General features: G+C 38.7%; 1 protein-coding gene across 2 annotated transcripts; it reads left to right on the forward strand.

Annotated features, from left to right (window-relative positions):
• The first annotated feature begins 26265 nt into the window (after positions 1–26265).
• YWHAQ (tyrosine 3-monooxygenase/tryptophan 5-monooxygenase activation protein theta) lies at positions 26266–59089 on the forward strand. Of its 2 annotated transcripts, none has more exons than XM_072634249.1 (6): positions 26266–26464; positions 27432–27849; positions 54399–54522; positions 55174–55337; positions 55997–56092; positions 58010–59089. In XM_072634249.1, the coding sequence occupies exons 2-6, from the start codon at positions 27556–27558 to the stop codon at positions 58067–58069; spliced, it is 738 nt and encodes a 245-aa protein (XP_072490350.1). In that variant the 5' UTR covers positions 26266–26464; positions 27432–27555; the 3' UTR covers positions 58070–59089. The 2 variants fall into 2 exon arrangements, with proteins under 2 accessions (XP_072490350.1, XP_072490351.1); XM_072634250.1 differs by lacking the exon at positions 26266–26464 and adding an exon at positions 26778–27017.
• The last annotated feature ends 1859 nt before the right edge of the window (positions 59090–60948 follow it).

A 60948-nucleotide genomic window follows, 5' to 3' on the forward strand; every position in this document is an offset into this window, starting at 1 on the left:
GATATGATCCCAACCTATTCAATTCACTCTGTGCACTCTGTCTCTATGTATGTGAGCGTGTGTGCATGTGTAATCCCACCCAGTACCCAGATACTGAAATGTTTCAAGAGTTACAAATATTGTCTTTCCATGTAGGAATGTAAACAGTTCAGCTTTAGTAAGTCCCTTATGACTTCACTTTGCTGTTCACCTTTTCATGGTTCTCTTCATTCTTGTGTTTGAAAGTCAAATTTTCTTTTCAGCTCTGGTCTTTTCATCAAGAATACTTGAAAATCCTCTATTTCATTGAAAGACCATTTTTTCCCCTGAAGTATTATAGTCAGTTTTGCTGGGTAGGTGATTCTTGGTTTTAGTCCTAGTTCCTTTGACTTCTGGAATATACTGCTCCATGCCCTTCGATCCCTTAATGTAGAGGCTGCTAGATCTTGTGTTATCCTGATTGTATTTCCACAATACTTGAATTGTTTCTTTCTAGCTGCCTGCAGTATTTTCTCCTTGACCTGGGAACTCTGGAATTTGGCCACAATGTTCCTAGGAGTTTCTCTTTTTGGATCTCTTTCAGGCGGTGTTCTGTGGATTCCTTGAATATTTATTTTGCCCTCTGGTTCTAGAATCTCAGGGCAGTTTTCCTTAATAATTTCATGAAGGATGATGTCTAGGCTCTTCTTTTGATCATGGCTTTCAGGTAGTCCCATAATTTTTAAATTGTCTCTCCTGGATCTATTTTCCAGGTCTGTTGTTTTTCCAATGAGATATTTCACATTATCTTCCATTTTTCCATTCTTCTCTCTTTGTTCTGTGATTTCTTGGTTTTGCATAAAGTCATTAGCCTCCATCTGTGCCATTCTAATTTTGAGAGAACTGTTTTCTTCAGTGAGCTTTTGAATCTCCTTTTCCATTTGGCTAATTCTGCTTTTGAAAGCATTCTTCTCCTCATTGGCTTTTTGAACCTCTTTTGCCAATTGAGTTAGGCTAGTTTTTAAGGTGGTAATTTCTTCAACATTTTTTTGGGTCTCCCTTAGCAGGGAGCTGATCTGCTGTTCATGCTTTGACTTCATGTCTCTCATTTCTCTTCCCAGCTTTTCCTCTACCTCTCTAACTTGATTTTCAAAATTCTTTTTGAGCTCTTCCATGGCCTGAGCCCATTGGGTGTGCTGGGACACAGAAGCCTTGATTTCTGTGTCTTTGCCTGATGGTAAGCATTGTTCTTCCTCATCAGAAAGGAAGGGAGGAAATGCCTGTTCGCCAAGAAAGTAACCTTCTATAGTCTTATTTCTTTTCCCTTTTCTGGGCATTTTCCCAGCCAGTGACTTGACCTCTGAATATTTTCCTCACACCCACCTCACCTCCTGATCCTCCCAGCCCGTGTTTGTGGTCTGAGATTCAAATGCTGCTTCCAGCCTCAGGGCTTTTGGCGGGGGCAGGGCTGCTATTCAGTATGAGATTATGATCTGGTGCTGAGATCGGGGCAGGGCCACCTCTCAGGCTCAGTTCCCTCAGGGGGTTTATGCGCAGACCTTCCGCAATGGATTCAGGCTCCCGCCCGCTTGGGGAGCCCCTGTCTGCAGCCGCCTCTCAGCTTCTACCTCCCGGGGGGGGGCCTGAATTATGGGGGCACCCCACTCCCCTCTCGACCCGCCAAAGAGACTCTCTCACCCACCCCTGTCACCTGTGGGTGGAGGGACTTGTGCGGCCGCTGGAGATCCCGTCCCTGAAGCCTGCTCGGATCTGTTTCTCTCGGTGCCGCAGCCGTGGCCTCAGCAGGTCTCGGCTGAGCTTTGTGTCTGCAGCGCGATGGACCTTTTGCGAGAGGTTTGCAGATCCCTCTGTGGGTGGAGGGACCCGTGTGGCCGCTGGAGATCCTGTCTGTGAAGCCTGCTCGGATCTTTTCCTCTCGGTGCCGCGGCCGCGGCAGGGCTGCGCTCAGCTCCCAGTCCCGGCGCCCAGTCCGCGGCGCGAAGGACCCCCCGCGAGAGGTTTGCAGGTCTCTCTGGAACAGAAATCTCCCTCGCTCCAATGTTCCGTGGCCTCTGGGTGCGGAATTCGCCGTGAGTTACTTCCCTGTAGCCATTCTATGGGTTGTGGGTTCAGAGCTATGTGTATGTGCGTCTTTCTACTCCGCCATCTTGGCTCCGCCCCCTCTACATTTTTTTTAAAATAATGATTCACAGCTCTCAGAAGGTGGTTTCCTCCCAAAGAACTATAGTTACCTAGGTTAGGATGCCCCTGCCTTTTTGAAAAGAATTGACTTTCACTTCCTCAAAGCCTTAAAGTTAAGGAATAGACCCCAGTATTTGGAGTCAGGGGACCTGGGTTTTCATTCCAGCCCTTTCCTCCTACGTAACTCTGGGCCCCTCTTTGGGCCTCAGTTTCCTCATATGTAGAATGGAGCTAATACCTGCCTCACATCGTTGTTACGTGGAACAAATAAGGTAATGTATGTAAAGTATTTCGCTAGCATTCAAGCCCACGTAAATATTGGCTATTACTGTAATAATTTCCCAACTAGTCTACATCCAATCTCTCCCTTTCTAATATATCTGTCATACTGCTACTAAATCATCTTCCTGAAACATAAATCTGACTACAAAACTTCTCTGCTCCAAAGTTCTAAGTGGCTCCCCATTTGCTGTAAAGTAAGCAATCTATAATCTAATACCAGCCTATCTTTCCAAATTTTCTTCTCTCTAATCCCCTTCAAACATTCCATATGCTAGCCAAATTGGACTAGTGTTGTTTTAACCATCTTCTATACAACACGTTCTCAACTCAAAGGGCATCCTACATTTCCTACTATCTCCCTACCATTTCTCTCTCCTTTCAGAATTCTTTCATTCTTTAGGAGCATAGATTTATGACCAAGAAGGGTTCATTTTATACTCATGGAAATTTAGGCTTAAGTAATTTACCCAAGGTCACAGTCTATTGAAGGGTTAAGGCATGTATATAAGTAAACAACATAAGATGTGTGCATGTGTGTGTGTGTGTGTGGTGTGTGTGTGTGTGTGTGTAAGGACATGTACAAAGTGGGGCAAATGTAAAACATTTTTATTGTTCAATCTTGTCTGACTCTTCATGACTCCATTTGGGATTTTCTTGGCAAAGATACTCGAGTGGTATTCCACTTCCTTCTCCAGCTTATTTTACAGATGAAGAAACTGAGGCAAACAGGGTGAAGTGACTTGCCCAGAGTCACACAACTAGTGTCTGAGGCCAGATTTTAACTCAGGAAGATTCATCTTCCTGACTCCAGGCCAGGCACACTACCCAATACAAAACATAGAAAAAGTAAATACAAAGCAATGTGTAAGAGGGATTGTGGGAGGTTGGGGGGTAGGCAGAACCCCAGCAAAAGCAGATATCCTGGAGGGCTTAAAGATAGAAATATTGAAATGTAAAAAAGACCTACTGGTGCCCCCTTCATTAGATTTAAGTTCCTTGAAGGCAAGGGCAGTAATTTTCATCTATATACCCCCAGAATTGAACATTGGATTTTGCCACTGTGGGTGCATATGCTAATATTGTATCCATTTCCATTGGAACTCGGTATTTGTACTATATAATCTCAGTGAAAAGAATGAGTGACATCATCCAAGTGGTATTTGCCTGTGAAACATAACAATGTAGAGTAGTAGGAGGGGATAAAGGAATAATTGGCAGGAGAGGAAGTAGATGGGAAGAAGAGTGATGATTCACGTGTCAAGTGACGGGGTAAAGACTTAATTGACCCTCTGAGGTTTCTTCTCAATCTAAAATCCTATGATTCTCTGAAAAGAAAAAAGAAGGGAAAAGAAAGGGTCTTTATCTAAGGAAGAGAAAAGCATCCTTCCTTTTTTAATCAATATTTTCCGTCTGAGCTATAGAGGAAGCCTGAGGTTATGGATGCAGCCAGATGGCTCACTTGGAAAATTCTAGGGCTGAGTGCTAAAGGAGATAATTATTCACAAGTTCAAATGGAAAAGCTGAAACAGAAAGTATATCTGGATTGTTAGAGTGACACTGGTCTTATAATCTAGTTGACTGGGAAGGGCCTTCCTGGGATATCCTAGTGAATCTGGGTAATTGGCCCAAGACATTTCACTTTGTTTCTGATTCTACCCATGTCTAACAACATTACTTTTGACCAGGCAGTGACTGGTAGTAGGGAAAGGTATTACATCTTCCCTGTCCTTCATCACCCACATTCTAAGAACAACACTTCTCATTCCTCACAGACATCTAGGTGATGCAGTAGATAAGAGTGCTGGGTCTGGAGTCAGGAAGATCTGAGATCAAATCCAACCTCAAATATTTACTAAGTGACCTTGAACAAGTCACTTAACATCTGTTTGCCTCAGTTTCCTCTAGTTTAAAACAGGGATAAAAAAATAGTACCTTTTCCCTAGGATTTTTATACGGATAAAATGTGATAATATCTGTAAGGCATTTAGCAGAGTGCCTGGCACATAATAGGGGCTATATAAATACTTCCTGTTATTATGTATCCCTGATTCTGTTACTGATTGTAAAAGCCCAAAGCACAAATTCAAACACTTATTAACTGCCTACTGTATGCTGGAAACTAGAAGGGCAATAATAATGATAGCTAAAATGTATATACTACTAATAATAGTTAGAATATATACATATAGATCGCTTGACATTATCTTATTTAATACTCACAACACCCTGAGTGGTAGGTATTATTACTATCATCCCATTTTACATATAAGGAAACAGACAGAGAGATTGCGCGACTTGGCCAAAGCTGGTGTCTAAGGCAGTATTTGAACTGAGGTCTTTCGGATTCCGAGACCAGGAATTTTACAATCCAGTAGGAAGATTAGAAATCAATACAGACACGGCAAATATTACACGATAAATGGAGCATTACATGAGAGGTATGAAACACAGAACACTGAGGAGAAAAACCTGGGAGAGCATTACAGAGCTGGGGAAAGGGAAAGGATGAAGGAAAATCTTCATTTGAGGTGTCATTAAGTGAAGGGGCCTTCGTCCACCCCTCTCCTTTTCACAAAGAACCTAAATCCAAGAAGGACTTACCCAAGGTCACCCAGATAGTCAAGTGGCAGAAGTGGTACTTGAACCCAGGTCTTTTGACTCCAAATCCATTGATCTTTCTAATATGTCACACTTTCTGCCTCACAGCAGAGTATTAGCTGAGTCAGGTTAGTGTGCACTACCATGAGACAGACCAGACAAATGAGGGAATTTGGAGTTTATGTGTAGCAATGAGGTCAGTAATAGTTGAGTCAAAATAGAAATCAAGAGGACCTGAGGCAAATGGACATGTCCATATGATATAATAATGTGTCAGAGAGCAGGAAAGCAATGGGGATGCAGTGGTGGGGACAGCAATCCATTAAGGGTCCAATGAGCAAGACAGAAAACAAACCAACAGACTAGAGCAATGGTACAGAGACAATGTGTCATTCTCAATTGGTGAAGCAAATTCTCTGGAATTTTATACTAGGGCACCAAGAGCTGGTTCTGTCTTCCTGATCTTCCTAATGGGCTGCCAACAGGAGTGATACCAAGTGGCCTTCTCAGTCTCCCAAAAGATGTCAGTCGATACCCAGTAAGGCTTCCTGGAGGGTATGAGATGAAACAGGCCTTAAAGGATGGATAGGATTTGGATGAGAATTGGGGAAGAAGGAATTTCAGGCAGGGGTAAAGGATAAACAAACATAAAGGCAGCAAGTTTTCTCTTTTATTCCCATAATATAGTATGTCCTTATGTTGAACTGTAGGTTGGTGGCACTATCTTTTATTTGTTTTCTTAAATCAGTCTATCCTAGCAATGAAACTTCTAATATTCAGGAAGAGAATTAGAGTCCCTTTTCCTTCTCTCTCTCCTCTTAAAACTATGAATAGGTTCAACACTAAGTAGGAAAGGCTCAGATGGTATTTGATTTGGCTTGGTCTGGGAGGGGTGCACATAAAAAGTAGTACTTAGTTAAGAAGATGATTGAGCTAAAGAGATTTATGAATACAATATTTTACTCCTAGTCTAGTGTTAAGACCTTAAGAGGAGTTAAAGTCTCCTGTGAGCTGGGGAAATCTAAGATTTCATTGTCAAGTTTGCCAACCAACTCTCCTAAACAACCTAATCTGGAAAATATAAATTACAATGTGGCCTGTTGGACCAGGAGTCAGAAAGCCTGAATTCTGCTAATGGTTCTGCTTCTAACTTCCTGTGTCACCTTGAACAAGTCATTTCATCTCCCAGCCTCAGTTTTCTCATCTGTAAAAAAAAGATATTTGCACGAATAGGATTTTCTAAGCTGTAGTGGGAATTCTTGAGAAGAATACAACCTCTTGTCACATACCTGTTGGGTTTTCATATTTAAATGTTTTATTTGGTTCCAGTTTTTTGGGTTTGTTTGTTGTTGGGTTTGGTGGGGTTTTTTTAAGGGGAATGGAGTTTGAAAAGATGATTTTACAATTCTGTGCTGTGAGGTCTTTGGCAATTTCTTTAACCTTTCTGGACTCAAGTTCTCCATCTTTCAAATCAAAAGATGGCCTTTAAAGTCCCTTCCAGGTTTAACTCTTATGGTCATAGATGGTTCCACCATATGTGGAATATTTTCCCTTTTATCTCTTCTTTTTAGAACTCTTAGCTTCCCTCAAAGTAATTAAGACCCAGAGAACCATGTTCTCTCAGCCAAGTTGCTTCCTCTCCCTAACCTTTTGTTTCCTCACATGTAAAATGGTGAGATTGAACTATCTCTGAAGTCCTTTTCAGCTGTGAAATCCAAAAATACTAATATTTTCCCTTTTTTCCAACTTTATTAACAAATTCCTCTACTTAAGTCCTCTTCTGATGTCTCACTTTGGGGTGGAGGTAATTCTAGGTTCTCCAAGGTTGAGTGAGAATATCTGGAGGGTTAGGGTAACCAGGATGGTAATGGGCCTTAAGTTCATGTCACATAAAAATCCGTCCAAGGACTGGTTGCTGTTCATCTTTCATTTTAAAGAGGATCAATGACATCAGAGGTGACGTCTTGACTTGCAGGTGAATTGGATTTAAATGAGGCAGAATTGTACAAAGTCGTTAACCATACTCTCTCTTCCTGAGTCACTGAAGTCCAGTGGCAAGACAAAAGTCAAGATAGCTGGTGATGACCCAGGATGCAGTGGCTGACATTGGCATCTTTGATGTCTGACCAGTCTGTAAGTGCTCCTCCTCTCCTGCTGCATCCACCTTCATGGCTGTTGGAACAAATTGTTCTCATTCACCCATTCCACCAGGAAAAGTCTTCACATGCTTGGCATAGGCATCTCCCTAACTCATTGACAGTCTTGAGATTATCAGTCACCTTCTGCCTTGACAGCTTTATTTGGGTGTGGTTGCTGTATATCTATAGTTTCTTGGAGCCGCAGGTGAGATTTGAGTACCAGATAGACACCAAAGGTGGATGAACAGCCCTGAAAAGGGCTAAGCAAACCATCACACTATAAATGCTAATCCTCTTGAATCCCCCATACACTCCAGGACTAGAGAAGTACCTGAAGGGCTATCATGTGGAAGAAGGATTAGATTTGTTCTGTTTGTCTCCCAAGGACAAAACTATGGGCAATGGATGGGAGTTTAAAAGAAGCAAATTTAAACGCAATGTAAGGAAAAACTTGCTACTAATTAGAACTGTCACAAAGTTGAATGGGATGCCTTGGGAAGTGGTGGGTTCCTTCTCCTCAGAGGTCTTCATGCAGAGGTTAAACAACCACTTGTCTGATATTTATAGTGGGGGCTCTGTGCCAGTATGGGTTAGACCAGGTGGCCACTGAGGTCTCTTCCAACTCTCAAATTCTCTAAGTGTACGAATAGAAAGCAAGAACTGGAAAGTTCTGCTGAGCTTAGGAAGTTTCATAAATTAGTTTGACAATATATTAAACTGTCCGTTTTGAGGCACAGCCTAACTAAGTTCAAAGAAACCTTCTACTACACGACCCAAGAGTAATGACTTTTTCTGCTCTGGTGGCTCACTTTGCCTCTGCGGCAGTAGAGAGAGTAATCAAACCAATGAAATTACAGATCCTTGAAATATTCATGGGAAGAAGGGGGAGAGGAACCTATGATTTGGTCAGTGTAAGGAAATAAGAAATTCTAAATGTGGAAATTCCCTCCACAAAAGCAGAAAGATAACTTTTTGATAACTTGTGCTCTTAGGCAGTTACCTAATGGAGCTAGTTAAGTGATTTGACTCTGGTCATACAATAAATTGTCAGAGAGGAGACTGAACCAAGGTTTTCCCAACTCCAAGACTAACCTTCTATGCCCTATGCCAGATGTTCTTTTCAGGCTATGCTTACAACCCTGAGACATCTCCAGTCCAAAGTCCATGTGAACTATTTGTGCCCAAACTGTGGTACAGCCTTCTGAGCTTGTATTGGTCTAATCAGCCACAGTAAGGCACACCATACCTTGACTCCAACATAAAGATGTCACTTTGGTCCTCTTTCAGAATGAAGGACAAGAACCAAGAATGCTAAAGAGAATAACAGACAACTGACTCTCTGGGGACCCTAACAGTGTAAGAGTGAGTGCAAGGTAAGGAAGCAGCCTCAGAGAGGGTGCTACAAATATAAAAGAAGGAACAATAGTCACTACCCTTCTCTGGAGCTCAGTCTCCAATTCCATTAAATGGCTATGGGCTAGATGAGTTCTATGGTCCTTTCAAGCCCTTAATCCTACAAACACCTATCTGAAGCTTGTCAATCACTTTTGCTTGTCAACATTTGGCACTGTATCATTTGTATAAATTTCTCAAGACTTTCATTTCACACTAAGAAGCCCAGACATGGGGCATTACTTAAACAAATAGATCCAGAGCCCCTGCTAATGCATTATAACAAATTTATGAATTACCCTTCTGTTCAATTATTCTTTCCTGGGAATTCAGGCAGAGTGGTGCACAACAATCATGGTGGATTGTCAAGGCAAGCAAAGGGAAAAGGAATCAGGGGCTGGGTTCAAGAACTCCTCTTCTGGATAACAATTATGTCTTCAGAGTCTAGTACACCCAAACCAAAATATCCCAGACTTCCCCAAAATCCTCAATCTCCCCACTGTGCTACCTTTTCTTTCCCCCTTTCCTCTCCCTGCTCAGATAGCTCTTTGAAGATATTTTTCCTCTCTACTATCAAAGCTTGTTCTCAGAGAAATATCAGTAAACTCTCTCTACAAAGAATTCTGAATTTGGAATTTGCAAGCATGGGTTTGAATTCCAAATCCACTACTTGCTTTCATTTGTTAGAGGAACTAGCCTTGTCCTGCTTGGCCCAAGAAGGTAGAACTAGAAATAATGGGCGGAAGTTGCTAAGAGGCAGATTTAAACTCTGATGGAAAGAACAACTTCTTAACCATAAGTTACACCAAAGTAAAAAGAGTTTCCTCAGACATTAGTGGTTCCCTGGTCTTCCTCTACCCTGTTCCTTCTCCTCCTCCCCCAACTAAGTCTGAATGACCACTCCTTAAGGATATTGTAGAGGAGATCTTTGACAAGGCATGAATTGGGATTGATCAGTGGGTGTATGTGTTGTCCCAGAGGACTAGCTTCTCTGGTGTGAGCTCTTTCCAGGGTTGCTCATCCTCTGTTGGTGTCTACCTGGCACTCAACTCTCACCTGAGGCTCCAAGAAGCTGTAGCACGCTCAGTGGCCGCACCCTGGTAAAACTATCATTGCAGACAGGTTAAACCAGGACTGAAGCTCAGGCTAAATAAAGACTGGAGCTTGTAAAGAGACTGGTAAGTCATCTACATAGAAATAATAGTTAAACCAATGAGATCTGATGGGGTTATACAGAAAGAGGGACTAGGAAAGAACTTTGGAGAACGCCCACATTTATGATGTGTGATACGAATGATGAGCCAGAAAAAGAGACCGAGAAGGAGCATTCAGAAAGGTAGGAGGAGAATCAGGAGATACTAAGTGTTACAAAATTCTAGAGAGAAAAGAATATCCAGGAGAAACAAATGGTTCATGGTGCCAAATGCAGCAGAGAGATCAAAGAAGGATGAAGTCTGAAAAAGGCCACATTTGGCAATTAAGAGACTGTTATAATACTGGAGAGTGCAGTTTCCATTGGGTGATGAGGTTAGAAGCCATATTACAAAAGGTCAAGGGCTAAAAGAGAAGTGGAGGCAGCAAATGTAGACAGCTTGTTTATGAAGCTCATCTAAGAAAGAGAGGAAAGATGCAGGACAATAGTTTGAGGGGATGGTAAGGTCTAGTGAAAACTTTTTTAAGGATGGGGGGAGGACTGAGAATATTTGAAGACTGTAAGGAAGGGACCACTAAATAGGGAGAGGTTGAGGACTTAGGGTAATGGATAGTGATTAAGGTTATAATCTGCTGCAGAAGGTGGGAGTGAATAAGCCCAAATTCTCTTGACAAGAAGGGCTACCTCTGTCAGAAACCTAAGGAAAAGAGAAGAGAGGGAGAGATCATCATGTCAAGGGATTGTGAGATGAAAAGAAGGGAGGAGAAGAGGCTATTTATGTTGAACCGACTCAATTTTCCCAGTCCTCAGCTAAGAGAAAAGGAGTAAGGGGAGCTATGGGAGGAATGAAGAGGGAAAAAAAGGATTAAAATTGTTTCTGTAGGAAATGAAATGGGGAATAAATTAGGGAGGAATAAATGAACAGCTTTATTGCAATGAGAGTCCAATTGAACTTGGAATACATGAATATATAATGTAGCTAGTCACCACACTTCTGAGATTTCCTCCATTTTTATTCAGAAGTATATGAGGAGCAGAGGAGGCAGATGGTAGGCTTAATCTGATTCAAAAATAGAGGACAGTATAAAGTTGAAATTGCTAACTTTAGGGTTGAGATTGGAAAGAGAAGAAAGTGATATTAGGGCAGGTCTGAGAAAGTATAAAGGGGTAAAGAGATTAGAACTAGATGAAAGTGAAGAATAGGGTTAGGAGGAGTAAGGCATTTGAAGATGTGGAATGATGGGAGGTTGTGGTCCAATAAAGGAATGTCAAAAGTTTTTAATCAAGGAAATGAAATATTTATGGGCAATGTCAAGATCTAATGTATGCAGATCTAATGTGTGGTTCAGGTGGGATGAAGGTGTAGCTTATGAGATTTAAGAAGGCTGAGGAACTGGGAAGTTATAGAGTTTGAAGGAGAATGACTGGTATGGGGATCAGTATAGCTATAGATGTCTTCTCAGGTGCTTTCAGCTCCAAGATTCTGTGATACTTGTGTGATCTTATACAAATCATTTAACCTCTCTGGGCTTCAGTTTCTTCATTTATAAAATGAGGACATTAGACTTGACGATCTCTAAGGTCACTTATAGTCTTTTCATTACCATAGATGGTACAACTGTTGGGAATGCTCTCCCTCCTCACCTTTATCTCTTAGCTTCCTTCAAAGCTCTGTTCTGGCATCACACCTTCCAAGAAGCCTTTCCTAAACCCCAAATTTACAATGCTTTCTCACTCTTGAAATTATTTCATATAGACTAACGTGTGTACAAGTCATAATCCTCAAGTAGACTCTAAGTTTCTTGAAGGCAGGTATGCTTTTGGTTTGGTCCTCATATCCCTAATTAGCATAGTTTCTTACACGTAGTAGGTGCTTAACAGCTGCTTATTAAAATGATTTGAATTGTGATCCTATGACAGTTTACATAATTACATATGCCTGATAATAACAGTGTTAAGTCTAAGCTGAGAAGGCAGGGGTTATGGATTTATTAAATTATTATTATAATATTAAATTATAATAATATATTATCATATTATAATATACTATTATATATTTTATATATTATACATTATGTCTTATAATAATATAATAAATTATTATAAATTAAATTTATTATTAAACCATTATGGATTCATTCTTTTGACTTAAGATTTCATAACAGTAGAATCTCAGATGTTAAGGAAGTCTTTAGTGGGAGGAAAAGGGATACTTCTGCAGCTTCTCTGCAATCCTACCACTCTTATCTATATCATAGACCCATCCTGTGTCAGGGTACCAGCTGGTGTTTAAAGCCTATGGGGTTATAAAGAGATCAGAGATTTGGACCTGGGGGAGGACCCCAGAAGTCATATAGGCTAAAAGCTAAGTTGCCCAAGGTCACATAGATAGTAAATAACTAAACTAGGATTCGAAGCCAGGTCCAACTCCAAATCCAGTATTCTTTCCATTGTACCACTCTGCAATAGTGTGTGTTTGTCCTTCATTGCCGAAGAAGACCATGCCATCAGAGAAATAATGACATGACTTGCACTTGACTTTGTTTTCAGTGAGGGAGGGCTGTGTAGGTCATCAGCCTCACTTCTCCTCCAGAGCCATCTGAATCCAGTGACCAGATATTCATCAGGATGACTGGAGATGGACCCAAGATGAGGCAATTGGGCTTAAGTGACTTGTCCAAGGTCACACAGCTAGTGGGTGTCAAGTGTCTGAGGTGAGATTTGAACTCTGGTCCTCCTGACTCCTGCACTGGTGCTCTATCCCACTGCACCACCTAGCTGCCCCCTACTCTGCAATAGTATGGGAATTGTGAATCGCTCATCACAAACCCACATCCCTTCTGGGCAACACACTTCCTTCTCTTAGATTCCTCATCTGTAAAATCTGTAAAATCAATCTGTAAAATCCAGCTCTGCCTAATAACCCTTCTAGCTCTAATAGTAGATGGCTTTCTTCCCTCATCTATAAAGGAAGAAGATTGGACTAAAATCTCTTGTAGTTCAAAAGCCTATGATATAATGCTATTCATATATTATCATAACAAAGAGACCAATTACTTTCTTGCAAGGGGAAAGCCAGCACAGCAAAGAAGACAGTGTCGATGAGCCATGGGGTGAGAAGGCAGCAGCTGCAGCCAATAGCCTCAAGGTGTGTACCAGTTTCTGTCCCATCCTGGATGCAGAAGCAAGAACTAGGGTTATCACTGCTGGTGTTTAACACCCTGCCTCTGCAGAACCTTACAGGCTTTTATAGTAGGGAGAGAGAGACAGGTAGGATTTGATTGCAGCCTAGCAGTGCCAATGGAACAATCACGTATTCCTGGGCTTCTTTCCCTTTGTTTCTATGGGAATGTTTTGCCTTATCCTGTGAATAGTTCCCTGGAGGGCGGCCAAACTGCCCAAGGTCTTGGGCTTAGAGCACGACAAAAGGTTTTGACTCTGACAAGGATGTGTAACAAGGTCAGCAAAAAATGTCCTTCATAGCACTTTCTGAGCCATTCGTTCCTCTTCCTGTTGGGTGGGTCTGTATCAGAGCTTGAGGGATTTCTGGAGATCCTCAGGATCCTGACAGTATCATTAAGGTGAATTATTCTTCTTCCTTTTTTTTCATTATTTTTATATTTTATTATATATTTGTTATTTTATGTTTCTATATTACTACATATATTTTCCATATTATATTTTATTATATTCATTCATTATTTATTATCTTATTGTGTCTGAATACGTAAACTCAGACTTCCCAAATAGAAAATGGACAACACTCAATGCCCATGTTTCTGAAAGTATTTTGAATATCTGCTTAAATTCAACTCCATTTTTTGCTCTCCTTCTTATAAAAACACAATAATTAATAGTCACTGATCTCCCTACTTATCAGGCACTTCACTTGCAGCTTAAACAAATTAATTAAATGTAACCTGTGTAGAATACTAAGCAAATTAATTGTATTAACAAGGTCAGTGAAAATGCACAGGGGTGACTCCTAGAAAACCAAGCACAGAAATTTTAATACTGTGGTGAACCTCTGGAAAGTAATCAGGACTGTTCAAAGTGGTCTTTTCAAAGTGGAATAAACAACTATCAAACTACTGACATACTAACAAGGACAGGTTTCTGTGGGAACATTTATAAATGCATCAGGTCTTGATTTTGTGTTGTTTCTTTTAAACAGAATTAAGTTTGTGCATGCGCAAAGGTCTGACCAACTAATCACAGATTCTATTGATTTTCTGACTCTTAAAAGACAGCCTTGATTTCTTTGCCCTGTGAAGTACTTCAAGCCCTACTTTATTTTATAATGTATAAGAAATAAACTGCAGAGGGCCGTTGGGAAGCAAGTAGACTTTAATGTAGCGCAAGGGAAAGTGAGATAAATGCAAAGTAGAGATCTAGGCAAACTGCTATTAGAAATTTGGGGATGGGGACAGCTAGGTGGCACAGTGGATAAAGCAACTGGCCCTGGAGACAGGAGGACCTGAGTTCAAGTGTGGCCTCAGACACTTACTATCTGTGGGACCCTGGGCAAGTCACTTAACCCCAATTACCTCCAAAAAACTAAAAAATAAAAATTTGGAACCATTTGTCTTTAAAAAAAGAAAGAAAGAAATTTGAAGATGAAGAGATTACTATCACCTGTAGGATGAGGAATCAGGGGAGGCTTCTTGAATAAGGTGGCTTTAAATTAAGTCTTGAAGAAAAGCATTTCAACAAGTAGAAATGGGGGAAAAGGAGAAGTCCAATCTAGAAATGAGGGAAGGTATGAACACAAGTGTAAAAATGGGGAAGGACAAGACAAGAACAAAGTATGTAAAAAGTAGCTCAATTTGGCTGGAATGTAGAATATGTAAAGGGGAATATAAGTATGACATAAAGCTGAATATATAGGTAGGATACATATTACAGGAGGTCTCAAATGTCAAGGCCTGGAAGCAATCATTTATTCCAGTAGCTGATAGGAAAAGGCTTATAGTTTTGAGGGGATATGTGACATGCTTGTAGTGTTTCCATTAGTCAGATTACTCAGACAAAGTTTTGAAAGTTGGATTGAAGAAATGGTAAAACCAATTAGGGGGTTAATGAGAGGTGGTAAGGGCTTGAACTAAGTAGTGACAGCAAAAAGGAGGTGTGGGATATGAGAGATATTATTGTGAAGGCAGAAACTACAAGAGTTGGCAACTAATTGGGTGTGGGTGGTAAGGGAGAAGAATCTAAGATGAATCTAAGGTTATGAGCCTGGGTGACTGGGAGGATAGTGTCATCAGCAAAAAAACAAAAAAAAAAAATGGAGAAGTCAGGAGGAGGAGCTCATAATTTCAGGAGTGGAATCAAAGAGGATTTATGGAATCTTCTCCAAAGGGCTTTAAAAATAAAATATATAAAAGGTCATATAAAAACAAAATAGAGCAATTAAAATCTATTTTAAAAGAAATAAAAAAAAATATGGTTATCTGATTGGAGTCCTAAACAGTGACAGAACTAGCTGCATTATCTCAGTATTTCTTCTATCCCTAATTTTTTACACAAAAGCACAAAAAAATACAACATCTGCTGCTTTTTGCCTTTGTGGTTTCTTCCCAGAGTATACAATGAACTGAAAGGAATCTTAGAAATCAGTGTACACATGAGGAAACTGAGGTCCAGAAAAATAAAATGATTTGCTATGGTCATTTCGTGACCATAACACAGCATTCTTTCATAACGTGAATTTATAAAAAATAAAAATAGTACTTCATAGATATGAGTTCCAGACTTTAATAGAGCTATAAAGGAATGAGAATGGTAGGCCAGCTGGTGCAGTGAGAGAGGGAAAAGAGACTATGGAAGGTTTTGCAGAGGGAAAGGAGAACTTTCAGGTCTCTTATAAACCCTTTGCCTGAGATTGTCAACTCTGATTTTTCTTGTGGGAGTGCAAGGGGCCCAATATTGCAAAAGCCTCAAAGCAAATCTTTTAAAAAGCAAGTCAAAAAAGAAAAAAAAAAGGCAAGTTCACTATTTGTCAAGTTCTGTCAACAACTGGCACAACCACAAAGGCACATCCAGCCAGTTCGGCCTTGATGTTCCAGTAACTTAACCTAACGCAGAAACTGCTTTGAAGATCTTAGTAAGAGCTTTGATTTCTCCCAGTCATGATCACAAACTGCTCAGAGTGAACACTGTTTGTTTTTTTTTAATGGAGCTGATCAAACGCTAGTAATAAACAAAATAACCCAAAGAGGTATCACAGACCTTACACTAATCAACACTAATGCAGGAAGACCTCATGGCCTCCATCACAACATCACCAATAAAATACTTGTGAGCCAAGATGCTCATAGAGTATCGTTTAATAATAACTTTGATATTTATGTGCATTTTCTCTGTCCTCAACATGGGAATTCAATACAGAAAAAAAAAAAGAATAGTCAAACAATGGGGTTGAACTAGATAATATCCATGTTCTATATTCCTTTGAGCCTATACAGAGGTATTACTTTCTCTAATCAATCAATCAACTACTATTTACTGTGTCAGAGGAACAGTTTGGTGTTACAGTGGATAGAGCATCAGGCCTGAAGTCAGGAAGTCTCATCTTCCCGAGTTCAAATCTGGCCTTAAATCTGTGATATATGGAAGTGATTGTAGAACACTGAAAACAAATAAAATAATTTAATTTTTAAAAAAATCTGGCCTTAAACACTTACTAGCTGTGTGACCCTAGGCAAGTCACTTCACCCTCTTTTCCTCATCTATAAAATGAGCTGGAGAAGGAAATGGCAAACCATTCCAGTATCTTGGCCAAGAAAACCCCAAAAGAGGTCATGAAGAGTCAGACACAACTGAATAACAAAATGTCAGGCACTGTGTTAGGTGCTGGGGATATATAGGAAAACAAAAAATCTCTGCTCTCAAGTAGCTTACACTGTAGGGGGAAGGAAGCAAGGTGGAAACATTCTTTTTGACCTTAGTTTTATCATCTAAAAATTGAGGGACTTGAGCTAGAAATTGTGAGTAGAGTACTGGATCTTGGAGTCAGGAAGACCTGAGTTCAAATGCCTTCTCTGAATGCTTACTACTTGTGTGTTTGTGACTATGGGCTAGTTACTTAACCTCATCTGTGAAATAAGAGTGTTGTACTTGATGGTTTTGGTTTTGGTTTTGTTTATTGAGGCAATCTGGGTTAAGTGATTTGCCCGGGGTCACACTGCTAGTAAGTATCTGAGGTTAAGACTTAAACTCAGGTCCTCCTGACTCCAGGGCCTATGCTCTATCCACTGAGCTCACCTAGCTACTTAATACTTGATATTCTCTAATGTCCTTTCCAGTTTTACATTTATGAACCTAGATGATTTTTAAGACTTGGAAAGGAGAAGTACTTGTTCAGTGTCACAACTAAGAACTGGGACTTGAATCCAGATCTTTTGATTCCAGGTCATCAATATTTTTTTTCCAGCACACTATACTGTACTCCTCTGTCCTAGATGTCTGTCCTTCCCTTTATCTCTCATTGGCCTGGGTGTTTTTCTCTCCTTTTTGCTCCTGGGTGTCCAGGGTCTCTTTCTCTTTACCACTTGCTTCTGGATTTTTTTTTTCCTCTTTCTCATCTGGCCCAAATATAGAAGGTTTTAACCTTGTTGTCATCATTGTTATTTTATGTACTGGATTAGGTTGTAAATTTATTATTCTTAATTTTAAATCCTATGAGTTAAACTTTCGTTTTTCTGTCTCTCCTCCTCCACTATGAAGAAATACTCAATTAAATTACCTTTTTCCTCTGCTACAGTCCTCCAATGAGCCTGGGTTCTCTGAGACTATATGAGTGGAGCAAAATGACACATCAATATGTCAGGGATTTGTAAGTTCATTACATTGCAGCCCAACTGGTTAGTAAAATGATTAAGTGGCTTGACAGGAGATGGCTAATAAAGGTCAGAGGCATAATACGAACTCAGGTTTTCCTGCTTCCAGGACCACTTTTCCGTCTGCTATGCCAGGTACCATATCTTAAGCTATTCTAGGTTAGTCTCTGTAACTTCATTTCTGACTATCAAAATACCTTTCACCATGCTTTATACATAGTAAGAAATCAACAGATACTTTCTGATTAAAGACTAGTGGGCATAGTTGTAAGGACCTTAATTTTCCAGGCCTCATTTTTTTCACGTATAAAATGAGGTAAGCGAAGTAAATAACCTTTGAGGTCTCTTCCATTCTAAATCTATGATCCTCTGAATAATATGTATTCTTTTTTTTTTTTTTTTATTAATTTTTTTATTTTTTTTAATGTTTAACAATCACTGCCATACAATTGCGATTTTATCCCTCCCCACCCACCCCCCACTACCTCCCTCCCTCCCCACGACTGCATACAATTCTGTATAGATTCTACATAAACTTTCCTATTGAGTATATTTTCACTATCGTCATGCTGTGTAGTCAGACTAAGATAAATGAGAGAATCCGTATAACAAATCAGAACATGATACACAAACAGATACACATACACAAACATGATCTGCTACATTATGTGAGTGACTTCCATATTTCTCTCTCTGAGTGTGGAAGGCTTTTTGCCTTGAGGTCCACCATTGGGAATAATATGTATTCTTTAGCAATTTACCTCACATTATTTTGTGAGGGTTTGTACTGACTAAGTCATAATGTTTACTTATATATATTCATTATAATCTATAACTTTAAAAATACAACTCATCATGAGTACCCAGATTTATTCAGGTTAAATAGACATTTATGTGTTGACTATATGCAAAGACAGCTGCTAAGGGAGATGTAGAACTTACATAAGACATGTATCTATCCTCACAAAGCATACCAACAGATACAATACAATTAGCAACACAGCTAATTGTAATGCACAATATTACATTATATGTGCACTATAGAGATGCATAATACAAATATAGCAAATGATCTAGAACCTGCCCTGCTGAACTCTCCTGGCTCCTAGCAAATTTGACATGTCTGTACTGTCTAAACTAACTCAGACTAGAGTCAACGATTTGATTTAGTTGAAAAAGCACTGCATATACAGTGAAAAGACCTATGACCGAGTTTTGGCTTTGCCACTTAATGTCTTAGACATTAAGGCCTTTTGGGTCCTTGTTTTCCTCTTAATCTACAAAATGAAGGAAGAGCTACAAGGAGAGCTTGTAGCAAGGAGAGCTACAAGAAGCTCTCTAAAGACCCCTTTCCACCCCAAGTACTGAATCTTATGATTCATGAGTCAAGCAGACGATAAGGAATAACAATGTAGAGTTTAGAGAAGAACGATGTATAGAATCAAAAAACCTGGGTTAATTATAATACCTATAAATGATATATTATAATATATAGCATTTAATAGTTTAGCATGCATGTTCATGTGCATTCTCATTTGTTTCACACAAAGAGGCGAGAAGAGTAGTTTGTAGATGGACAGTTTAAATGAAGTACGTCTCCAACACAAGTCTTCTGCCTCCGAGTTCCTTGGTATTTTCACTCTCTCATGATGTCCCAGCTCCACTACTAACTAGCTACATGACCTTGAACAAGTCATTGGCTTTGGGCCTCAGTTTCCTCATTTATAAAATGAGAGAATTGGATTAGATAATGCTTTCTAGCTCTAAAATTCTATGATTAAAAGATGTTGACCTCAAGATGTATCAGGTACTAAGTCCTCTTACAGGCATTTGTCTAACCAAAAGCAGAGACAACTTTCCTTGTAGATTTCATTTGGTCCTCACAAGGAGGTGTTTATTATTTAGTAAGTACTATTTGCTATTATATTACTAATAATATAGTAAGTACTATTTATTATTATCCCCACAGGGGACAAGGGATTTGTTGATAGTAAGTGTCTGAAGCCAGAGTTGAACTCACCTGCCTGACTTCAGGCCTAGCGCTCTATAGATTGTGCTGTGCCTCACTATGTATCAGATGAGGTAATATTTGTCAAGCATTCCGTGCAGAGCCTGTCACACAGTAGATGCTTAATAAATGTTTCTGAAGGTCATAATTGTAAAGTGCCTGCTACACACTAAGTGCTATATAGATGTTAGCCATGATGATGAGCCTTTGTTATGGGTTTATAAGGAAGCCTTTAGCAAGAATTATACTAGACAAGAAGGTGGGGGGCAGGGAATGATTATAGTTTGGTGGACTATATAGTGGAAGGAGTACAGTGATGAAGTCCATCTAAGTATAGAAATAAGCAACTGCTTCTATCATTTGCAGATTTTGAAAGAGGACAGTGGGGTGGAATGGGGGGGAATAGGGGATAGAGAGCCTGAAAAAGACCTAAGAAGAGGGCAAAACAGAAAGTTCACTAGTGAACTTTAGTTTTTTTCATAATTGTATCTAATGCTAAATTAATTAAGGACTACGATGAATTAGGAGCTAGAAGATACCTTAGAGGTAATCCAGTCCACTCCCCTTTATTTCTCAGAGGAGGAAGCAGCCCCAGAGAGGGTAAGAGATTTATCTAAGGTCACAAAAGTAGCCAGTTGGGAAGCCAAGACTTGAACTCAGCTCCCTTTATTCCTAACCAAGTGTACTTTTCCCAAGCAGCCATGCCTAATTCTGATTCTAAGTCCTTTGATTATATTTCGGAATAAGAGACTTGTATGTCTACCAGTTGACTTTTGGTTCTGTGATGTATGTTTGCAAGCATGTGCGTATGTACTTAACTCCTTGAGAGAAATGATTTTTAATCACAGGAAATAATCAAATAAAGATGCTGATGATAAGTATATTAGGAATCTGAATGATAATTCTCCTCAGATGTCTGTGAATTAAATACCAGATGTGGGGAGAGGGAGAATGTTTCCTAACTTGATCCCTGTGGTGGCAAATGAATAACGTAAAAGAGTATGTGCTAGTAATCTCACAGTGAGCAGAACTCATTCTTTTCTGCAATGTAGATTTAATGTAGCTTCCACCGATTATGAGCTCCACCAATTATAATAACAACGAGGAACAACCTTTATCTTTCACTCACATTTTCACACACCACGCCCTTCCGTTACCTCCTAGGAGCAAGGGGTAGGAGGGAACTCAGAAAACTATAACAAGACTGGCAGAGATCAGAAAACCTCTCTGTCCTTTCTTTGTTACATGTATCCGGTAATCTTCCTCCAAATTATGAATGTGGACTTTGAGCATGCTCTTGGTCAACATTACCCTACTGCACTGTGTGCTTCTTGAAGGCAGGGACAATGTCATTACTTCTCATGTCCCCCAAAAAGGACAGCCCAGGCACACAGTAAGGGAACAATAAGCATTTACAGATTGATCAGTTATGTGCCAGTAAAGACCTCAAGCTTTTGGACCTTGGTTTTTTCCTCTGTAAAATAAGAGACTGGACTATATGAGCTAGAAGGTACTTTCCAACGCTATATTTACAAACCTATCATCCTTCTTTTCCTTTACTTACACAAAATTCTCCTAGGTGCGGAAGACTCTGGAGTCAAGATTGTTGGACCTCAGATGGGGATTTGTTTTTCATTTCTCTAATGCAGGAGTTCTTGGGCAGCATAGGTAGATAGAGCACTGCACCTAAAGTCAGGAACTAGAATTCATCTCCTTGAGTTCAAATCTGGCCTCAGACACTTCCGAGCTGTGTGACCCTGGGCAAGTCTCTTAACCCTGTTTGCCTCTGTTTCTTCATCTGTAAAATGAGCTAGAAAAGGAAATGGCAAACCACTCTAGGATCTCTGCCAAGAAAACCCCAAGTGAGGGTCACAAAGAGTTGGTCACAACTGAACAACCACCTCAAGGAGTTCTTAACCTGGGGTCCTTGACCTTTTTGGTTTAAGAAAAATTCTGGTAACTATTTCAACAAAGTTGCTTTGTAATCCTATGTATTTTATTTCATACATTAAAAAACATTATTCTGAGAAGGGTTTCAACAAGTTACCAAGAGTCCATGACCCCAAAAAAGGTAAAGATTCCATGCTGTAATGCATTTACTGTGTCATATTGTGTATATTTATCTATGACTGAGTCTCATCTTTTTTTGTTAGACTGCAAACCCATGCTTTACCTCACCTTCAGGGCTTTTCCAGTCTATCACTGTGCTCTATACCAAACTGGTACATAATCAATGTTTGTTGAATAAATGAATGAAATTTTTTTTTTTTAAATCATGTCTTGAAAGACAAGGGATCACAGGAACTTACCCAATGCTTTCAAACTACTTCTCCTGGGTCCTCATAAAAATACCCTCTAATTCACCTTTTCCATTGTTGTTTTGCATCCTCACAACCCAGCTGAAGAATGGGTGATAATGGATCTCAACCGTACAAAAGAAGAAACTGAAGTACAGGGAGGTGCATAGAACTGGCCTAAGGTCACGACAAGTTAGCAGAGGTAGAACTAATAATAACAGCTGAATATATAGTGCTTTATGGTTTTCAAAGTACTTAACCAAACATTTCATTTCCTCCTTACATCTGTGGGGTAAATGAATCAGTTATTATTATAATGTCCATTTTACAGTTAAGAAAACCGCAACAGAGGTTAAGTGACAATGCAGGTCTGACCATCAAATGAGGTATCTGTAAAGTACTCAGCACAATGTCTGACACATAGTAGGCTTTTAATAAATGTTTGTTGCCTCCCCTTTCCCTTGTTCCCATCAATACCACCCCCAACAAACTCCAGTGGCTTCCTATTACCTCCAAGATCAAATATAAAACCTTAAGTACATACGCACATGCTAAGCCCTTCACAAGGTGGCCCTTTCCTTCCTTCCCAGTATGCTTATCCTTTAATCCTGGGTGAGGAACCTGTGATCTTAAGGCTACATGTGGCCCTCTAAATCCTTAAGAGTAGCCTTTTGACTGAAGTCACATGTAACCTATGGGATAGAGCACCAGTGCAGGAGTCAGGAGGACATGAGTTTAAATCTCACCTCAGACACTTGACATTCACTAGCTGTGTGACCTTGGGCAAGTCACTTAACCCCAATTGCCTCATCCTGGGTCACCTCCAGTCATCCTGATGAATATCTGGTCACTGGATTCAGATGGCTCTGGAGAAGTGAGGTTGGTGACTTGCACAGCCCTCCCTCACTCAAAAGAACAAAGTCAAGTGCAAGTCATGTCATTATTTCTCTGATGGCATAGTCTTCTTCAGCAACGAAGGATGAGCACACATGTAACCTTAAGACCACAGGCTCTCCACCCCTGTGATCTCACTAGATCACTTGACTTCTCCTTGTTCTTTGTATAGGATACTCCTTGTCCTCACTCGATTCTTTCTCATGGTCTGCTCCCAATGTGAAGAACACTCTCCCTCCTCACTTCTGCCTCTTGGTTTTTATAAGACTTAACTCAGATGCCACCTTCTGCTAGAGGCCTTTCCCAATTCCCTATCCCCCTCCAACTCATCAGTGCCTTCTGTCTAAAATCATCTTTCATTCAGACTGCATATGTACATATACGTATGCGTGTGTGTGTACAGCAAGTCACTTAACCTCCGTTTCCTCATCTGTAAAATGGTGATAATAATAGCACCTACCTCCCAGGGTGGTTGTGAGGATCAAATGAGATAATAATCGTAAGATGCTTAGTATAGTGTCTAGTAAATAATAAGGGTTATATAAATGTTAGCTGTGTGTGTGTGTGTGTGTGTGTGTGTGTGTGTGTGTGTAAAATCTGTTTGTACAAAAACCAAATGGCAAAAGTGAGGAGGGAGAGTGTTCCTCACATCGGGGCCACTCCATAAAAAAGAACCCAGCAAGAACATGGAGTATTAAATGCAAAAAACAGAGAGGTTTTTAAATGCAAAAAACAGGGAAGGTCAACGATACAGTACATGGAAGGGACAAAGTGTACAAATACTGAGAAGAAAAGGAAGGGGCTGTAGCTTAAACCTGTGGGCATCTTGTCTCCTCCATTAAAACAGGAGCTTCTTGAGGGCAAGGTCCATGTTTTTTCTTTTGATACTGAGGACCTGGAACATCGTAGATGCTTAATAGATGCTTGTTGACTAATTAGTAGAGATATTGATAATAATAATGTACGGGTATTCTGAATGAAAAATACTACTCAAATATTTGTGAATATTTTTTTTAAAGCACACTTCAGGCTTAAATGAGGTCCCAAATTGCCTAATTATGTGCCAGAGCTAGGACCCGAGCCCAGGGCTTCTGTCAGCAAATCCTCTGTTCCTTCCACACTACTTTCTAATTTTCCACAGAAAGGCCTCCTGACCTCCAGGCCCATGCTCTTTCCACTATAACAGAATTCCTCCTTCTGCTTGAGCAGCAGGCCCTCCATCACACAAATACCTCTGTGATCCTAGGGAGCCAGCACACCCACTATGACTGCCTCTGGTTTAGCCTCCTAACAGTTTCTTAACCATCTCTGACACCAGCCCAATCTTTCAATGTTTTTCCTAGTCCAGTCTGGCTCTTATGTCAGCCTTGTTGAAATGCACTGGTTATACAGAAAGCATTTTATCCGACCTATCATATCCCCTTCCACATGCAAATTCCTTCCACTGGGATTTCTCAGGGTCCTGCTCTGGCCTTGTCTATACAACCATAAACACTTGTATCTGAAGCCCTACCCCAGGGATTCCAGGAATAACACCAGGGGCCTTATGTTAGGAAGGTCAGGACATTTTTACATGAAGACATGCACTCTCTCTCTGTCTCCAAACTCTGTCTCTATTGCTTGTCAAAATAGAACAAGCTCTTTCCTAAATTAAATTCTTGCAACATTTTTGAGCACTTACTATAGATATGGAACTGTGTGCCTTCAAAGGGGTCAGGGAGGTAGTGTGTGGTGCTTATTTCTGGAAGGGCCTTTCACCACATTCCCATCCCTTCCCGGGTTCAGCCTTTCCATTCTAGAGATTCTCCAAATATTTGGGCCATTCTGGATCGGCAATTCAAAGTTCCTTTCTATTCCTCGGCCTTTCATAGCCCACTCATTAGGGAATTCCAGCTATCCAGCAAAGGCATTTTGCAGCCCAAGCCACTTGCAAAGCCACCTTCTGTGTAAGGTTCCTTATATAGGAGGGAAAGGAAATACACTTTTGTGCGTGGTCTTCCCCATTCCTCCTGGGGGGCAGGGACTGTCTCTGAACAAAGCAGGAGCTTAATGAATGTTTAGGAGGCTGACTTAGACCAGAAGGTAACCCTGAGAGAGGCCTCCGCGACAAAACCGCAGGAACCCTCCAGTTCACCCATTCCAACCCTCTCATGTCAGACGGAGGACACCGGGGCTGAGGGGAAATGACTCGTCCAAGGTCACGCGGAGGCGGTCAGCGAGTGAGAATTTAAATCCCAGTTCTTTAGGTCTGGAGCGGAGGGGAGAAGGAAGCCGAGGAGGGCGCTGCAGCCCGGGGCTCCATCTCAGAAACAAGGGCCGCGGAGTGCCGCGGGTCACCGCCTTACACAGGCCAGGCTCCTTCTCCGAGGCTCCACTGCCTCCTCTGCTAAGTCACCTCTGAGACCTCTCCACCTCCATGTTCCAGGCCGGGCCAAGGCCTGCCGGGCGACGCCGGCCCCGAGACTTGGGGCCGGACCACCATCCCTTTCAGGCCTTTCTGGACCTCCAGCACCCTTCCTTTCAAGCTGCCCGGAAGTGTCTTCACGCTGCTCCCCATTAGGAGGTCCCGGCCCGGGGGGAGATGGCTTTCTTCTTTGTATCCCTGGCACGTGGCAGCGGCCCAGACAAACCTCGGGGACCAGCCGTTCCAGCCTCCCTTATCTGACCAGGAACCAACCGGGGCTCGAGGAAATAAGTGCCGGGCCAAAGGTCACACAGGCGGTGGCTCTTCCCCACTTGGAGGGCTTTGTCATTTCCTTCTGCAGCTCATTTGACCGATGAGGAAATGGGGCCAGCGGGGTTAAGGGACTAGCGTAAGGTCACCCGGCCTGCGAGAGTCCGAGGCCAACGTCTGGAGGGACCAAACTCTGGGCTTCTTCTGTCTTGGGGCCGGAGTTCATGCTACAGGGTTTGACTCTCCTGAGCCATTTCACTCGGGTTCTCCGACCCCTCCCTGCCTTTGTCACAGGGACGTGCCTGCTTCTAATTCGCAGTCCTAATCGCATTCTTACAGGGCGCGATGGGCCGGGGACTCTGGTGGATTAGCAGCGCCGAGCGCGGCGGCCTTTGTCAAGATTAAGGAAGGGTGGGCGGAAAGGAGCTTGGGCGACAAAGCCGCCGATTATGTCATCGCATCCCAAAGCCGCCCCAAAACCTACAACGGCTGCCGCGGGGCCGCACGATGCCATGCAGCAAGAGCAGCAGCAGCACGGGCGCGCGTTAGCCGCCCCGGCTAGAAGTCCCGAGAGCCTCTTTCGGTCTCGTGCCGCACCCAGGCCGGCTCCGAGAAAAGACTGGGGGGGGGGGGGTTGTAACTGCATTGCCATGACGACAGTGACGTGATTTTACCCTGGATCTAATTGGAGGAAACCCCGTGGCCGAAGCCGCAGCCTACCGGCCAACCAAACTTGCGGGGCCTGACCCACCCTCCTTCCCTCCACTCCTTCCCCACCCTACCCCACCCCGCCCACTCCCCCTTCAACCCCCCTCCTCTTCCGCGCGCTCCAGTCCCATTGGTCAGCAGCTTGAAGGGAGGCGGGACGGGCAGAAGAATGGCCGCGCCGCATTGGACCACCGCGGACAGTGGGCTGGCCTCCGCCGCCGCCCGCCTCTCAGCGCTTGGGGGTAGGGTGAGACGGGGAGGCTCCTTCGCCAAAGCCTAAAGCGGATCAAAGTAGGGGCGATCCGAGGCGGTGAAGGTGAAGGTGAGAGCTGGGGGGCGGGAGCGGTCGGCCACGGCCAGGACCCTTCGGCGGGTCTCCCTCCGTGGGGAAGGGTGGCCGAGGCCGGCGGGGAGGTCAGGGAGTATGCTCTGGGTCTGCTCGAGAGGGGAGGGGAGGTGGTGAGTGGGGGTGGGGTGCGGCACTAACCGCCACCGCATCCATTTTGTGCTTCCTGGAAGGGAGCCGAGGCTGAGATGAGTTCGGGGCTGGGATTGGGGGGCCCCCGAGGTGGCGGCGTGACCATCCCTTTCCCGCCTCCCCACGGGCGGGGCGGCCTGACCCAGCCTTGGGGTCAGGGAGGGTGGCCGCCGCCCGGACCCGTCCCGGTCTGCACGCGCGTCGTTCCCCGCCCCCTCCCTCGGCCCGCCCTCCCCTCCTCCCGTTGCCGCCTTCTGCTTCTCCTCGGGTCGTCGATTCCACCCTTACAGTATTTGTTCGAGCCCCGAGCTCGGCCTTCGGGGAGCACCCATCCTCTCGTTCCTCCTTCCCCTGGCCTCATTCTCCTCGTGTCTGCTTTTCGGGGACAGCCCGTGGAGTAGGTCCTGGGAGATCACCCCCTCCTTACACCCGAGAAGGGCGGGGCCGGAGCTCGGGAGGTGTCGGGGGTTTCCCGTCGCGGGCCTCCCCACCCCCCCAGTAGCTCGGAGCGGTCTGGGTCCCCCCTTCCCTCCGGCCCCTCCTCCCTAGGTGCTCGGGCGGTGGGTGTGGCCGGGGTGGGCGGTGCTTCGGCTACCGGCCCGAGGAGGGGGCTGGGAAAGCGCTGCGGAGACAAAAGGCGGCCGCGGCCGGGGCAGCCCCAGGTTGGGTGCCCGAGGTGCTGGGCGGGGCGGAGGACGCCTGGTCTGACGCGGTCGCCTTCTTCTCTTCCCTGCCTCTCGCGCCCCTTCTCGTTGGCTCTCTGCTGTCTGCCCCTCCTTTCCTGCCCTGCTCCCCTCCTGCCCCCTTTTAGGCTTTCGAGGACTCCTCCTGACCTGGGCTGATTCTCTCCTGCCCCCCTCGGTGCCGCTTCTCCCTCGCCCCGGAGCCCCGCTGCTGCCGCCGCTGCTCCCGTGCCCACCCGAACCCAGCCCACCATGGAGAAGACCGAGATGATCCAGAAGGCCAAGCTGGCCGAGCAGGCCGAGCGCTATGACGACATGGCCACCTGCATGAAGGCGGTGACCGAGCAGGGGGCCGAGCTCTCTAACGAGGAGCGCAACCTGCTCTCGGTGGCCTACAAGAACGTGGTCGGGGGGCGAAGGTCAGCCTGGAGGGTCATTTCCAGTATCGAGCAGAAAACCGACACCAGCGACAAGAAGATGCAGCTGGTCAAGGACTACCGGGAGAAAGTGGAGTGTGAACTGAGATCCATTTGCACCACCGTCCTGGTGAGTCCTGGCTCCCCTACTTAAAAGGGTTGGGGGTAGGGGAGAAAAGGGATGGTTAGAAGCCCCCCGCGCCCCTTCTGCACTGCTTTGCTAGAAGCCGGATCTGATCATCTTGCCTGATTTCCTATTTCTGAAATGGGAAATACAGGTACTACCTTCTGAAGGGAAGGGGGAACCTGCATTATTTGACCCTAAACAGAGTTCTTTAGCTGGTGGATTTGGAATTTTTGCTAGGTGGCTCGTTTCTGGTTCCCTAATAAATTTTACTGCTTAAGTAAGACTCAAGTTGCTTTTTAATGAGCAAATCTTTTTATAGTATACTTTCTCTTTGTGGAAAAGCTTTTAAAACTGTCAGAAATTACTTTTTTTACATATCTAAATGACTGACTGGTTTAGTGGAATCTAAGCCAAATACGTAACACATTTTTAAAAATAAGCAGGATTTGTTATTAAGATAACATAAAAATAAATGTGAAAGCCCACCAGTCAAACCTAATAGTTTACCAGTGTAATCTAAACTCTCTTAAGTGCAGCTTGAAGATTTTCTTCTGAAGTACAGACCTTTCAGATAGAGAAGTTTCACAGTTCTAGGTTGTTACATATCTGCCTTGAAGAGAAGGAATAACTTTGGCACAATTTGCAAATTCTGAAATACATTTCAGCACAATTTGCAAATGTAGAATACGAATGCTGGCTTTTTTGGTGGGGAAGAAGTTGACTTGCAGCACAAAAAGACAAAATTGTGATAGGATTTTCTATTTTATACTAACAAAACTTGTCATAACTGAATTTTCAAACAACACTTTATTAAAGGAATCTAAAGTTTTGCTATTGATGCATTTTAAGAATATGTATATATATATGAAATATATAAAACTTAGTTTTAAGGTTCATCAAACCTGGAAAAAGCACAATTAATGGCATGGAAGCAAAGCAACTAACCATTTTATTTTGGGCTGTATCAATTCTAAGAGTTTATTAACATTTTCCTGCATTTGCCTTAGTTTAACTGTGATCTGCTAAAATGGAATCATTTCTGGCAAGCAGTAGGTAAGGGAAGTTTTCCAAGCTTTTAAACTGTTCTGCCTTAGTAAGGGGTGGATATGTTGGGTGGAGTGGGTGACTACTGTGATTCAGCCTTGTTACTGACAGATAACATTTTTAGCTTTGTCATTGCATGTACAGAATTTTACTCTTGATCTGTAAGGTATGTTTTTTAGGTTAATATAATATCACATAAAATTCTTAACCTTTAGTCTAGATCATCTATTGTATTAGTGCTCTTAAAGCTTTTGTGCATGGCAGTTCTTATTTCAGCAGTAGAAAAATTTTTTAAATTTTGAAAAAGTGTGTTTTCCCCTAAGATGTCTGCTGACTTGTGAGGCTAAATCTATAAACTATTTACTTTTATTTTTTACACATTCAATATTATGTTTAATGCTTTTGGTTTATGTTTTTTCATTACCTTAACCAATATTTAATACATTTGCTTTTTCTAAGCAAAAATGGGAGTGGACATCAAGAGCATCCATTAATGCTTGTTAGAAGTAGCTGTGGGCATCAACTGAGTACTCTCAGATTTTGCTCTGATGTGTGACAATAGCACTGGTTTTGGACTTAAAAGATTAGGGTCCTTGTCCTAGCTCTTCCATTTGCTAAGCTTTGCTGGGGCTCCAGTTCCTAATCTATAAAATGAAGGTAGTGAACTAAATGATTAGTCCCTGGCACTTAGTAGGCATTTTAAATAATTGTTGATTGAAGTTCCTTCTGCCTCTTATAACCTACAAAGACTGTTTTCGAGGTTATAGCTCTTTTCTACCACTTTCTTACAATGATCTTGCTTATTCAGAATGTTGAGACAATAGCTGTGCTCTTGACAAAATTTTCTGAGATAGGCCTATGTCTCCTGTGTGGAAAATTTTGGTACCTCTGAGTTAGGGGGAAGTGGTTGAACCAAAAGAAAGTGGTACAGTGGATAGAACATTGGACTTGAAATCTGAAGCCTTGGGTTTGATTGGCAGCTGTGAGAGTTAATAACACTGACTTAACATAAATGGTTTTGCTTTTGGAAACCTCAGTCTCTTTATCTGTAAATTGTGGGTGATACTTGCATGACCTGTCTCACAGGATTGTTTTGAGGGAAAACTCTGAATGTGTTGCAAATATATGAGTATTAACTTTTTTTGAGGGGTGGTGATCAAGAGTTTAGAATGTGGTTTTGCATATGTTCCTCATTTATTTTTGTTGATAGATTAGTGTGATTTGAGGTAACCTGTGAAAGAGAGACAAGAGTCTTAAATCAGTTAGCTTTGTAGTGTAACAGTTTTATGTACCCAGTCCTGGGAAGAAGGCCTAGAGTTGAAGGAGATGATTAGAGGAAATCTAGAGAATTTGACACCCCAGACCAAAAAAGTACATAATGAGTTATAATAGCTGGGCTTGTGGGGTTATTGGTGACTTAATTGTGAACTGTTTAAGATATTTATAGGGCAACATGGATGTGTTTCATGCAGTAGTTTAGAAGTAACATTATTAAATGTAGTATGTATGAGCTGATTAGAAGTAGACCAGTAATCAAGATGTTAGTAATTGGACTAGGAGAGATTTACAACAGGGATGTGGGAGAAGTGGCATTAAGATGATTCTAAGATTTTATGCATGAGAAGGGTGAAATGGAGGATCCTTTCAGTATGATCTAGAAGAGGATCATAGTGTTTATCATAGTATGAGGAAAGTTTTCGGTGTCTAAAATGAGATGACTGAATTAGATCATAGAAGTGGAAGGACCTTAAAGAACAGTTATTTCATCTGAAAAATGAGGGGCTGTGTACTAGTTAATCTAAATCTTTGGATTCTCTCTAAGGTTCATTTTGGTTAGGACAGTAGTCCAAATATTATGACTACCACCCCCACCCCAGTTTTTCCTACTGGAGCAAGCATAGCCCAGATCAAGGAGCAATAGAAGTACGAAGAATGAGGTTAGTGAAGTGTCTCCTAGAATTAATGGGAGGTCGTTGAAGGACTTGGTGAAATGGATTGTTGCAGTCATGTGAAGCAGTTGAAGATGAATAGATTTAGAACAGATTAGGATGAAATCAATTGGTAAAATGGTATATATAATTTCAGGAATTAAAGGAGTCTATTTGGAGTGAAGTGATGAGAAGGCCTTGGGTTTGTTCATTTGCTGCTGTAAGAAATCACAACCAAGCTGTCCAAGCTCAATAGGGCCTTCACTTTAGCCCTTCGCTAATATACCTTGATCCCAGTTCCCAAAATCTGGTCATTCCAAAGCTTCTCTCCTCAAACCTCCCGTATTGTCTTCTCCCTCTCAACAGAAGGCTTCTGAAACTCATACTTTTACTGAGAAAATACAAGCTATTTCCTTTTAGCTCTCTTTTATCCTATTGTGTAACTCACAACTCTGACATTACCCACATGCTCTCCTTTATTCCAGTCTTTGAAAAGATAACTCTTCTCACCAAGGCCAGCCACTCTACTCATACCCCAGTCCCATCACTTCCCTTAGCAGATTTACTCTTAAAAATCATCCCCTTTTTCGTATTCAAAATCAGCTGAATTCTTCCTTTCACACTGGCCATCCTGTACCTGGAATGCACACCTTTCTCACTTCTAACACTTAGAATCCCTAGCTTCCTCAAGTAACACCTTCTACATGGAGCCTTTTTTTATCTCTCCCTCCCCTTTTCTAAGTCCCCAGTTCTTAATGCCTCTCGCTTAAAATTCTTATATCTATTTTGTATGTATTCTGTATGTACCTCTGTATGTACTTCTTTTCTTACCTGCCTATAAGCTCCTCTAAGCAATGACTTGTACTTTTGTCTATATCTTAGCACCTGGCATAGTGCCTGGCACTAATGATGCTTAATATAAATGTTTGTTGATTGCCTACCAACATACCCGTCTCCTTTCTTAAATCATCACTTGACCATAACATCTTAAGCTGTAATCCTGTATCTTGCTTCTCTTTGACAAGCCAGACTCCTAGAGAAAGCTTTTTCTTCTTATTGACCCTACTTCTCTCTATTCCCTTTTCAATTCCTTGCTTTATAGCTTCCAGCTTCATCACCCAAATGAAATTACTCTCTTAAAGGCCACTAATGATTCCTTAATCAACAAATCTAACCCTTCTTGACTACTTTTGACCCTAATAATTACCCTCTTTCCTCTTAGATACTCTCTCCCGGACACTCTTTGGTCTCCTTTGTTGGTTAAGCATTGTCTTGGCCCCTGGCTATGGGTAGTCCTTGAGGCTCTATCCTAGATCCCTCTTATCTCATTAATTCTCCTGTATTAATTTTCTCTATTGAGATGGCCCCCACTTCTGTGCATCTAATTTATAATCTCCTAATCTCTCTTCCTACATTTGTTGTTCTGTTGTTTTAGTGGGCTTTGCATGACCCCATTTGGGGTTTTCTTGGCAAAGATACTGGCATGATTTGCCATTTTCATTCTCCAGCTCATTTTACTGATGAGGAACTGAGGTAAACAAGGTTAGTGTAAACAGGATCACTAGTCAAGTGTCTGAGGCTGGATTTGAACTCGCGGAGATGAATTTTACTGATTCCAAGACCAGTGTAATGTCTACTATGCCATCTAGCTGCCCTCTTTTTAAACTGCCTATTAGAATTTTGCATTTACTTTCGAGGTACCACCATTGTTTTACCAATCACCCAGTTTTATAAACTCAAGAGTAAACTTCTAATCTTCATTCTTCCCTCACCTCAAATATAAAATCAGTTGCCAAGTCTCATTTATTTCTGTGTCCACAGCATCTCTCTTATCTGTTCCCTTATCTCAAGTCACATGTTCATCACCCTAGTTTGGACCTAGTTTATCACCTCACTTAGAGTGTTCAATAGCCTCCCATTTGGTCTCCTTGTTCTGTTCCATCTTCCACACATGACAAAGTTATATTCTTAAAACACCTCACCATGTTACTCCTCTGCTCAGAAAACTCCAGTGATTCCCCCACTGCCTCTAGAGTAAAATACAAATTCCTCTGACGTTTAAAGCCCTTCACAAATCTGACTGCTGCTTACCTTTCTAGGCTTATTTCACTCTTCTTTACATATTCTGTATATAACAGGTCAGCCATGCTGACCTGTTTACTCTTATTCACAAATGATATTCCATCTTTTCACCTCTGATTCTTGGAAGGAAACTTCTTTCAAAGCTCTGCTCAGGTGCACCTTCTACATGAGACCTTACCTGATCCCCCTCCAATTACTCTGTATTTCTCGTTTGGTTTTTTCTTATATGTGTACATGTTGTTTTTTCCATTGAATGTAAATTTTAATGACTGCAGTTGACTAACAGGTAATAGATAATAAGTACTTTTTAATTTAAGGTCTTATTCTGAGATGATCCGTCCAATATTTTTTTTATTGTTTTGCTTGATTGGAGAAGATTGCAGTTGGTAAAATGGCAAATAAAATTTCCAGAATTAAGTTAAAAGGAGTCCGTTTGAGGGGTGTGGTAAAGAGATGAGAGGATCTTGAGTTTGTTCGATAAGGGCAAATGAGAAACATCAAAAGATGTGGGGACAAGATTACCATCCACATTTTGGAGATGCAGAAATCTGCAGTTGGGTGCTCCTCCTAAAATTCCTCTTAAGTCAGTGACTTAGAACCAGAATACCCAGAGTCTTTGTCTTCTAAAATATATTGCCTGTACCCTATTTTGAGAAGCCTTTTCATTGAGTAGATTTAATTTGTTGCACTTGTAATTCATTCTGATTTTCAATACATTATGGTTTAATGAAAAACCAATAGGTAGGATAAACTATTTGCATGTGGTTCACGTTGCCCAAGCTGAACAAGCAATTCATATAGACAAACATTAAAATACAACCATATAAAACAGTTTAAAAGGTTATGTTAAACTTGACCTCCAATTTTAAAAATCTGATTCTGTTGACGTACAATAACTTCTGTTTAGTAGGATACTTAAAGATGATTAATTTGATTCAATCAGAATCTCAAATCAATTATAACCTTGAAATAGAAACATCCTGTCATTCTTGAAGATTGGTGGATTTCAGTATGATCTGTCTTAGAGTACGTTTTGTTAAGGATAACACACTGAAATCATTAATGAAGAACCTTACCTCCAGAATTTTAGAGAAAAAGGATATTGACTGGTAGGGTTGACTATAATATTCTAATACTATCGTTCCCACTGCACAAAGCTCAAAAGAAGCAGATAAAAACCACTTGACCATTCATTTTTTACATTTTTAAAAGCTCTTTGGAACTAGACTTCATTCTTTGTCATCCTAAGATAGCTTGGTATCACCCTTTACAGGCTTGGAAAGTCTCAATTGATTGGTATGATCAAAGTAGACAACATTCAGTTACGTTGAACTGCTTTCATTGTTGTCCACTGGATCCTTGCTGGCATCTTAGCCTTTTGTATTGTTTTTCATAGAACTTTAATCACTCTTGTTTGTATTTTATCATTTATCCCTGCTGTACAAATTTTTTTTGATGTCATATTTCAGCATAGGTGCAAACATTGTTCTTTGTCATCTTGTTTGTTTTTTAAACAGAAAGTCACAGGTTGACCAAAAGCACAACCGATGAAGCAGGTGATGAATCAGAATTCATTAGCAGTTTGAATTTATAGATTGTCTGGAAGGTCATGAAGAAGATACAAAAGAACATAAAATAATTAGAATAGTAAAAAAAATATATATAGCTATGCTGGAACCAATTCCATGGTGTGAAAATCTTTGTGTATCTGTCTTAGACCCCTAAATAAAGAAGTTTAACAAGAACAAGAAAAGACAGCATAATTTCTCCACTAGAGTATGGATCCCCTGCTATGAAGGTATTATAGTGAGTGTAGTGTGTACTTGTGACTGACTGTGGCTTGTACTTCTGTTGAGAAAATTATTTAGTCAGACTGTGTACTCAGTCACATTAATTCTTTGAAACTACCATAAAATTCAGTGGGACATAATGGGTTGAGGGTCAGTTTCATCCTGCCAGATCTGTCAACCAGACAGTGGGTTATAGAGGAGTTGCAGACTTTTTATCAGGTCTACCCCCTATCTAACGGATCCAGTCCCATGTCCTCCACCTACCTCCAAAAAGGATAGTATGATGGCAAACCCAATGCTAATTTCTCAAAAGAGCCAAATTCTTTGGGCAAAAAAATTAAGAGAGTGAAGCCTGAGTCTGTGATTATACAACATTCCTCTCTTGGCTGTGGATCTGAAGGGGATTAGATTCAAGAACCAAATAAAGTTTCTCTATTTGTCTTAATCAGAATTTCTACAGCTAAGTTCAATACTGGCAGTCTTTACTGAATGCTTCAATAAGATCATAGGATGTAAGGTTTCTTGGCACACCCTGGATTTTTAAAAGGCTTTATCGTTAGGGCTCAAGCTCTGGCAGATTTTGCCAGGCATCTATTTGAGGGTCAGTCTAGATAAGTCTTAAAGGGCCTTATCACCAAAAAGTTAGCAAACTTTTAGCAAACAAAAGCCATGCCACCATTCTGCCTGTACCTGCTTTCACCTGGGAACTCACTTTCCCACTCCTGGGACCCTGGGCTTTGATTGGTGAGCATTAAGCTTATTTTGACCAGACCCAGACCTATTAGTTCCCCTTCTGAAACACTCCTCCTTTGCTACTACTTCTTCTATTAGAGTTTAGGGGGAGTACAGTGCTCCTTGAGGACAAAGATTCTCTTGCTTATATTTCCTTCTATCCCCAGCACTTAGTACGGTGCCTGTCACAGTGGCTTTGACTTTTTATTCATTCAAGTTGGTGGTGATGCTTAGGGAATGCTTTTTTTGTTTATTTATTTTTATCACTATAAGGCTATCTTGATCTTTATTGTTAAGAGGGTACCACTGCTGAATGTCATGGATCTTTTGAAATCTATTAATTAGATTTGTAGATGGCTGCAAATTAAAATACCAATTGGTATGGAAGTGTCTTTTGGGAGGGTACACATTTTATAACTGCTGCAAATAATCTGGAGAAAGTGTGATAGAAATTAATGATTGTCCAAGCTTGAAGTCATTATATGAAAACTTGATGGAAAGTTCTTGGTACCAGCTAAGGAATGGTCACCTAACTGAAGGCATAGACAAAAGTCTACATCTTATAGAACTCATTCTTTTCCAGTGATATCAGCGTGGATCCAGTGTGTTAGGTAGTTTTGTGTTGATAAATCATGTTCTAGAGATTCCTGTCTTGTGTCACACACATTGCTACCTTCCTAACAAGTTTACAGTGGTAATGGGTAAGCACAAAGCAGTTTCCTTCCTGTGCAGATGCTTTTCCATATTAAAAAAAGAAAGAAGATATTTCCTTTTGTTATTAATCTAGAAGTATAGAATGAGGAGATTATGATGATATGGCTGGGGAGAGGAAAAGGAGATGGGTGAATGAGAGTCCCTCTTAGTCCCTATTTTTCAAGGAACTGGTAAGAACAAAAATATTTTTGTTTTCTCATTTGGTATAGGATTATCTGTATAGGATTATCCCAGTTTTCTTTCTACTCCTAAGTCTTAAGTACAGTGAATTAAAATCATCATTTTAATTTAATAATATGGATGAAAAATATACACATATAGTCTTTTGATGTTGAAGTATTGTGTAAGATAGTATTAAACTCAAATAGAAATGGATTATTAACAGGTTGATTAACTTAGAATACCACAAATCAACATTGTCTATGTTGTATTGTATTTTTATTTCGACTACCCAGAGTTTGACCCTTCTGGCATAAGAGGCTTTTTTTTTTTTCTGGTTGTGTTTACAGATAAAATACCTTCCGCAGTTTAGTTATATTCATTTCTGTCCAACTAAGTAGTTTTCCATGTTATCTTTGTCACCTTTGGACCTTTCCTGTAGTTGGAATTATTTAAGATGTGTGATCAATTCACAATGTTCAAGGTAATTGTGCTAAGAGTAAGTACGAAGACTAAAACAACAGTCCTTACCCTCAAGAAGCTTACATTTCCTGGGGGAAGGAGATGTATATTGGTTAATATATACTTTCTGGGATTCACTTATTGATTTTCACATCAACAAGAGATGGTTTCTATTTTTCTTGATAGCTTTCCAGATAACTTCCCATTAGCTTTCCTATAGATCTCACTTAGCACCTAAAAATAGGGAAATAATACTGCAAACAATAGAACTATGTCATTGAGGGTTAATGTAGTTTGATTTAGTGTTTAATATAACTTTATTCTAAAGTCTTAGGATATTTTTAAATAACAATCTAATTTCTTTAGTCTGGAAAACTATTCCACCTCAGTCCCTTACCTAGAAACAGTGTTCTGTTTCATTTTTTATTTCCACTTTTCTCAAGTAGACTTATAGGTGGAGAGGATTTTTGTTTGCATGTTTTTGTTTTCTACCCAAAGCAACTTATGAAGATTATCTTCTTGGGCATTTATGTGCTCAGGGGGCCTGCGTCAATGATGAGAATGCCCACAATGATGAAGTCACAGATCCTTGAACAACTAAAATAATTACTCACCAAAGTTGGTGACGTAGTGAAAGCTTTCCCTTTTTTCATTTACAGCTTTAGTAAATGAGTAAGTTTGTAGATTTATTACTATAAGTCACTTAGAAATTATCTGGTCCAATTACTGCTTTATAGAAAGGGAAACTGAGGACCAAGGAGGTTAAGTGATTTGCCCACGGACACACAGATAGCAAAACTAGGATTTGGCCCCATGTCCCCTGACTGAATCCAGTGTTGTTTCCATTGTATATTATATCGTCCTGTCCTAGTTAATGCCAATTACTAGTTTACCAGATGTTCCAAACTATTAGCATAGTACTGCTTCCACATTTTTCTGTGGGAACAAACTTTCCAGATAGTTTTCTTAAGTAGTGTCTCTCAATTCTGGCTGGCAAGTGTTGGAAAAGTCCTGCTAATTATCTCTAATCTGCATCTCTTGACTATTTGAAGTCAGGTTGCAGAAACTATCTTTAGTTCTTGGTGCTTAGCCATGATTAATATAAAAACTTAATATGGGCCTGTCAGTAATGCCAAGAAAATTTACTTTAGTGGTTGTTAGAGAAGTTCTGGAGATAGATCTTCACAGAGACAATTTAAAATGGATTGTAGAACAAATATAAAAGTTACAAAGGCTTAGAAAGAGAAAAATCAGGACCTATAGTAGAGTTATAAAAATGTCTTCTGGAGTGTGGTCTGACAGATTTGGGGGAAGGGGGAAGGAGGGGAACACAGTCAGCAGTGTCTAATTTTTTAATAACTATTGACCATTGGAATGGTGGTGTGGCTATTTGAGGCCAAAGCAAAATATTTTTAGAGTTTCACTGCCCTGTGTACACAGAACAGACTCAAAGAGGGAGAGCTGGTGTGAAAAGTAGATGATGATGATGTTCAGTAGTGGTGGTGGCATAATAATTTATCACCTTTGTATCTCAGAAAGGAAACTTTGATTACAATAAACCATTGTATTTTGCGTCTGATAGAAGACTTTCATTTTTGATTCTCTGATTAAGACTTACATAATTCTTAATGCTAAGTTGGCTATCACAATCTAATTTAATTTGTGCATTATAAAAAATGGTGGTCTTTTGAAAGTTTGAATAATTCGTAGGACATGGTAGTAAAGAGTAAATAAGACCTTCTTTTCATACTTTTTATAGTACCTGAATTTCTCTGACTAAAAATGGAAAGAGATGGAATAAATGTTCTTAATACAAATACCTGAAGACATCCAGTGCCTTATTTATCTTTCTGGGAAGAAGGTACCTTATCAAAATGTATGTGAGCACTTCCCTGAAAGAAAAGCTTGTTTGAGTAGTCGGCGCTGCTTCCTCCTGCCCTCTCAGTAGATCTTAAGCCTCTTATTAAACAACGGGTCTAATAGTATCATATAATATTTCAGTACCTGTTAAGTTTTAAGTGTATGCAACCAATTGAATACTTTTCCATACAGTAGTATTCATTTCTGGTCTGTTACAAGCCAAGAATTTCACCTCCCTACATGTACTCTGTTGCTTTAACCAAACCCCAGACTATTTAGAATTCCCTGCCCTTCCCCAGTCTCCACCTATCAAATCCTGCTTGTCCTTTAAGGTTTGGATCAAATGGCAACTTAGTTATGAAAACTTGTCTATTTTTTTCTCCTAACCCCTATATCCAACCACATGATTCCTGATAGTCTGCCTTGTAACATTTTATATTCTGCCTTGAAAGTTGTATACCTTTACTAGATTGATTCATTGGAGATAGGTGATGATAAGTTAAATATTAGGAAGGTCTCTGACACTTAACTGGCTTTTCTATTTCTAAGCAAACCACTTCACCTATTCATATCCTTAAGTTATAAACACAGGCATGCCCTACTGTTGACCATTGTTGGTATTGCCCTGCAAGACACCCTTTTAGGTATTATCAGAGACATGACTAATAAGACTTGAGTTACAATAAATGTTGTGGAGTTTGGGATCTAATAAAGAACTTAAAGGATGTATACAATTAACAGGTTGAAATGTGAAATTGCAAAAAAGTACAGGGTGCTGTATGAGTTCAGAGGAAGGAAAGAGATTTTTCTCATTTGGTAGATTATAAACTCGTTAAGTACAGAGACTCTGTCTTAGTCATCTTTATTTCCTTCCTAGTTCTTTGAACATGATAGATATTCAAGTATTTGTTAAATTGGCGAGATAGTTTAGCACTTACGAGAAGATACATATTAAGGTCTCCGGTTAATGGGCCAGGACCATAGTCCATGCATAAAAATCTCCAAACATGATGGAGAATGCTTTCCCCCTTACTCATTACTAAAGTTAAACTAGAAAATATTTGTGCCATCGACATACTTTAATAAAGTACTTTTATTAACTTAGGTTTGCTTAGGCTTTTTTTTTTTTTTTACTTTTAGGAATTAATGGATCAAATTCTTGCAGTGAAATGACTAAAGAAACAAGAAATTGAAGAGCAATTTGAGAGAAACACTTTTTAAAGAAAATATTGCAAAACTAAAATTTTTTTGGAATTTTTTTTTCTTCAGTTTTATAGGACTACCACCTTTTTAAAGCATATTCTTTTAGTTGATTATCCACAGCTAGTAATTCTTGTTTAGTTAATAAATACCTTAAGGATCTGTGATTTCATTGTTTAGCCATGAATTCACTGATGCAAATTGAAATACTTCTATAACTTAATATAAGGTCTTCAGAAGCTGTAAAGACCTAAATATTCCATTGCCCTCCCAGTAATCTCTATTGATGAGATCTTCCAGATTTAGGTAAGCTGGTTCTATGACAGAACACATGCAGGTTGTCACAGGGCCAGTATACAAACCTTTTCAAACTTGGTAGCACCTTCCAGAACCTGTATTTGACTGTCATCATTTTTGTGAACTTTGGGTCACTTCAATATCATGATGATGCATCAGAGAAGGATTTTATTTCATTCTTCATACTCAGTTTTGTGAGCCTTCCTGGAACCTTGAATTGAAAGGAATCTCAGGAGTTACTTAATACAATCCATATAGACTCCTTCCCTAATTGTACTTGTATTTTCAACTCCTGATTTACACACACACACACTTTTTTTTTTTAACTGGACCTGTGAGTACACTGTTATAGATAGCTACCTATATGGTTTGCAAATTAGAATCCTTTTGAGTTGTTTTGAGCACTGAAAGGTTAAGTGAGTTGCCCAGGCTCACACCCTGAATATGTCAGATGTAGAATTTATACTAACTTCTTGCTGATCTGGAGAACGGTCTCTGTCAGTGAGATCATATTGCTTTTACTGGTTGGACTGCCTTAGTTGATGAGAACTAGAAAAAACTCTGATAGTCAGTTTCTGACAAAAATATTGACTGTATGACCCTAACAGGTTACTTACACCTCTGGCACCCCAGGGAACTCTTTAGACTACAGGTTGTAGAACAGCCTGGTTTACTTGCTGGGGATTCCCTATATAAATCACATATGTAGACCAAAAAAAGAAACAAAAACAGCCAAATAAAACCTGTTTCAGCTACTGAAGCATACTTAGCTTGACTGTCAATACCACTGATAGTACTATTTAATAGGTGTCCTCCATGATTGAGGGAAATAGGGCAGTGAATTTAATCTAATGAAGTTTGGACTCTAGAGGAAAGAAGAGAGAAAACGGTTAACCAGTCTTTCTATAAGTTTTGCCCTCTTTTATGAGACTACCCACAAACTGGATGCGTCCTCAAATACTCTCTGTAGCTGTTTTTGATTCAGTCTTTCTCTGTAATAATAGTATTTCTGGTTTTCTTCTATTCTTAGTCATCAGAATAGAACAAATACAGGATCTTAAGCTTGTAGTTTTGTTGCAGATAGAGTGGGAATTTTTCCCTGAATAATTATCTGGAAAATCAGCACCCTGATAATTAGATGTTAATAGTCTTTTCTGTAATTGCAATGCTTCTTTAGACTTAAAAAAAGGTAATCACATTACACACTTTAGGACACATTTCTTTCTTTATAGGAATAGGACCATTCATTATCTGTCCACAGTTCACATCTTAAGAGTCCTTAGCCTAAGTGCTTCCTTCTCCTGAAAGAGTCTTTCCTGATTGACTCTCCCCACAATTATTTTATATTTGCCTACTTTAGATTTATATTCACTTGTGTTCACATTATTTCCTCAATAGGCTTTAAGCAGCTTGAGGTCAGGAGTGGTTTCATTATTGTTTTTTCCAGTGCCAGATATGTGTAATAGTTGCTCAGTAAATGCATATAGATTAATTATTCTTACTCATTCTGGGGAGGTAGATCAAAACTTGACCCATATTATGTACTAGGGCTAGCAAAGCAGTGTTGACCTATTTTTAATTCTTCTAATATCCTTACTATGACTTCAGGATGTCTGTCCAATTTAAGATTACTCATGACTAAACCAAGATTGTGACTTCCTGTGCAGCTTTTTTTGCCTTTTAAGGAAAATGAACATTTTTATTTCCTCACCAGTTTCTCTCCTTTGCTTTGCAGTAGCTAGGTCCTCATTTCAGAATTCTTGAATGACTAAAATAGCTTCTGAATGCTAATGTACCAATAATAAACTACTTCATTCTTTGGCCATAACATTTATTCTTTGGAACTAATTTATTTTTAATACTGGCAGACAAAATTTTGGAGTTTCAAGATTGTTTTTGATGTGCATCAATAAATTTTGAAAGATAATACTAGAAACACCAGGAGATGTTTATATTTAGCTTTCCTCTGGATCCTGAATTTCTCCAGTCACAAAGTATAGGTCCATCACTCTGACTCTGACATCTTGTTTTCACAGAAATTCTACAGAGATGATATGGATATAGTAAAAGCTAAGGTTTTGTTTTTTTGGACCCAATTCATTATAAAGCAGAGAGGAGGCTCTTCCAGGAAAGGGGTTGTGAACTGGTAACCAGGTTAAGGGACCAAGTACTGTAACTGTTGATGGCAGCTTCAGTTTCATTGCATACCTGTTTTGTGTAAAATGGGACAGCAGCTCTATCCATTGTATAATTACTATAGCCCTTTTTTCTTTACACTGCCCCTTCTTTCTCTTCCCCTCTTCCTCCCAAGCAACAAAATAGCAGCAGCATGTACACACTTTGTGGTGGGAAGCCATCGTAAGATATGACTTCTATCTGGAGTGGCAAGAAATAGGAAATATTTTGTCAGAAAATGTTTCCTGTTGAAAAATTGGGGTGGAGGCAGCCATGGTGAGGCCACCCCATTTTACACGAAGAAACCAGACACCATAGCAATTTCAACTGCTACAGGAATTTAATGCTCTCCAGAGAACTATTGCTTAATAATATTATTAGAATTATTGGAATAGTTACATTTTCTTCAAATATATTTGCTTTGTTTTAACCATTTTTGATCAAAAGTTTTGTAAAATATATCACAGGTATTCTTGCCTTCTTAAGTAAAGAATGTTCCCTAGAAACAAAACCTTTTCTTGATGACTTTGGGGTCCGTGAAGAAGCCAAACCATGGATGTTGCTAATTGTTGTTAACTTCCTTCCTGGGAATTCCACCTTTTCTCAGTGTGCTTTGTGTTTGGGCACAGGAATTTCTCTCACTACTGTTCTAAATTTAACTGCTTTAAACCTAAAGTTGAAATGCTATAATAAGGCCACTAACTTTATTGCTATGTGTACCTCTTTGGCTTTCTGCCAGAGATATCTCTGGTCTACTTCTTGAATTATATTTCTTCACTAATGTTACAAGTACTAGACAGTTGATTACTTCGTTCTGACATCTGCTGCCTTCTCTTCTACCCCCTCAAATGTATTTTCTAATACTTATTCACAAATGCGTCAAATGCGTTCTGCAAATTCAGAAATGGTTAAAGGAATTAGTACATGTAAAAGATAAATATGCCCATTGCCACACTGTGGTTTCTAAATTTTCTCATCTAATCTTTAAAAGCCCCTTTAAAAGTCCAATTTAGCTGTGCCATATGATCTTCTCAAAGCCCAGAATCCACCCAGTGGTAGCTCCCTGAAAAGAGGGGTTCTTCTGTGCTTTAATCCTTATTTGGGATCCTCCCACCTGTGCATTCTAAAGCTAATGTGCCTGTTCTCTGATCCCATGCACACACTCAAACATTCTCTAGATTAACAAAATCTGTGTGCTCCATTTGCATTACACATGCAATCAGTTATATCAGGAGTTCTTGATATTTTTTTAGTCTTGTACTTCAGTGACTAGGTGAACCTCTTATCATGATGTTTTTAAATGCATAAAATGCTTAAGATTACAAAGGAAACTAATTATATTGAAATACACTTGTCAGAAAGGACTCTAGATCATCTTGTCCAGCTTTCCCCATTTTCCAGTTGAAGCCCAGAAAAGGGAAGTGACCTGCTTAGGGTCACACAGGCAGTAAGTTTCATCATCTCAGAAATTCAAACCATCACCCTGAAGGAACAAGTATACTTAAAATAATAAGTCCAAAATGTTGCAAGGTCATCATTATTAATATAATTTCTACTGCTATGCACTGTGAAACAGATTCCTTGGGGGGGGTTGGGTGTATTAAGATTTAGGGCTGCTAACTCTGTACTACAGTCTCTCACTGCTGTGCTTTTTTAATTAATCTGCTTTTTATAGTTCTCGCCTTGCTCCTTACTGTCAATGTGCCTATAAGTACCAAAACTTTTCTGATCTTTTAATTTGTTGTGATTTTTGGAAGTAAGATCACTAAGTTTGTAAGAATTGGGTATAAAGTAATTAAGTATTCCTGAGGTGGAGATCTCCTGAGTAAAGTAGATAAGCTGTATTAATACATGGACTCACTTGTATGGTATCCCTTGGCTAGGCTAGTCAGACCTCTTCCATTTAAATGAGGCTTCTGGATATCTGGTTCCCATGTTCAAAATGTTATAAGCTACATATATTCCAAGTATCTTCCATAGTTATTTATTTTTCATGGCTTTTTTTCTAGCATTTCTGGAATTTTCCATCTGTGTTATTAGTGGTTGTGATGAGGTGATACTGTTTTTTTGCACTTGCTATTCTACCAGGATTTTCCTCCTGTCCTTATAGCTCTGTTCCATTTATGCCTGTGGTCTGTTTCCCTTAGGTTTGGCTACAGAACTCTCACTCTCAGCCCACTTTTCCATTTCCTAAAGAGCATGATTTTTAACAGAGCTTGACAAGTATAGGTTCAGCTGGTTTCTTTTAAGTAGAATTCTTTGTTCATTGAAATGCCTTTATTGTGCATGTGTACTTTAATGCAAACATCATGACAATCCTAGTAGTAAAAAGGACCGTTCAAGTTTCACTTATTGGCTGTGTAATCCTTGGCAACTTTCTTCTGAACCAATTTTCTCATCTACATTATCAACTTTTGTATTGAGGGAAAGTATTTTGTAAAACTTTATAAAGTTTAAGGTAACTTTTAGTAATATAAATGTGTGGCTGAATGATCTTTTGTTCTAAGTAGCTGTCAGTTAGCCAGTACCAGTGACTAAGATGTCATGTTCAGGGTTAGCTAACTGCTGAGGGCTGAGTTTTAAATAAGATCTTGTTTTTGAGGTTAGTTTTATTTGAGTTCTTCAAAGCAAATCATTAAATGGATGGAGAAATTGAGGCTCAAAAAGGGTCACTTGCCCAGGGTCGTGCAGCTTAATAATAGCTAGCTTTATTTAAGACTTATAAGGTTTGCAAAAACAGTTTCTGTATATTATCTCATTTGTTTTCACAAAATCCTTTTTAGGTGTAGGTGCTTTTATTATTCCCATTTTAGAGAGGAAGAAACTGAAGTCGAGTGAAGTTAAGTGTTTTGCCTAGGGTTACACAGCTAGTAAGGTTCACACATCCAGATATTCATGATTATATGTCTAGACCGATTACTATCCAGTCATAACAATAGCATTTATAAAGTGCCTTACAAATATTTTATCCTCAAGGGGGTGGGGCTCGGTGCTATTATTGCCATTGTACATATAAGTAAACTGAGGCACAAGGAGGTTAAGTGAGTTGCCCCAGGGTCGCAGTAAATGTGTTGAAGCTACATGTGAACTCTGGGCTTCCTGAGCCTGGTACTGTATTCGCTGACTGCCTTTTACAACTTCTCTTTAACTATTGACTCTTTTAAACCCTATGTACTCTGTTCTCATTCCCCAGAGTTATTTTTAAGTTATTTAAAGTTTTAACTTTCCCAGATTTCTTTTACTGTCCAATCTTAAACTAAGGCATACAAAACTATAGCCTCTTTAAACATCAGTTCAGTATAATTTGTTTGATTCCATGTTGTGGTTGGGGTGGCAGGTTAATATTGCTCTGTTGTGGATATATAAAATATTCTGTGAATAATAAAGTGTATTTAAATAGTTTACATTTCTTCTTTTGAATACTATTAATGACCATCTAAAGAATTTTCCAAAATTCAGACCTGGAAGAACTCTACAGGTATCACCTCATGGCCATTGTACTGGCAGAGGTGTTAAAAGATGAGAAAATGTTAGTAAGACTGGGGAAGCAGGCATGCTAATTAAATTCACTGTTGGGGGAACTGTGAATTGATCCAACCATTTTTGAAGACAATTTAGGTAGAGTAAAATAAACAGAACTAGGACGTCATTCACAATGACTGTAGCAGTACATTTGAAAAGGAAGGTGAAGTCTGAATAAATGAAAAACCAATAGTGGTCCTGGAAAACAAATAATGAAACCTATTTCCTCTTCACTCCTAAGTGGTAAAGCATATATGAGGTCATAATTTTGTATACATCATCAGATGTGGTCACTGGTGTTCTTGCTGAATTGTTTTCCTTTTTTTGAAGGAGGGATTCAATCTGGAGGAGAGAAATTTTGCCCCTGCAAGAACAACTAAGGTGTCATTACAAAAGGCCTCAATAAGACATCTTTTTTTAAAGGTGGAATTAGCAACAAAAATTATAAAATCATTTGTGTTTTTTGATCCAGCAATCCTACTACTGGGTCTATAAAATCCAAGGAACCTATTGAAAAGAAGAAAAGATGACAGTATTTTTATATTTAAGAGGAAAAATAGCAGAAGTTTAAACTGGTTGTGCCTAATGATTGAAGTATGACTGAACTAATTGTGAGATGTAAATGCAGTGTTGTGCTGTAAGGACAATATAACAAAAATAATAGGAAGAAGTCAGCGAAATACCTGAATTAAACATGTATTAAACAGTGATGCAAGTGCTTGCCCTCTGAGAATATTTTCCATCTGCTGTTCCTAGAATGTGGTTAAGTATTTCTCTGGTTAAGTCTCCCCTATTAGAATATGAGCCTCTCCAGGTACAGGACAGGTTTTTGGCTACTTGTATTCCCACCACTTAGCATAGTGCTTAACACGTTGTAAGCACTTAATAAAAGCTTGTTAACTGATTGACAAGAAAACAGAACCAGAACAGCAGTATCCACAATATCTATCTTTAAATAAACAAAAGACAACCCTTCTTTAATCGATGTGTATTTTTAATAATTGCAGAAGCTGATGGATGTTGGAAATGTGTTATCACTTGAAGACCCTTAAGAACTTAAATACAATGACGAAGTGGCAAGAGCACTTGTTTTGAAGTCAAAAGGCTTGGGTTGCTCTCATAGGTCTTCTAGGTCTTCTACTTATTGACTCTAACTTTAGGCAAGTCACTTCATTGTGTTGAACCTGGGTTTTCTTATCTATAAAATCAGATAATTTGACAAATTAAATTATTTTTATGGTCCATTTCTACTCCAAACAAGGGAAAAGTTGGTCCTATTGGATCCACCCTAGGATTTATCTTTTCAAGTATTTCTCTTCAGTGGATGCCTAATTAACTAAACAGTTTAAATTCCCTCCTAAGTTAAATATAATACATGATATTCCGTCAATTTATTAGGCGTAAATATTGAAGTTGGGCATTTAAAAAAATATTAGGTTGTTGAATTATCTTTGGTACCACCCACTGAGAACTAAGGGCCTCAATCCATTTAAACCGTTCTGCCTCTTTACTGGTTCTTGTAGGTTGAATAAGGGGGTAAGGGGAGTCATTGTGATACAGTGGAGAAAAGGTTTTGTCTAGAGTGTCAACTTGGGTTTTGCTCTTAGCTTTTGTCTTTAACTGGCTGTTTTACTTCAAGGTCATTTAACCTCTCTGAGTCTTAAGTTTCTCAGCTGTAAAATAAGAGGTTTAAATTAAATTATCTCTAAGCTTCTAGCTTTGGTTTTTATGGTTTGGGGATAGAAGACTTTATAAATAATCTGAGATGTTTTTGATTCCCCTACCCCAGAGTTTTCCTGGGTATGCTGCCATAGGATCTTCTAATTTTTGTGAACTACTTTGCAGGGAAAATAAGAGATAGTATAGGGTCACCAAGGGGATCACAAGGCACTTGACTTGAGTGATCCCACCTCTTGACTGCTTTACAAATTTTTTCAGGAAATTCAGCCTAGGATTCCCTAGTTTTAGTCTCCTGTGTCACCTGCCTCCAAGAGGTTTGGAGCTTAGAAAATTCCTTATGCCATATAAGCTTTGTGGTCTACTAGAGGCAGTCCAGTACTTTTAAGTACTAAATGAAATACCATGAATTTGTATGAGCCTATAACTGAATAGCAGGAATTAGAACATTTATTCCAATATAGTCAATTTCATTTTGTGTTTTCCTGAACTCTATTTTGAAAAAAGAAAATCTTTTATTGAGAACTTATTAATTTTGCCTTAATGGAGTTTAGTGTAGGAAAGGATACAATCAAAATAGTGTTCAACCTATATAGAACCACCACTACTCCAGAGCAGGTGGAGGATTCCTTATAACTGCTAACCTTCTACAAATTAGTATACAGCGAACATTTGCTCTTCACAAACATTTTACCAGTCGGTAAGTAGCATATCCCTTCTATACATTGTAAAATAAGCTTTCATTTAACAAGGTTGAGATTTGTAGAGTAACAGTTTTGGTATCCTCGTGAATTTTTTTAATAGAATTCTACATACAAGAGTGAGAATAGCAGAGGTTTTTTTCCCCCTATATTAATGGGAGAATGGAAAAGAACTTTTTTTTGTTTTTCAAAATTGAGTGCCACTGACAGAAACAAATCAAGCATTTGAAATAAAAAGTAAGTTTTCATTTTAAAGAGAAATATACAAGATATTGGATTTATTGTGATAACAAATAATTTTTGCTTTGTTAACTTTGTCATACATGCAGAGACTAAAGCTGTTGATATTCAAAAGTGACTTTCTGAAATCATCTTTCTTAATATGGCATCCACATGAGTGTTTGCAAGAGATAACTTCATTTTTATTGGCCCTTCCTCCCTTACCTAGAGGTATATCCCGTATAACAAAGAATGATTTTTTAAAAAGGAAGGGAAAATGTTTTCTTAACAAAATCAATCAACACATAAATGTATCACTGCCATGTAGGCGAAAGAGCAAGGGAAAGTGTCTTTACGTTTGGGGCCCAGCATGGTCTTTATGATTGTGCTGCATTTGGTTTCCATTATTTTGTGATAGCTGTTCTTTCTTTTACATCGTTGCTGTTTTGTATATTGCTTACCTGGCTCTCCTTACTTCGCCAGATACTTATTAAACATTACTGCCTTTGTGTACATTGATGGATACAGTGGTCAGAGGTAGCATTCCAATCTGATCTTTCCTAACTTTTAAACTAAATGTTCTTTTTACTGTATTGAATTCTATTCTCTAGTTTCTTCCATTACCCATCCCCTCATCCCCATGGCCAAAATCTAAATGTAACCTTTATGAAATACTGATGGAATTTGCCCTCAGAACACGGAGCCGCTTAGAGGTAGAGCTGGTAAACAAAATAATGAATGGTTGAATCATGATTGGAGACTTAGCAGAATGTTTCTCAGAAACTAAAATGTCTTTTTGACACTTAAATTAGTGTAAAGAATTTGTGTCAGTAAAAAAAAATTATTTCTATGGATAGAATTTTAATATTCTGTCTATAGATAGGTTTTGCTCCCTGGTATGTGAAGAGCATGTTTATTTTAGGTATCCTTGGGGGAACTATCAAAATTATGCTGCTGCTTTTGTTTTGAAAGGAAACTCTTGATTTAGAATAAATATTAAATTGTACATATATGTAGTCTTAGCATTTGTACATGTTTATGAATTTGAAAATTTGTCATTAAATGTATTAGTACTTCACAGTATTGAGAAATTTTGTGATTTTTTTTTTAATTCACCTAGTTCTTGTACCGTCAGTGTAACTTGTCTTATTTCCTTCCTAAAAGAAGTCTAAAAAGGTAAAATGTAGAGTTTAGCAGTAACTTTGAAGCCTTTTGAAGGAAGGCTTTCCCCCTTCCCTTTTCTCCTCAGATATGATCTGTCCTATTTGAAGTGCTCTCTTCAGCTCCTTATATAACCAAAAGAAATTCCTCTTGAGGAAAAGATTGGGGAACCCTCCATTAATCTTCTGAGCCATAAAACATTAGTGAAATGAATTAGCTAAGGACATTTTCAAGCATGCAATTCATAAGAATGTACTGTGTTTGAAATTTGGGGGATTTGGAATCATATGCCAGATTTGTAAGTTTAGGGAAGGCCTATAGTAAATAAAAATGCCAAATGGAATACTCTTGTGTACAGACTTTCATCTAGCTTTTTTTTTATCTGGAAGGTTTTTCTTAATCAAAGAGTCATTTGCCCATTTTATAATATTAAAAACATAATGTTTTTCATAAATTTTAAAAAGCTTAATTCTGAGGCTATAGATCTGAAGTAGCTATATCCTATGTAACTACTATTAACTGTTATCATGCTTTGATCACATTGGTGAGCCATTAAATAGAACCCATAATTAATTGTTTTTGTGGTTTTTTTTAATTGGGCTAGTATGTAAATCTCTGCTATTGATAGCATATAGAGAGACAGAAGAATTATTCTGTACCTGTTGTTTCCTTCACAGAGAGCTAGTGGCATCTGACAAAGAACCATGATACCTGGCTGAAACTCCAGGATGGAAGTAATGCACAAGTCACTTTATAAAAGCCCAACACTGTAAATCGTACGTAACAGCTATATGCAAACTAGTAGTGAAAGTTAATATTTTTAGAAAGAAAAGCTTTATCTGGCACTTTGTGGCCTAGTAGTTACTAATGAAGTAGCTATTTCACATATCATTAGAACCTACAGAAGACAAAGGAATAAACAGTAGCACAAATCCCACAGAAGTATAAAATGATTGGTGGGGGAGGGTATAACAACAGTTATAAATACTATATCTCCCTTTTCTATACCGGTCTTAAGATATTATTTTTCAACTTTTAATCCCCACAGTCACCACCTCCTTCCTCCTAACGCTAGTGCCTTAAAAGTATAAAGCTGTAAAAATTCCTGATCAGAAACTGTTTAAAAATAGACATGTGTGAATTTAGTGGTGAGCATTTTTCCAGGGAAGTTAAGTTGATAAAATCTTTTCTGGTTGTCATTCATATTGTCTAATAAGCATATGAAAGAAAATTTCTGCCAGCATAAAAGTTAAAAATATATATATATCATTAATCTCTAACGTGGGCTAATTGTTATCATTGATTAGTGAAAATAAAACTAGGAGAGAAAAATTAAAAATTGAATTTGTGAAAATAATTTAGATTATGGGAAAGATGAATTATTTCCCAAATTACTAAGACTATGTTGATAATGTGCAGTGGTAGAAATTATTTCTTAACACTTTCGTCCAGCAAACATTGTTAATTTTATAATAAAATTTATTTTTAAAAAAATCTCACAGATCAAAAGGTAACAGTTCTAATACTGTAATTATTGTGTGGTAAACACCAAATGAAAACTCTGAAGTTGCTGACATTTCTCCCTAGTGGCTGGGTTTGGCTTTTCGTGGTCCCTGGTAACTGCCCACCCAGTTAACTTCTGGTGATTTGGTATTTCGGCTTAATTTTTTTTATCTAGGTTTCAGCTGGCAGAAACTTTTAGAGGGACATATCGGTATATACAGCTATTGATACTTTATCAATTTCTTTTACTTAGTGTTAAGTATGTATATTTATAATAATTTTAACTTTTAACACTGAATTTCTTTGTTTTGAAAATTTAGCAATTTGGTTTGATTAACAATGAATCCAAAGTGCTTAGTTTAATTTTAAAGGTGTGTTTCTTTCCAAATCACATGGTAATTCCTATGTGTTCAGGTATGCATTTTAAACAGTATTTAAACATATTGCCTGATAGCTATTAATATTTTTAAGGCAGTAATGCAAAAACAAATTTATTCAACTTCATGCAGAATACTAAATACCATTTTATTTTGATTTTTTAAAATTATTTACACAAAAGAAAATAATTCGTTGATACTTCTTGTCAAGTCTTGTAAGAACTTGGATTATTTTCAAAATGTAATGTAGATTGAGGCATATATCTCAAAATCCAACTTTAGATTTACATCTTTGATCTTCTGCATTTTAAATGAAAAGAATATATTTTGATGTTATCATCTGGGTTGAAACATTGCCCAGAGTTTGGCATTATAGTCATGAATTTCAGGTGGTTACATTATGTATGTTGGTCTGCTAGTTCATGTGTGCTAGCTAATTTAGTTATATTTAAAACTTTTTTTTTTTGGCTAGAAAGTATGAGAGTATGCAGACTTCTTTAGTTAAACTGGTCTTGTAATAATCAATACATTGGACTTTATATTATCACATGCTTAGTGCTTATTGGGTGCTGCATTGTAATTCCTGATCTAAAAACAATACAAGTTTCTGCTTTAGTGATTTCCAACAAACAGATCTGCTAAAATTACATTATTGTGAGAATACGCAAAGCCTTATCACTTATTGGTATGTTGGTGAAAGTATCTCTAGTGAACCAAGGTAACTTGAGATTTATAAAGCCCTTGATAGGTACCAAAGAAACTGATACTACCACAGAAATAAATTTTTCATAGTTTTTAATTAGTACTGCAGTAAATAAAGTTTCACTAATTCAGATTATGACCAGAGGTAACTCTAATTTCTTAAATAATTACAGGTTTGTTATTTTGAAGTATTTTATCTTGTTTTAGAAAGATTAGAATTCAGGCAATTAGAGCCTGGTCCTGGTTTTTCTATGAGCTTGCTGACAGACATTTTGGCGAGATCATTTAACCCATTACCCTCAGTTTCCTCATTTTATTAAAGAAATTCATTGTATTGACTGCTTTGACACATTGGATATTCAGAGATGGAATTTCCCTCTGCCAGTTTAAATTCTTGTTTTTGATTTAGTGTATCTCTCTTCAGAGTCTGTATAGGACCTCTTTCAGGGGATTCATGAGGTCATAACTTTTCATAATAATAGTGAGATTTTAATTTCTGATATGGTAAATAGCAACAGATAAAATCCAAATAAGCAAAAGCTCTTTGAGGGGTCCTCAAGAATGTAGAGATCCTAAGACCAAAATGTTTTACAGCAGCCAACTTAGTAGATCAGAGTTGCCTGAGGCACAGAATAGTGAAGTGATTTACCCAGACACAAAGCTAATAAATCTAAAGTAGGATTTAAATCCAGGTCTTTTTGACTCAAAAGAAGGCATTCTATCTGCTTTTGCAAGTTATCATTTTTTTTATGAGACTCAAATGATATCATTTGTATAGCTTTATACTTTTAGCTATTATAAATTTATGGTATTAAGTTTGTGGGGTGGAAGTTGTACTAAGGATTACTTATAATTTACATATGATTTCTTGTAATTCTTGAATGTTTGAGCTGTTTCTAAGTAAAGTACTTCCTTTTCACTGCCTCTCATACATATGTCTTCTTTATGTGTATAAGGCCTTTTATAAACAAATTCTCAATTAATAGCAGTGGAATAATGAGTTTTTTACTGTGTTCTTAATCTTAGTTGTATTCCATCTGACTACTTTAGGTCAGATTCTATCACAGTCCCAAGGAGCTAACTATTTTATTTTGTCTTTCTCCTAAAAGTTGATAAATCACTTGGGCTTTGAAATTTTACCTAGAGACTTTATTTTTATAAAGCTTATCCTATGGAAATTGTCCTGTTCTTTACCATTTCTAGAATTTGCAACTTGGTGAATGAGTTTACAATAGCATATTTCTGGAACTCATTAAATAAGCTTTGTTTCTGCTTGATTATATGTTACCAGCTCTCTTTGATCTAAATATTGAAGACATAGAAGAGAATAAATATAGAAATCTACAAATGTGTAGATCCACTTTTTTAGAGTCTGCAGTAAGGGAGGGGAGTAGTAGTTAACTAGGAAACTGCTGTAATCTTAAACATTGGAATAGCTGTCATAGTACTTTGAGCATCTGAATACCATCTCAGTCATCATGTGAAACCACCTACGAGGTAACTCTAAATAGTTCTAGTCACCCTATCTAGAAATCTTGTCAGCCTGGATCAAAATAAAAACTAGAACTAGCCAAGAGTAGTAGCTTTCTCCCTCCAAAGACCACTGCAAGTTTATTTTTCTCATCAGAATTTATGATAGTATAAAGCAGCTCACTTGATCTTTTTTATCCTGTGCAGACCCCAGCCCTGGTAACATTTTTACTATCTCTTTTCCCTAGAACATTACTCAGCTTCAAATGTTTTTGACTTTAAGGATAATTTTTTTTAAGGCTTTGTCTGTAGACTTTGGAGTTGCATTTGTATGTGTTTTGTTTTTTTTTTGTTAACCAATAGCCCACCCCACCCCCCCCAAAAAAAAACCTGGGCATCTCTTGCAATCCCAATTTGTTAAAACTTAGGAGGTGTGTTACCTTTCTGTACTTTTCTACCTATTTTCCTCTAATCTGGATCCATCAGGGGGGTGTTTTGAACTAAATAATAATTCTAACTTCCAAATAATGTAATATATTATAATGTTGGCTTTGGAACCAGAAGTTGTTTGCCACAGGCTTAGTACACATTGCCAGGAGAATAAAGTAAAAGCAGTCTGATCCCTGCCTTCTAAAGATTTGCTGTATAGTGATGGGTGTGGCATCCCTGTTCAGTTAGTAAATAAAATATACGGCATGCAAAAACATGTATCGTTATAAATGATTGCAATAACTTGTAGTGATATCTAGCTGTATTGGTATGACATTTTTCTTTCAGGAATTGTTGGATAAGTTTTTAATAGCCAATGCGACTAATCCAGAGAGCAAGGTCTTCTATCTGAAAATGAAGGGAGACTACTTCCGGTACCTTGCTGAAGTAGCGTGTGGCGATGACCGAAAACGTAAGCATGTTTGGTTTGAGGTGTCCTGATATTCTTAAAACAACTTGCAGTTAACTAGAACTGAGACTTGTGAGGAATATTCAGGCAAAGATCTATCCCTGCAATGCCCCAAATAATGGGGAAGGATCGGGTGGGAAAGGCACAAAAGATGGATGGTGATGGATTATGGAGTTTGTGAGGAAAAAATAATGACCTTTCTTCTCCTTTTCCTCCTTTCTCCCCCTTCTGAATACTGCAAGTTCAAGGATCCTAGGTTGTGGGTATTCTTTTCACCATACAGGTTACAGGGTTTGTTTCAAAGAAAATATGTGAAAGAATTCATTCCCTGTAGCCAACCTTGTGATGAACCTTTAAATGGCCTTTTCTAAAACTGAGGAGTTATAGGACCCAAGAGAATCACTGTAATTTGCATCTTAGTTTTTTTTCCCTACCTTTCATTAAACTTTACCAAACACAGGACTAGGCTCATCTTCATATGTAACAAATACTAATTGGATTAATTCTTATTTCTACCATTTCATTGAATAAAGAACAGTATATCTACTAAGAGAAAGGTTCCTTCCACCAAAACTTAAGCTCATGTGTCAGAAGATGCTACGTAATGTGAGTAGGAATTTTCAGTCTTCTTATTTTTTTTCTCTCCCTTTACAGAAACAATAGATAATTCCCAAGGAGCTTATCAGGAAGCCTTTGACATCAGCAAGAAAGAGATGCAACCTACACATCCAATTCGCCTGGGTCTAGCTCTTAACTTTTCTGTATTTTACTATGAGATCCTTAATAACCCAGAGCTTGCCTGCACATTGGCTAAAACGGTAAGGTGTTTGCTGAGAAACTGTAGACCTTTTGAAATGTTCATAAAAGTTAATTTCAGATGTTTTGTAGAAATGTTTTTAATGGCTTTTAGTTCCTTCCATTCTCTTTTTCCCTTATCTCCCCTAAACCATATGCACATCTCCCCAAACTGTTTATTTCCTATTCTTATACCTTTTCTTTTGATTATAAGCATCAGGATAGTTCTGAAGGCTTGGGCAGGGTAGTTGATAATGTAGGAATAATTAAACAGTTGATTCCTAATCAGGCCTTCAGAAGGTCTGAAGGAAATAGTTTTTCTAGATTTGAATTTTAAAATCTTGAAGTAATTTCTCATATCTTCTCTACTTCCTGTGTTTTATTAGAAAGATGTCTCCTGACTGAAATAGTTCACATTGGTCCAAAATGGGCTAATAAGGTAATATAATGTAGTATAACCTCTAGAAGTAATAAGAAATACTTAATTCTGAACTGTAGAACAGTATAGCTGTATTAGAACTTTAAGTCACACTCAATGAGTTCAGTACTGGCCATAGTCTGAGAGAATAATTTTAACTTTAATGTACACTGGCAGCATTTTAAAATAAAGAAATCTGTGAAATTTGTAGTTTGAAGGATCTTTCTAAGTACAGCTCTTTACTTACTATTTGTTTCTTATCAGGCTTTTGATGAGGCTATTGCAGAACTTGATACACTGAACGAAGACTCGTACAAAGACAGTACCCTTATCATGCAGTTGCTTAGAGACAACCTAACAGTAAGTTGTCTTTTTGTGCTGCTTACCTTTCTCTATCCAATATAAAAATATTAAGGAAAACCTAGTCCATAATTTTGGAGGCATTATACTGACTTAGATTGATGGGTTAGCTTTGGGGGGGAAATGGTAGAACTAGAATTTAAGCAGCTAGTTTGGGGGAGGGGAATTGAATATTGAGTGTTGCATATTTTGCTTCAGTGTAAATAGCAACAAAGTTGTCTTTTAATAGTACTAGGATAAAATAGTAATTTATAGATTTTCATCTCCCATACTACAAGAATTTATTCTAGAATAAGATTATTAAAATTCTTTCCTCAGTAATATCTCTGAGTTGGTGTTAAAGCTACATCTAAACTTTAATTATTTTAGGATCTTATTTGTAACGTTGCTGTAGGAGTTTATCTCCCTAGCACCCCCTTCCCCTCAAAAAAGCCCTGCTTTGTATCAAATAAGTATGAAGCAGAGCACATCCACGCATTGCCTGTGTCTGAAAGTGCATGTCTCATTTTGTGCCTCTAGTTCGTCTCCTCTCTGCCAAGAGGTGGGATTTATCCACATAAAGTCCTCGTTGGACCAAAAAAGAACGTTAACTTTCTTATGGCTATAGCATGTGTATGCATGAACATGTGCATGCATACATACATGTATAGTGCTTTACACATAGATCTTCATAAATGTTGCTTGAATGATAATAGTCTTGTTTGAGAACTGTTATTTAGTAAACCGATACTCTTTAAGTGTTTGCCCTAATGCTAGGTGTTGTGGGGAATAAAGAGGTAAGTATAAGACTTGATTGTTCCCTTTGTGGGGGGCTAATTAATTAGTCTGAGGAGACAATCACATGAAACAACAATGTTACATAAAAAAGAAATAATTAGATGGTAAATTATGCAACAAGGTGTGAAGAGAAAACAGCCCAGGACTAGCCTTGGAAAATTTATATGGTTAAAGGAGCAAGAGGAAGAAGGGAAACTTCTTTCAGGAAACAGAAGAATCTATTTTAGAGAGAAGAACTACAATAGTATAACCCTATAAATGTTTTAAAGATGGACCCTACCTTTGTATGTTTTGAAGATAGAAGCTCTCAGAGTTGGGGAAAGATTGCTTTACAGAAAATTACTTTCTAGTGAACTGGCAAGAACTCTTCTTTTCCTTCCAACTTACCATAATTTGGTTAAACATGTCCCCAAGACACCTCCAGAGCTTAAGAAATATTTAGGTAAATTGCATAGTAAAGTTCAATAAGTTCTATTTCCCAACAGTTAATGAAATCTAAATAATATTTTTTAAAAATATATTATATGTTAGAAACATCTTACAAATGATCTATCTCATCCATCTTCTGGCACTCCCATGTAAGAATCTGTTCTGTATAATCTTCCTTGATATAAATGGTCATTAAGTTTTCATTTGGTCATGTCAAGAGGCAGACAGTTACTATATTATAAGATAGATTAGTTCTTTATATAAAAGAGAAATTTTTTTTGTGCTGTACCCCCAGCATCTACTGCTGATTTTCTCTCTCTAGCGCTGCACAAAACAAGGCTGTATCTTCAACTGTTTGGACACAGCTGTAATGCTAGTGGCTAGTTTTTAAAATATTCCGTTAAGCCTAATTAAATTTTCTTTACACAATTATTTTTAAAGCAAAAGGATCAAGTTAGCGAACTGGATAAGAATATTAAGTTTCAAAGGATACCATATTCTGTGGTTGCATGCTTTGTAGTTGAGCCAAAAGATTGATACTTTTGAGATGTTCATACATCGTACTGTACAAGGAAGTTTATAAAAAGTAATTTAAGAACATGTTCAGTGAGATAACTTATCACCAAATCTGTAATACTTATTTTGTTAAGAGACTTGGCATGATAATTGAATGTACATAGAAATAACCCAGTGTGGTTCTTTTCTTTCTAGTTATGGACATCAGACAGTGCAGGAGAAGAATGCGATGCTGCGGAAGGTGCAGAAAATTAAAATTCATACAGGGTGTCATCTTCCTTTCTCTCAAGAAACCTTTTTACACATCTCCATTCCTTATAGCTCCACTTGGATTTCCTATAGCAAAGAGAACCCATCCATGTGTACGGAAATCAATCGTTTATAGTCTTTTCACACTGCAGCTTTGGGAAAACTCCATTCCTTGATTTGTGTTTGTCCTGGCCTTCCTGGTGTGCGGTTACTGCTGTAGAAAAGTATTAATAGCTTCATTTCATATAAACATAAGTAATTTCCAAACACTTATGTAGAGGACTAAAGTGTATCTGGTATTTAAAAATCTGAACCAGTTCTGCAAGTGACTGTGTTTTGTATTACAGTGAAGATATGAAAATATAGTTAAATACAACTCAAGTGTTTTACATAGCTTCCCCCGCCACCTACCCCCCATATTCCCGCCTTATTTTTCAGGGTTTTCCTTTCACCAAACAACTTTCACATGCTCTTTATATGTTCCTTTTAAGGAGGAATCTTGGAAGTATTGAGTCAAATGGAAACAAGTTTGGCATTTTAGAGTTAGGGATCACAAACTGAAATATGCCTACTGTAAAATAAGTCCTGTGACAGCACGAAGTTTTCTTACTCTTCAGTTGCTGCTGTTTCATTTGACAATTTCCCTGTCTCAATAAAAGTTCACTCACACTCCTGCCTTTGTAGTTCTGGTGTCCACTTTACTATGTAATAGAAGTAGCATGTAACTACCAGAATACAAATGTTGCTTTTTAGCAAATTAAAGTGCATGTCATTTCTTAATACACTAGAGTGGGGGAAACCATTGGAAATACACAAGTCCAGGCCTAACATTTTTAGTACTTTTCCATGCAGATTTGTGCACATGTGAGAGGGTGTCACGTTTGTCCAGTGATTGTTACTTAGAAAGTTTGGACCACTATTGTGTGTTGCTAATCATTGATTGTAGTCCCAAAAAAGCCTTGTGGAAAATGTTATGCCCTATGTAACAGCAAAGTAACATAAAATAAAATTACATTTTATAAACCATTTACTCTTGCTTTGTAAGAATTGGTACCATTCTTTAAAAGGTGAAATGAATTATCTGGCAGACTAATTTCATCTTTAAAGCTCATTGATCCCAGAATAATGCTTTGTAAGCGCAAACTTCACCTGCATATCTACATTTGGTGCCACTTGCTGAGTGGAGAACCATCTGTCTTTGTGGAATTGACAAAAGTTACACCTTTAGAATTCTGCAACATAGGATTTTAAAGGATATGGGGTTTTCTTCCTCCCTCTTGCCCCCTACTATTCCCAGTGCTTAGCACAGTACCTGCCACGTATTTGGTTCTTAATAAGTGCTTTTTGACTTTCTCTGGGAAACATGTTTTAAATGCACATTATATCTGATTCTTTCAGCTGATCCTTCTGGCATGATTCTGAGACCTTTCATCAACCTTGTTAGGGTGCCTGAAACTGGAGAAAGTACTCTAAATATGGTCTGAATTTTTTTTTTTTAATAAGAACCTTTGTTCTCAGTGCCTAGTTATGGGAGAAAATGTGGATATTCAATATTAAATCTAGTACTCTGGTACAGAAAATTATAGTAGATTCTAGGGGAAAGGTACACATTTAAGAAGTGTGTAGACTACTCAGGTACAATAATTATTGCTCATATGAAGTGGAACTGGATTACCCCTGGGATCCCTTCCAACTCTAAAATTCTGTGATTCTATAACTGGGATTGTTAGGGGGCTTAAGTTCTAATTCCTAAGATTTAACTGATTTTCTTAATTATTAATTTTCCAAAACAGGGTTTTGCAGTTAGTCCCACAACTGATTTGTCAGCATTTGTTTGTTTTTTTTACATTGATTTTGGGATCCAGAACTAATAATTTGTAGTAAACAGAGCAATTTTGGAGTCACAGGACACTGCCAGAAGTAGAAATGGAACTTTTCATATTTCACCAATCATCTTTGTTGTAGCTTCCATTTCACCATTCTATATATTTATTACAGATTTTTATTGCAGATTATTATTGTTAAGGATCATTTATAAACGTGTTGCGCTTGTCCCTCTCTGCATTTTGCTTAAGAGCAGAAAAGATTAGTCCTTGGTTAAGAGACTTGGTTAAGTATTGGACTTCATTCTTAGTGACCTTAATTATGTTTGAAAAGTCTCATTTTTCTGAACAGTTACGTTGTAGTGATTATTTATGAATGATTTATGATAAAGATGATCTTTCTGGTAGCAAAGGATTTACAGGTTAGATTTGAGATTTGGGCCAGTATGGAACTTGACCTGATTATTTTAAGTCCCTAATATATTTTCATTTTAAATTTGCAAAGCGTTTTTAGGGTATAGAAAAGAGATTCTTTTGGGGGTAGAGGTTGAATTAGGTCTTTAACCTTTTTTGGGTCATGTGCCCCTTCACAGAAAAAACTTTTTAAGTGCATAAATTTAGAAAGAAAACCAAGTATATTAACAGAAGATGTGGTTTTTTTCCCCATTCAAGTTTATGGACCTCTGAACCCCTGGACAAGATGGTCACAGAAATTCTGTGCAACTCTGAAATACTGAGGTGTTCGGTGTTTCTATACAATTTGCTAAGATTATTAAGTACTGAATTTCAGTTAATCTATATTGAATAGTCTCAGATTTTAAATATATGTGGAGTATTGTTTCCCACATACAGTATTTACAGTGAATTTCAGTTTAGCCAAAATGGTTATGACATCAAATCTGGAGGTAAAGGGAACTTTAGATCATCTGGTTCAATACCCTGATTTTATAGATTTAGTGGGCCTGAGTAAATAGTCCTCAAGTCAGAATCTTGAAAGACCTGCATCTGATTATTGCCTCAGACTCGCAAAGGAATGTGCTCCTGAGCAAGTCATTTAAGTTC

Source organism: Notamacropus eugenii, chromosome 1 (assembly GCF_028372415.1).
Source record: "Notamacropus eugenii isolate mMacEug1 chromosome 1, mMacEug1.pri_v2, whole genome shotgun sequence".
Taxonomy (NCBI): domain Eukaryota; kingdom Metazoa; phylum Chordata; class Mammalia; order Diprotodontia; family Macropodidae; genus Notamacropus; species Notamacropus eugenii.

Bases quoted from the DNA above. Each gene is read 5' to 3' on its own strand.
- YWHAQ (XM_072634249.1), top strand. From the start codon at position 27,556: ATGGAGAAGACCGAGATGATCCAGAAGGCCAAGCTGGCCGAGCAGGCC. The intron at 54,523-55,173 runs GTAAGCATGTTT...CTCCCTTTACAG, and splicing joins GTGTGGCGATGACCGAAAAC to AAACAATAGATAATTCCCAA. The intron at 55,338-55,996 runs GTAAGGTGTTTG...GTTTCTTATCAG, and splicing joins CCTGCACATTGGCTAAAACG to GCTTTTGATGAGGCTATTGC.